General features: G+C 44.7%; 3 protein-coding genes across 3 annotated transcripts; 2 read left to right on the forward strand and 1 right to left on the reverse strand.

The window, feature by feature from the left end:
* Positions 1 to 1,551: 1,551 nt before the first annotated feature.
* Positions 1,552 to 8,920, forward strand: LOC119446531 (cell cycle checkpoint protein RAD1-like). The gene is made up of 7 exons (XM_037710980.2): positions 1,552 to 1,757; positions 1,877 to 2,032; positions 3,259 to 3,344; positions 3,966 to 4,200; positions 5,135 to 5,199; positions 6,784 to 6,928; positions 8,793 to 8,920. Exons 1-7 carry the CDS (start codon positions 1,650 to 1,652, stop codon positions 8,826 to 8,828), a joined length of 831 nt encoding a protein of 276 aa, XP_037566908.1. The 5' UTR covers positions 1,552 to 1,649; the 3' UTR covers positions 8,829 to 8,920.
* Positions 8,921 to 10,241: 1,321 nt separating this feature from the next.
* On the forward strand, positions 10,242 to 37,986 carry LOC119446533 (ester hydrolase C11orf54 homolog). The gene is made up of 9 exons (XM_037710981.2): positions 10,242 to 10,747; positions 11,391 to 11,489; positions 15,468 to 15,541; positions 17,679 to 17,780; positions 18,821 to 18,886; positions 19,929 to 20,021; positions 22,814 to 22,963; positions 29,104 to 29,217; positions 32,699 to 37,986. Exons 1-9 carry the CDS (start codon positions 10,684 to 10,686, stop codon positions 32,870 to 32,872), a joined length of 936 nt encoding a protein of 311 aa, XP_037566909.1. The 5' UTR covers positions 10,242 to 10,683; the 3' UTR covers positions 32,873 to 37,986.
* A 1,369-nt stretch (positions 37,987 to 39,355) lies between these two features.
* Positions 39,356 to 48,396, reverse strand: LOC119446534 (uncharacterized). Its single transcript, XM_037710982.2, has 3 exons — positions 48,180 to 48,396; positions 43,128 to 43,311; positions 39,356 to 39,590 (listed from the first exon to the last, which is right to left on the reverse strand). The coding sequence occupies exons 1-3, from the start codon at positions 48,380 to 48,382 to the stop codon at positions 39,462 to 39,464; spliced, it is 516 nt and encodes a 171-aa protein (XP_037566910.2). The 5' UTR covers positions 48,383 to 48,396; the 3' UTR covers positions 39,356 to 39,461.
* Positions 48,397 to 71,498: the final 23,102 nt, after the last annotated feature.

Consider the following 71,498-nt stretch of genomic DNA (forward strand, 5'->3'; position numbering starts at 1 on the left):
TGTTTTTGCTAGGAGTGTAAAAAAAAAATTATTCTCGAGTCTGATTTCCGAGAAAAAACATGTTACGCTTATCCTATATTTCATGCATAAATGTAATGCCATTCCCAAATGTCTGTCCGCTCAACTAAGCAGCTTGTATATTATAAACGGCTGCTTTCAGTTATTCGACGCACTATCATAACGACAATAATGAAGCAATTAGAGAAACGGCATACCTCACATACACGTACAGATATGTGTAGATCTGCTGCGTTCGTTCAAGAAGATAAGTGTGGTACCACATGGGACACCCAGTTTTAATGGGTTGCAAAGATGGTGAGACTGACAAAAAAAAGTTTTCCTTGCCTTAATCAAGTTAGCAGATTTACAGGCTGCCCCAAAACGGGGCATTCATATTGAATGACAGCTTATTACACTTATTATCAGGACTTATTAGCAGCTTATTAACCGGACTTATTAACACCCCTGCGTTAATTTTCTCAGGAACTGCGCCTCTGCGCAACAGCCACAACTCTCCGGCAGCACAATCATTCGGAATAACAGTCCGAACTTGCATCGGTCACTCACCTTTGAGACTTCATCGGTGCTGTTATGCGTTACATTCGTACGGAAACGACTGTTCGGCGTCGTACAGCATATCAATAACTCTCTCACACACACAGATATATATATATATATATATATATATATATATATATATATATATATATATATATATATATATAGTTTTAATTGCCTGCTATGAATATTATTTCTGCGAATGAGAGTTTTATGTGCAGTATTCACTAATACGTGTGTTTCGTATGCAAACGTGCACGGTCGGGAGTTCTCACTGTACCATTTGTACCATTCTCAATGTACCCTTTGATTTAATTACGTAGAAATACATCGGTCATTCTTCGCGCCACGCAGCTAATAAACCTGGTTTATTTCACTTTAATATTGTTTTCTTCGATCATTGTTCCTAATCAATATCCACCGACAAGAAGCGTGCGTAAAATGACACGCTATCAATAATAAAATTTTCGTACGTAGCTTCATGTTGCAGAGATGCCAGTTGCTTTTAGAAGACAGTGTTAAAAACAATGGTTCACTTGACTGAAACTACCTTTGGTACCCGCCGTCAAGAATCATGAGCGCACCAAAGGAACTAAAACATAAAAACAAATGTACTACACAGACGTTCTGCGAGAAAAACTGGGCGCCGCCAGCGTCCGCGTAGCGAACGCGCGCTCGCTAGCAGACGACGCGCTTGACAACGACAACAAAACTGAAGACGACGCGTTGTATAATCCATGCCTCAAATATATATGTTTGGCAAGATGGTGTAAACATATATTTGCAGTTGAAATAAAGCACTATTTTAAGAGCGTACTATGCGCAATCGGCCTCGGCGCCCGCAGCGAAAGTGCGTTGAATATGCCGCGGAGCGCCTCTCCGCCCCAATCCAGTTCGCTCGCAGCGCCCTCGCAAAATTTTTCCACACGCGGCGCCTCAGCGGGAGAGCGCCGTTCGGCCCACTCGACCATTATCTAGTACACTCTAGTTGCAATGTTGCGACTCGCAGTACACGAAAACTTCATTTGAACTTTGACTGCGATCCACACAGCTGGCCGTTTTTATGAGCGAGTCTCCGGCGTAATTACAACATGAGCCAAGATCAGACCAGTCTGGCCGAGGTTGAGTACTCGTTTATCGCCAAGCTCGACAACGCCAAGGACCTCTCGCAACTTCTGAGAGCAATCAGCATTAAAGAAGTGCGTAACAGCTCGTGCATTTAATGAACTTACATTGTTGTTTTTAATTTTGTACCCTTGTCGTCATTGTGTTCCTTATTAAAGTCTGTCAGTCGTTCTGTCGTTGTTTCTTCTACCAGGTAGCCACGGTGGAGATCAACGACATGGGTATCCGAGTGATCGCTCAAGAGGGCAAGTGCGTTCAAGCCATCGCATTCGTCCAACGAGAACTGTTTGACAGCTATGCTCTAAAGGAACCGACAGTCTCGTTCGATATCAGTCTGTCCATATGGCTGGTAAGGCATTGATATTCCATTCGATTGTTTAATGAAACAAATACAGTTCCATAAAATATTTATCCAGAAAAGAGAGGGGGGGGGGGCAAAAAAAAAAAAAAAAAAAAAAAAACCATTGTGGCTGCTTGGAGGCTCCACTTTGCCGAAATATCACAGCTGTGTTCTAGCTACAATAGATGCAGTACAGATTACAAACACATTAAAAAATTTTGATTAATAGTCCACTTCAGATGCACAGTTCACATGTATAATAATAGATAGTGTGATGTACTCTCGGGTGCATTTATTTCAGGAACAACATGGGAGTGTGTGCAAGTTTCTTGGTTGACAGTTGAAGGTGGCATGCACCAAGGACTTGCACTTTTGTGAAAAGTAGTGCGTCCTGTTGGCATAATGTGCTCCATAGAGACAGATGTTTGACATTGAACTGAGGGAAGTGGCAAAGGAGTTGCTTGATGGTTTCTTCTCATTTGTAATGATCGTTCAAGGGGGAGCCAGCCATTTCAATCGGGAAAGGAAATTAAGTTGAGGAGGCTACAACCTCTCTGTAGTCAACAAACAGGTGTATTGCCAAATCAGGATTGGTGTGTTTGTAATCGTAACCATACTGACAGATAAAGATTGTGCTATTATGGTGTACATTATTTATGAGTGCATGACATTTCAGGCATGAATCATGATGAAAAGATCATATGTTGTAGGCAAAACTTGAATAACAATAAAACTAGAATTAGGACTTTATTTAAAGTAGTAAACTGAAGTAAACTTTGGTAAGTGCTCAGTTTAAGTTAAACTATTGCAAGCCTTGATCACAGTGATGCCACTCAGCCACTGGTCTTATTCTAGCAAGGGAGTTATTCCATTTAAAAAATTTAACACCATTTCGTTTATTAAGACTTCTATCTTCTGTCTATCTCTCTCTTTTTTTCTTGCTTTTTATATAAATATCTTAATGTTAAGTGAACTGTAAGCAATGGTAACTGGGTTGCCAAAGGTAAATTTATTTAATCAAAAATAGTTGGCAATAAGAAAGAAATGGCAACTATGTCAGTGCCAGAAAGATGGAACATACTGCTGCAACGTCTTGTGCCTGTTAATTGCAAACTAAGATCACGTGCAACTCCTCAGTGCACTTCGTCCTCATCAGTGACCAATTTTCATCTGCTGCATTTCCCCCTCATTGGTCACTTAGTTTAGATTTCCACTCTCTTTTATGGAATATTTAGGAATGCCTCACAATGTTCGGTGCCATGGGTGGACCTGTCTCAACGCGACTGTGCTATGGAGGTCAAGGGAACCCTCTGGTCATGTTGTGAGTTTCCACTGTTGTTGTCCTAGCTATCAGTGCACAAATTTAAATAATTGTTAGGTCAAGTAAATAGTGGCGTGCCAGGTAAACTTTTATGGCCCCAACACATAATACGTGGCAAGCGCCTATCCCGTCCTAGTAGTTCTATGTCATCTTCCCCCTCATGACTGCTCTCTCTTTTTGGCACAAGTGATGCTGGGAACATCTTTTGAAACCAGATTGTCCTTTCTGTTGTTGCCCCCCCCCCTTATTTAATGAAGGAGTTTTCAGGTTTGGGCATAGCAAACAACCAAGATGCATAGTTTGGTGGCAATGGTCGTGTCTGCAGACTATACACCAATGTATGCGGCCGAAAATAGTTCAGGATCAAATAACAGCCTACATACTTTTGTTCTTGAAGGAGCCGCTCTGGTTGTGAGCTAGGTGATATCATGTGCATGGTACTTCCCCATCACATGCATTCTTGTATTCTTGACTTGTCGCTGACTATCGCAGTGGTAATATCAAGGGATGTACTGTGGCCTGGTCTTGCTGGGATATTATGGTGTGTCATGGTTTTGTGAGCATTCTGCTTTCATTGCTTGAAGTGGTAAAACAAAATTTATCGACCATTCATGCCTGCAGCCTCGAGGAATCTGGCGTTGTGACTGACTGCAAGATACGGACGCTGGAGTCAGAAGGTGTTGTCAATTTTGACCTGTCAAAGGACAACGTGATTAATGTCGTCATACTGAAGTCTGAAAGCATCAAGGAAGTCTGGTCAGAGCTTGACATTTCCAGTGAAGACATGGAAGTTTTCATATCTCCGAATGACCCTTACTTCAGGTTGAGCACATTTGGAGCTGCAGGCACTGTTGAGGCAAGTTATGGAGAACATTGTTTTTGTTCGTGCTGTCTGTTATGTTTGTCTTGCATTCGTTTATAGCATGGAATAATCGTTGTGTGACTGTACTAATTCTTCCTTTTCTTACTCAAGCAGCTTGTTATTCCTTTTAGATATATTACTTAGGCTGTACTTATTATGGTGCGTTGACACTCAGTCGTGAGCTCCGACGAGAAAACTGATCATAAAGATTGAACTTCTAACAGAATATGTTCATGTATACCTGCATGAGACCTCAAAATTTAAATGAACGAAGTGAACTTTTTCTTCACTTATAAACTGCAGTGAGAATCTGGTTTACTGCACAAAAGTTGCTCTCACATCTGAATTTTTTTCTCCTTCCTTATTACACATCTTATTCTGGGAACGGACATGTTCCTTTTCACACATTTAGCCGTCTACCTAGACAGGAAGCGAATATTTACGAAGCTCAAATACAGCCGAACGCCTCTACAATGAAGTGACCTGTGTAATGAAGGCATATTTCTGTCCCGGTTCTATTGGGGGCGGTGAAGTGTGCGACCTTCCAACAAAGTGACCTGTATAATGAATGATTTTGGAGGCCCCAAGCACTTCGTTGTAAAGGCATTGGACTGTATTTTCAAGCTAGAAGTTCCTGGGAGTTGTGTCAAGCGAAGACGATTATTCACAAATTAATAGCATCTTCTGCATCAGCAATGGGCAAGCAAGAGAAGCCTTAACCCGCAGTAATGTTTCAACCTAGGGACTTGTCTTCACTTGCGAAGACAAGCCACTTTGTCAAAACACGAACTGAAGGCCGAGGCCACTGTTGGTCAATATAAATCTCAATCCTACTGTGGCCTCTTCATCTCCTGTGGATGTTCTTAGCATGTATGTTGTGAATACAAACTTCACTGGTGCCTAATTGATTTTTTTGCACATAATGCAGGTGTCTTACTCTAAAGATTCAGACTTCATGGAGTCCTTTCAATGCAAGAAGGAGCAAAAGAACTCGTGAGTGCCTTAAAGCATTTTTCACTCCTGTGCCTCCGTTTCTTCCATTTTCACTTCCATCTAACTGCTCTGAGCCAACTAGTGCAGAGTGTTATGAGGAACATGCATAATCAGGTCTGTGAGCATGCATTGCATTCCACATCATTAAACTTTGTCAGTGTAGCACAGGAAATCATTGCACTAAGCCTGCCTTAGTTACTGCCAACAGATTGATAACATACTATTTTGGTGATTTGCTGGCCCTCATGTTCGGCAAATTTGCTTCTTTTACTGTTAGATGCAGTCACCACTTTCAAAGGCTTTTAGAGTGACCGCATTTAAAAACTCAAAACTAGGTCTGCTGTATTTATACATCCATATTTTTGCTATACCATTAACAGCTGCTCTCATCTTTGTCATGTCGTCGTCAGGCCACCTCCACATCCTTGATCATCCTCGCCACAGGGCTAAGAAAAAGAATGCCCACCACCACCACTGCGATTCATACTCTATGCCCCCGTGGACAACGTACCAACCAATTCTTGAATTTTCCATAAAGCTTACGAATTTAAGCTCATTCTACAACTTTTACAAACGTTGCGTAGATTTTTACGAAAGATAAGTTCTGTTCACAAGAAAGTTTCGTCAGTCAGCCTCCGACCATACCCTTGAAAATCTGATTGAGAAAGGACACCAGATTGGTACAGTGGAATCTCGTTGATACAATCTTCATGGGAACCCGAAAATAAAGCATATAATCCGAAAATCGTATCATCTAACGTATTGTCCAACCAAATCGTATAATCGGAAAAAAGAAAAAGAAACGTATTATCCCGAAAAACGTATTATCCAGTCGTATCAACGAGATTCCACTGTACTCGCTTCAAGCAAGTTTATTCTGACAGGTTCCTGAAGCCAGCAAAATTGGCCACAGCAACGTCATGGAAAAAGTCAGTGATCTAAAAACAGTGTGTTGCTTGTCAGTCTCTACTGTTCCAAGTTTTCTGCTGCTTGTGTGCTGCGTTTAATAGTAAATCATTGTTAACAAAGTACATATGTACAGTATCCCTCAGAAGGCATGTGCTTAGAGCAAGCTTTTAAACATGCTTTTAAAAAAATGTGCACTACTCCCTTTGCACCCACCCCTTTGGTGTCGTGTCCGCAGGGTTTTGCAAGTTTGAAAGTTCTTAGGTTGAATGTGCAGTTGGGGGTCCAAGTGTGCCAACCACTTCACTACCACATAGCTTTGATGTATGACAATTTGTGCGGGGTTTTGTGCACCATGCAAATTCTGACAGTGGTGGTGTAGTGAATGTATTTTGTAGGCTGTAGGCAGGAGGCACTACTGTAGCAGGCCAATGACTGGTGTTACGTGCGTAGCAAAGAAGTTGTTCTTGAGTAGATGGAGCTGTTCACTGTGACAGTGCGCTGCTGTTGCATTCAATGCATTCAGCGCCAGAGGAATCGCTGAGGTCTTCTGAGATTGTAGTAGTATCAATTTAGCACATATTTATGACATGTCTTTATAACCACTGTTATTTTTTCTCTCTTTGTTTCACTGCACTGACCATTTAAAAACTTGCAGTGGTCTTTCCCTATATTCAGGTACAAAATAAATCTCATGAAGCAGTGCATCAAAGCCCTCAATCTGTCCAGCAAGGTGGCCATCCGCACAGACCAGCTTGGGCTCATATGCTTCCAGTTTCTCATACGCACGGAAGAAGGCACTGCCACCTTTGTCGAGTATTATGTGAGTGCTTACCCACAACTACTATCGTGTTCAAGGAAGAAAAACAATATATATCGTCCATCCTGTATGCTGGAATTTGTGAGCTGCTTGTTAGATCACGAACATCCACATTTCTTTTTCACTCGCTTTTCTTAGTTATGCTTACCTGTGCATGGCAAAATGTTGGCATGTGATTCTGGTTTTGAAAAACAGTCTCTCATTTTTTTTTTCTCTTGTCATCGCAATAATTGTTTGTACTTCAGCAGATGCACCACACGGGCTTGACAAGCAGCAATAGAAACTCTCTTTAAAGAACAAACTCTGGCGATGTTTTTAGGTATACAAATGTCAACAAAGTTTGTAAATTGCTTTCTCCTGGCCCCCTTGGTCATGTGCGCCAAATGGAACAGCTGATAGTAGTGTAGTTTTTCCACAAATAGGTGGAATCATAAAAATTGGCATGCTCACTCCCTCAAGCATAACTTCTACTGACTGTAAGCTTGCTGGTCATGATGTCGAACATGGGAGAAGCAGTGTAGGAACCCAACATCTAGCAAAGCTGACTGTAAACGAAGTATGCAGGCCTTCTATTGTCATGAGCAACTTTGTTCATCTTATCTGCTGGCTTAAGGGTTTCATCATCAACTTAACCTGTATAAGGGAATTGTTTGGATCTACTTTTTTAAAATTATTTTTTCACTAAGGAGCTGTCTGACACAAGAATATTGCTGCGGTTGAGCACATTGTTCTAAGGTGTTGCTACTGGCACTCATATTTCCAATGTGTGCCTGTTCTAATGTCTGCACTAAAATCACAAAAGGCAGCTTTCTGATGACGCTGGTACAGTTTCAGTCTCAACTGTTTCGTTTGCTTTTTTTTGTTTGTTATTTCTGCATGTTTTACAAGTAGAAATATGTTACACATGACAAAGGCACATAAATTTATAACAGCCATTTCTGCAACATGATAAAAAAAAAATTTAAAATGTGCAGAGTTGTCCTCTTGTGCTGGTAAGGCATTTAGCCTAGCTGGTACAGGGATAGACTTGGAGCAGTGAGGGTGAAGGTTTGACTCTGTAGCTGACATTATAACAGATGTTTTTTTCTTTTTCTTTTTCATTGTTTTTTAACGATTCGTGATGCACAATTTGCGGGAGAATTCCGCAGAGATGCTTGTTGACAATTTGTGTGAAGCTTAGTTAGAGCTAAGCATGAAATTCTTATGGGCAGCATTAAAAGCTAACTGCGACAAAATGTTGTATCACATTAAAAAACCTAGCTTGAAATAGTTTAGTTGTAAAGCAGCCTTCGTACAGAACTTCACAGTTGAAATGCAAGTGGATGCGTCACAAAAAACTTGCAAAAGTAGACATTTTTGATACCTAAACAAATGGCACCATTACTGCTAGACTGAAGTGACGGGCTCGTTCACCCAGCACATGCGGCTCCACGGCATGACCTCCGAGATTGGCCACTGCCCGCAGCTGCCCATGACACGCTGAAAAATCTCTGAGGCCATCGTTCTGGGAATAATGTCATATATGTCATCCATCAGGAACTTTCGCCGTCTGCTTAGGTGTTGTTGAAAGGCTGCTAATAAGGAAATTAGACCATTCCTAGCCATGCAGATTTGCCAGAGTTGCTTCAGTAGTATATACTACTTATTTATAACTAGAAATTTAGTCAAAGTGAAATTCGTTTCAGTTGGCCTTTAAGATTATGGATGTAGTTCTCCATACAATTTGCAATTTAATGCAAATACATGCAATGCAATTCTTGTGCGTTATACTCGTCACATAGTCGTTCACATCCTCCAAGTTCATGTGTACTTGAATTCATCTGTACATATGCCTTTGTGCCTTTTGTTTCATATCTTGTCCTTACAGTGCACTCCAAACCGAGAGGACCCACAAGAATACTGATGAAGCAGTTGTATGGAGTGCTGCTTGTTATTTTTGTACAGGTGATTGCAAATTCTTATGTGTACTTGTAAATAAAAAAGATTTTATAAGTATTATAAGCACTTGTCTGTGTTGGCAGGCTGTGGTCACCAGCTTTCGAACGTTTGATAAAAGCTGCTTTAAGCTTCTTTGCCATTTTTGTCCATATAGCTGTTCTTGCTTTTTTCTTTCATTCAAAAGCAAATGACTGCCACTGCTGTTTAAGCGTGAATATTGCATAGAGGACAAGCTGTTATGACTATTGCACGTCCTTTGACTGCCATTATATATACACATAGTATATGCAAGTAATGTAAGCTCTACTCTTTTACTGTAATGGAGCACTGAAGTGAATTTAATGTCCAAAGTTGTCATTTGAATATTTCAATAGAATACAGTGCAAGTAAACCACACATCTGAAGAGATTTTGCACTTCTTGGGGTCTATGCTCTTTGAAATCACGCTGTCAGCATTATAGCAGGCACATCCTCTATTTATTACCATGTGTCTGATGTTTTCTTGTCAGGATGCTTAGGAAAGCTATGAAATGCTTAGTTGTTGCATAGCAGTCCTGCCATTAAAGCATTGACACCAAAGAAATGCAAAAACGCCAGTGTATACCATTCATTGGGTGCACGTTAAATACCCAGGTGGTTAAAATTAAACCGGAGTCCCCCACTACGGCGTGCCTCATAGTCATATCGTGGTTTTGGCACGTAAAATCCCAGAATTTAATTTAATGTTTAACACCAAGAAAACATTTACTAGAATAATCACAGAACTCACAGTTAGAACAATTGCAAAAGTATGCTTGGAAGGTGTGAAGTTCCTAAATACGAACACATCGCGTGCAGCTGTTGTCTGTTTAAACACAAACTACGTTGACCTGGGGTCATTTAGGTTAGTTTCACATGACAATGTGGAGAAAGCTTTGCACTTGCATGAAAGCAGGAGTCCTCGCCCGAGCAGAAACCTAGCAGCTACTCCGAGTGAAGTTAGAAGAATAGTAGCATCCCTGCTACCAAAAGGAAGGTTGACGCAAGCCTCTGTTGCTCACAAATCGCAAGTAGGGAATTTCTGCTGGTTCCAAATGACCACAGTTGAAGGAGCGAGTTGTGGTGCAAACGTAACAAGCACACCAAATGTGGCACAGACGAGGGATCCTTGTATAAATCTATACTCCATTTTAACCTTGGCTAAACTGCTAAATTATTCTTGTTCACATTTCAAAATGCGGGGTCAGTATTGTTTAATACCATGCATGGATGCGATACACTTAGAACAAACGAGAAGCACGCATTTGCAGTAACATGTTGCCGCTGTCGTTGTTCCGAAACCGAAACTAAACGGGCGCCATTGTCATCATCATCGCCGTACACAAAGCTTCGAGGCCGACCAGTTTCGCATTGAGGTGGGTTTGGCTCTGTCGCTGTTCGGCGTTTGATTGAACGATTTCGAGCCACTCGCCGCACGTCAGCGCGAAAACCGGCGCCGTGCAACAAGTTGTTGCGCTCGTTTCCTTAGTTTGTGTTGTGTCCAGCCGCCCACTTTCCTCAGAAGCGCAAGGCGTCGCCGCTTCATTTGATGATAACTGACCATGACATGACCGGAGGGCGATAAAAGGCGTTTTATCGACGACCCGCCGCTCGTTGGCCGGCGATTGCTCTGTCGCTGAAGAGGCAGCGAACGTTTGTGTGCAGTTTGCACACGCCAGTCGCACCGCAGCTGCTTCAGCGTTGGCCTTGTAGCGACTCGAGAGAGCCACAGTGCTAAGGGCGTTAGGAAACGCGACCTCTTCGGAAAAAGGTGCCGTGCACTCGACGGTCGTCACTACAAGATGCCGGCGTCAAAGGTCCAGAAGCACCCGCTCCACTTCCCGAGCCTGGACGACGTCGCCAAAGGTGAGCGACGGGCATACGTGGCTCTTTGACGGCCGAAGCATATCGATCGTCGTGCTAAAATTGGGCCCGTTCATCGTGTTCACGCAGAAAGGAGAGATACATTGTGTAACGGTGTCCTTGCTGTGGGCATAGCCGCTACCGCTATGCTCTGGGAGGCGATATAGTTCAGAGTATGCAGCAGAGTGCTAAATATCAAGCACGGCCGGTTTTACTCAGAAGTGCATATCTTAAGAAAAAAAATGTTCACGTGTTATATGTTATATTGGCAGATTACTTTAGCTAGACGCAATTTGTCTGCCGATTAAGTCTATTATCCAAATATTAATTTGGCTAAATGGACTGCCTAGCTGTCTGAGAAGAAACTGATGAGCGATACATACGCTGTTGTAATGAATGTGCGGAGCTAGAGAAATATGCATGTCTGCAGCTGGATATTCGTGTTTGAGGTCACGCGCCTGCATCTACTTACAAAGCGCCTGAGCGCGTGCGAAGTATGCGCTACAGTTATGCCGTATAATAAAGCTAGACGAGCTGCTGGGGGTCGATGCAGTGGAAGTTTTTGAGATCGGCAGTGTATATATAGTTAAAGAGCTGACGTTGCCGTAATAAATATGTAACGTTCTGGTTCTCTGATGCTGTGCAGTTTTGAACGATGGACTTAAGGGCACATTCGAGCATGTTGAAGTGTCTGTGGTCGACTGCCCGGACCTGAAAGAAAAGCCCTTCATGCTTGCATCTGAAGGTGAGATTTTCTGTAAATGAAATGTGTTTTTTTCTCTCTCTCTCTCTCTCTATGAAGGTGAGATATACTTTTGCACTCCTTAATAAGTGGTTCCTCACTTCCTCCACGCTCTTTGCATATTCTCGCATGCCATTAACTCCTAGTTAAGGAAGACTAATTAGAATAATTGCAGCAGGCTCTAACAGACATGCGTTAAACTCTAAAGCTGTCATGCATAAATAGCTGCTGTGAATTCCTAACAAGGTTTCTTTATTTATACAATTGTTCCTACAGCCAGGCTCTTCGTCAGCTTTCCATTACCATTGACTCACACTAATGAGGATGAAGCTGGCATCATGCCAAGGCTGTCAGAGGAGGTAAAATGGACGTGCAGACGGAGAATAAAAGTAACACGACGTTGACAGCAGCCTGTCTGCATGCCTTCTTGCACTGTTGTCAACAGCTATACGAAAGGATAAGAGCCATCAGAAAGGTTATCCCGTATCATGACCATTATGTAATCTCAACGCATGTTCCTCCTTGGAAGAAGCTCCATAAAGAACCAGGTAGAGAAGCTGATTGGCAATAAAGGCACAAGGTGTGCTGTTTTTGTTGATGGAACACATCCCTATTGTGCAAACACATCATACCTTGGAATCATATTGGCATGCCATCTAAGTTCAACAAGTACGCAGCAACTACTTTGTTAATATCACCACAAAATAACAATAAATATAGCAGGGTAAATTGGAACAGCTATCCTTTAGAATCAAGGCTTTGAAACTGATAAGAATAAAAGAAAATGCAACATTTAAGAAACTATGCTGATTTGTGTGGGAAACTTAACTCGAAAGAAATTTGCACAATGATGGGTAGTCTGCACCGCTACAGCCACACGACTTTCGGGAACATCTTGCATTGAGGATAGAACTGAATTTAGTCATAAACCCGTCTTTTAGTCAGCCAAGTTCATTTGTTGAAGTGAAACAATTTTTTATTAGTTGGAGGTGCAGAATCATCTAGTGCACAATTAAAGAGCTTCAAGTGTAAACTGTGCAGTCACCAAAAAATCTTTCTGTGAATCCTTCAGGTCATGACAGAAGACACACTATGTTCATAATATCTAAGATGTGTTTGATTATAGGGATAGACGTATGAAAATTGCACTCGTTTCCTTAACTAGATTGCTGCATCAATCAATGCTTCAACAATTCAACACAGAGTTGGTTGCCATTAAAGAATTGATCTTAGCAGAGTCTTTACCTAGTGGTTTCAATTTGCCATTTCTAGATGAATACTAGTCGACAAGCATAATACTATACAACAAACAGGGTAGACACATTTTAATGTGCAGGAAGGTGATGTCAGGCTTGGCTAAAATAAATGCGCATGCTTTGGGAGGAGAGGACAGCATGAATCAATGTTTGAGCTTAATGTGCAGCAAAATTTCCTCAACAATTGCAATGTGGGCTTGTTGGTAACGTCGTATGGTATTATAAATGCATCCCCAAAAAACTTCTAGCAGTGCAAATAGGAAAACGGATACAATAAGACGCAAATGCATAGTGCTGTGTGTCTGTAGTATGTGTTTATTTTTGTGTATCTGTTTCTACTCGTACAGAATTTCTATTTCTACCTTACAATATTGCCATTGTTGGTCTAAGTGCACTGTCGAGCCATGTGGGATGACTAGCTCTGAGAAATTAAAACTGTCGAGTAGAGGAAGCTTGTTATGTCAAAGGGACACTAAAGACTGAAATTATTTTAGCCATATTTGTAAATTCCACTTCTACAATATCAATAAAGCCACACTTACCGGGAGTGGGGGCTAAGTAATCTGCAAAAGAAGCAAAAACGAAACGCCGGTGGTGACACACTGCCTTGGAAGTTCCCACATTAGCTCGCCATGACGTCATGCATTTCGACAGTGTCTGCTCAGGCCTAGTTAACCTCTTGCAAGTAAAGACGGACTACATTGCATTCCAAAAGAGTCAAAGAGGGAATGTTAAAGCGTTCGAGAACTTTTAGTGGTGCCACAATAGCCAAAATACGAAAGAATACTTTGAAATCCTGTGACATCACACTGACATGCAGGCGCCGGGGTTTCGGCACGTAATTTTAGAAATTAAACTTTGAGCTTCATTTTCTCATCTAATGATGAACCTATTACTGTGAAATTAATGAAAATAGGTTCTTAATGAACACCTTATCAGTATAAACTGATTTAGTGTTCGTATTTAGTGTCCCTGGCCTTCAAAGAAATTCAGTGCAAGTTCAAGAATTTTGTGCTCGACTGTCCCCAACGATATTTCTATGAATCTAGGCACGAGAACAAATGAGTGTTTGGCCTGAATGTCCGCTATGCTATAGGAGACACCTGCTTTTGCTCATGAATCACCACTGCGTGATATGTGAGTGAGCTACATTGTGCTTTGCATGCGGCATTCTTAGTGGCCAGTTCTGCTTGCATTGAAGCTTTTTCTTTAGCATTCGTGAAATGTTCCGTTATCTTTGCTGGTGCGAACGTCTATTTCATGCTGTGTTAGTGTTCAATTACTATTTTCATTCATATTTCGTGTTAAAATGCTGATTAATAATTTGTAAGGACAATAAATTATTTTGCATGTGTAACACGAATACTGATGGCAGTCTGTTCAGCACTCTTACACTTCTCAAAGAGTTCTTCTCTGTGCTCTGGAACTTTTCAGTATCTTAACACAGTGTAAATGTATTAAACTGTCATTTGAATAAGTAGTGATACAGAAGTGCTCGTATTTAAAAATAGAATTTTGAGATGACTAGTCAATAGATTGTTATTTAAGTTAACCATCATCTATTGACTAGTCACCTTAAAATTATATCTTACTTGTTTGAAATACTGTAAATATGTATGTTTCATTCTTTTTTGATACCTTTAGTCATTGGCATTAGTATACATGATGTATAATGTCATTAATTGTTGACTGCACAATTTACTTACTCCAAGTTTATTTACCAAGTAGAAAATAATGTTACACTTTTCAGTTGTGCTAAATTTATTTAGTTAGGTTTACTTTATGTAATCTGTGTTGTGTGTCATCTAGTTAAGAATAGCGTCATTATAATTTCATGCCTGATCAGAATTGTTATTTGTGAAACCAGTTCATCATATAATTATTTGCATTCATTTTTAATTTGTGTGATATTTCGGCCACAACTGCTGCTGTGCTTATTGTTTAATCTGCCTGCGAGTTCCCTTCTTCAAAATTTTATTTAGATATGTATTATACCCTTAGGTCTTAATCTGAAGCACCACCGAGGGGAGGGGGTTTGAAAATACAAATACATGAAGTATGCAAGATATGCATAAAATATGTTGAATTATAAATTGGAACTTCCTACTGTATACTAGTATATAGGAGGAAGTTCTGATGTTACACGCAGAAGAAAAGTACATATTTAAGTAATTTTCTTGTGTGTGTGAAATTTTAATTTATATGTATGAAATAAACCAGAACTCGAACACCCTTAGTGAAAATTCTGTTCACTTGAGGTCATTGCAGGCAGCAAAGGTCAAATATTGATGGAAGTGTAGGCATGAATTATGATAACAAAACAAGTTATATGTAGCAGTGCAGTGACAGAATCTGTCTAGTATAGCAGATTTTTAATGTCTTACTGTCATGGGCACCCTTAAAGTTGCTATCTGAATTATGGAATATGCTATGTGCTTAGCAGGTGCCTCAGTTCAAGGTGCATAGTGTTGGCCATACTTTGATGGTGCAAAATGCAAAACTCTTGTGTGCTTAGATTTAGGTGCCCCTTAAAGAATCCCAGGTGTTCAATTTTAATCCGTAGCCCTTCATAATTGTGTATCTCGTACTCTCAGTGTTGTTTTGGGAAGTTAAAACCCATAGTGTCAATCAATTTAGATTGCATAGAATTGCATGTGTAGGTGCTCTAGCCACAGCATAAACGTATTTGCAGCACTGGTACATTGTTGCATTCTTTTTCCTGCAGGTATATGCGGCAAGCCCTGCCTAGCTGACGTCGGTGGGGTCCCTTACTTAGTTCCTATTGTGCAAAAAGACAAGGTAAGGGTAACTATTTTATTTTTACTGCCACTCACAAAAAAATAAAATTATTTTACATGTTTCTGAAAGGGCCATAGGACATGAACTAAAGTGGCAGCTGGTAAACATCGCATTCCTTGTGTGATTGTGATAGTTCAGGCTATCTGCCCTAGCTCCCTTGAAGAAAGTTGAGCTTGGGCTAATATCGATGAAAAAAGATAAATGCCTCATGGTTAGTTTGGAGACCACCTACAATGACTGACAGGCATTAAATCTAGAGCATGAACTGCCACAGGGGCTTAGTGGCTTTATTTATTTATATATTTCAATATACCGTACAGGCCCAGTTTAGGTAAGGGGGTAATAAAGAAATTTTGATTGTTAGAACTCACAAATTCTGTAACTATTTATACAACAATTTTACAAAAACTACAGGAAAGATGAGAAATAATATCAGTAGTAAACCAGTGTCAATAACAAACAATCACAACCATTACACTCAAGTGATAGAGGTGAATAAGTGTGTAACATTTTTTTAGAAAAAAATGAATTGCTACCAGTTGCAAGAATAGCAAAAATATACTATAGAAGACAATCAATCCAAGTACAATACAATCTTATTGTGGACATATTTATGTAATAGGGTTAAAACAGCAATGTCGCGGCACGTACATAATGGTTGTAGTGGCAGGTCATGCTTGACTTGTGTTATGCTTGAGTTATAATTGTATGAATGAGAGATAAATTGTGCGGCCCTGTTCTGAATTGTTTCCAACTTATCAACTAAGTACTTTTGGTGGGGAGATCAAACAGATGAAGCAAACTCGATTTGAGGTCGGACAAAGCTCTTGTAAGCCAACTTACGTTTTTCAGTAGTAGAGTTATGGATATTATGACGTAAATGTCCTAATGAACTAGATGCGATAGCGCAGATGTATTTAATATGTGAAGACCAAGAAAGACCTGGGTTGAGGTTGAAGCGAAGATACGTGTACTCTGAAACGTGGAAAATGATGTTCTCATTGCACTGCTGAGCATGAGGATTTGATTCTTGGCTGCAGTGACCACATGGTGGCAGAATGCGAAAACGCTTGTGTGCCGTGCTTTAGGTGTACGTTAAAGACTCCAGGTGGTCAAAATTAATTTGGAGCCCTCCGCAACAGAATCCCAGTAGCCCACTGTGCAGCTTCTGGGCATTAAACCCTACAGTTTAATTTAAAACTAGAGCATGAGGTCTTAGGTTCAATTCCCTGGCTATCATAGCCCCATTTAGACAGGACTGGAGTGTAAAACAGCTTATCGTTATATGAGCGAACATTAAAGGAGACCAAGTGGGTGCAATTAATTCAGGACACACTGCCACGGCACCCCTCGCAACACTGTGCAGCTTTGGGACTTGAGACCACATCAACTAATTATTTAAATGAGAGCAAGCATTAGAAGGATTTGTAATGTTTTAATAAAAGAGAAACAGAAACCATTCCTTTGTTAAGAGTACAAATAACTAGCAACAAACGTTGAAGAAAATATAAGCCTCCCTTGGGAACCATCCCCATGATGTCTGCGTATTATGAGTAAGGTTTTACTGACAGAGCAACAATCCTCCTCTTGTGTACATCATATCCTTGCAAGTGTTAAACATTTCTGGTCAGCTAACATCAGCTGTGCTCTCTCAAGTTCTTCTTTTCATGACCTTGCCATGGTTGCTTAGTGGTTATGGTGTTGGGCTGCTAAGCATGAGGTCGCGGGATCAAATCCCGGCCACGGCGGCCGCATTTCAATAGGGGCGAAATGTAGAAAACACCCGTGTACTTAGATTTAGGTGCATGTTAAAGAACCCCAGGTGGTCCAAATTAATCCAAAGTCCCCCACTACGGCGTTCCTCACAATGAGATGGCGGTTTTGGCACATAAAACCCCATAATTTTCTTTCTTTCTTTTCATGAATTTATGATAGACAAATAGGTGTGTTAGGGTTGCAACTCATGAGTCAGTGCTCATTTTATGTTCAAGTGCAGGGACTAATGTTGGATGTCCCCACTTATCAGTTGTACTGCAGTGTGTGACTGTCACCGTTTGCCTGCTAACAACTCGCTGTAATGCATCACTGTGCTGTTACTTTTGTGAAGCATTCATAATAGTTGATATTCGTATTCCAGATCTACAGTTTAGAACAAGTCGTGAAGCAGACAAACATTTCCGACGCGCTCGTCATTGGCGCTGGCGCCGGTCCATTCAATGTGGTCGGTGTCAACAGTGAGGTATGTTTCAATCGCTTTATTATTTTGCTCTGTAAGTGCTTGTTCTTTTGTCATGGAATATGAAAAGTTGGTTCTGATACAGGCGAACTTAGATATAACGAACACGAATGTAACATTTCTGACTGATAGCGTGTAACTATGCCTAAAACAAATATTGGATGTAATGAAGTTATTTTCATGTTCTCTCGTTCAGTACTTCAATTTTGAAAACAAGCATTTCCACATATTACTTATAAATGATTTCATCTAGGATAACTTGGTGTCTTACAGTGCGTTAGCACTGAAATTCGTGTAACTGTTGTGTGGTTGCTCAAGCCTTAAGCAAATAAACTGATTGAAATGTATGGAGGAGAAGGGTGGGTGCAATTGATGCCACAGCAAAACTGCTATCTGTTATCGCACATTTGACTGATTGCTTTTGAGCTCTATAGAGCACTCTTGTGCTGTGGTTTACATTCGGCTGTTTGATATTGATTGAAGCGAAACGTTTGTTCAGAGCGCTGTGTTCCACCTCGGAGTGCTTGGAGATGCTCTCACCTTCGAGCTGGGAGCGTCACTGAAATCGGACAGAATACTAATCACGTGGCTTCTCCAATTGCCCTAAGAGCAGCTGAACATCTTGGGCAGACTTTCTCTGGCTTGAATCTTGACAGGGCTCCGCATTGCTACGTACTGAGTTGGTGCACCGCAGGAACTGGTCGAATGTAACATTAAACAGAGCTGTCTCTGCTACACTTGGTGTCAATCCTGTCCATTTATGTCCATGCCTTGAAACCCTTTGTGCTTTGTTATGCTGCCATGGGGAGATGCATCTTGCAATGGCTACAAATTCTTTATTGAAGGCTCTGCACCAGGTTGTGACAACATATTAACGGCAAAATATAACATTAAAAATAAGGAGTGTGAAGTATTTTTTATTAGTAGCTTGATGCATTCGTAGCAGAAGGATCATCATTGTAGTGTGCAAGTCATGCAGTGGAGTATAATGCGCATGTTCTGCTGCATTACCTCATATATCCTTTTTTTTTTTGATCATGCAGATGATGCATAACATGAAGTATGGTGATAAGCCTTTCAACAACAGTCACTTTGCAAAGATTAATGAGGTGAGTGGTGATAATGCTTTTTTCAAAATGTTATCGAGTTCTAGTAGTTATTGAATATCTGTCGCTTAGTCATTGGAAAGCAATAGGCAGATAATCACAGATTACTATCTTGCAATATTTGCTGGAAATTGTGGGGATGGAATTTGCAAGAGGCTCACCCAGCAAGTGATGCTCAGTAAAGAGCTCAATGCTTTTCCACTCCACTGTGCACAGACGACGTTATGGCTGGGTTTGTCGACTCTCGGACATGGTGCAGAGAAGTCTTCAGGGTCAGATTACCAACAAATGCAGGTTTATTAATCTAGGATGCATCGCAGTGCAGTACTCATGGCTTGTGGGTAAAGGCTAATTGCTAGACCGATTGAGTTTGAGCTCACCGGGTAGCGTGTCCACCGAGCGCAAGAAGTTGCAGGAGGAAAGGTCTCGCGTCCAGCTGAGCAGGCGTGTAAAGCATCTGCCGCGGTGAGAAAATGCTCCGCGGTCCAGAGCTCGGTGGAGAGGGTACTTTGGGGCAGCCAATCAAGGCACATCCTGGTGACACGTGCTTGCGCACGTGACTCAACTCTGGGATGGGAAAAGCTTGGTTTATGTGGGAAAATAGCTCCATTATACTAGGCATGTCCACCATGTTGCCACCAGAGCAGTCGAGCTTATTAAATGGCCATCACAACACACGAGCTGGGGTTGAGGCACGGGAGGGCACCTCGATCCCCACATCACATGCTTGACATAGTACAGTACTGCTGTTTGTTTATTTAGACCTACTACTAACCACCTACCAACAGGACCAGCACTACAACAAGAATACCTGTTGATCTGTGGAGGTGTATGGAGCTTTCTTGATGATCAAATGTGTTTCGTGGTAGAATCAGCTGGACTTTTTTTGCATGCTTTAAGTAAAAATGTGAGGACAGAGGGTTATTTTAGACACCTGCAGTTCCTTGAGCAAGTGCACCCATGAAGAAGTACTTCCAGCTTTGACAGAAAAGCTTATTTTTAATGTGAATGGCTAATACCCTGATGCTATTGGTTTCTTTCACAGGATGGTTCCTATGAACTGGGCCGATTCACAACTCCCTGCTGTGAATTTGGCCTAATGGCTAATCTGCTAATATCTGAAGGCAAGCCAGGAAAGGTGTGCCCTGTTTGTTTCTCTTGTTGTTTGTTTGTTTGCTTGCTTTCATAAAATACCTGAAAGGTCATGCTTTCAGCCTGGCCAACAGCCTTGATCAGGCTAACCATTCTACTTTGTTTTAGAGTACTGTACACTGTACAGCCATTGTGCAGTTGTAGTCCAGTACTTTGTATCTGTCCTTATTTTGCGCCTGTATCTTTTTCAGGTGTGATGCTTTAACCGTGTAATGAATAATCAATTAGGCCACCAACACATGCTAAGTGCCTGTCTGCACTGTAACTGAAAGGGCACTATGGACTTGGAAGCAGCTGCATTAGGATAGAATGTAGTATCGGGAATGCACTCTGTTGAATTCCTTTCTTAGTGCAGTGTGGACAAATCATGATACAATCACCCATGTATTAACACCACCTTTGTTAATATATATCTGTTCCACTAATGGGACCATGTTCCAGGGCTCCAACAAATAGGACGCACCTTAATTTGAAACAAAAGTTTCACTTTGGTTTGTTCATATTGGAGCAGACTGCGGGTCATTAGACTGGATGTTTTCCCAGTCGCATCAAAAGCAGTGACCATGTATGAGTGTGGAAGCATCCGATCATCAATAAGTTTAGTGTAGTTTTGCACCACCTTTGTTCCATTAGCTGCCCACATCTTGCTTCAGGTTCATCCTATGAGCACACTATAGATACTTTCTGCAGGAAATAGTGTGTTTATAAATTTGATATTTAAAGTTACTGTATGAGATTACAAGGTGTGTTCAAAAAGTATCAAACATTTGGTCAGCAGAGATACATTTATTGATTAGTAGGTACAAAACCCTAATCCCCTGCAAAGTAGTCTCCTTGGTAATGCACACACTTCTCCCAGCGCTCCCGCCATTGTTGGAAACACTTCTGGAATGCGTCTTTTGTAATGGTGATCAGCCGAACCATCGCATTCCACATGATGTCTTCTTTTGACTCAAATCGGGTTCCTTTCAGAGGCATTTTCAGCTTGTGAAATAGATAAAAGTCACATGGAGCCGTGTCGGAGAATGGGGAGCTTGACAAACCACCGGAATGTTGTGTTTGGCAAAGAAAATCTGAATTAGATTGGCAGAATGGGCAGGTGTGTCATCGTGATGGAGCTGCCAAGTTTTTGCTGCCCACAGATCCGGTCGTTTGCGCTGCACAGCATCACGAAGGCGACGGAGGACCTCGTGGTAGTAATCCTTTGTGATGGTTTGGCCTTGTGGAGCGTACTCATGATGCACCAACCCATGGGAGTCGAAGGAGACTGTCAACATGATCTTGACATTGCTGTGGACCTGCCATGCATTTTTTTGCCTCGGGGATGTTGGATGTTTCGAATGTGTTGACTGCATCTTGGTTTCTGAGGTGTAACCATAAACACACGACTGATCGCCTGTGATCACTGTGTTCAGGAAGTTGTGGTTACTGTTTGCATTGTCCAGCAGGTCTGTTCCAGATGGAGTTGCTTGAACTTGCTTCTGCTCCATTGTTAGCAGTTCCAGTGCGAATTTTGCAAACACTCTCCTCATGCCCAAATCTTTGGTCAGAATTGAATGTGCTTATCTAATGTTTACCCCTATCTCATTCAAGCTCTCGGAGTGTGATGCGATGGTCCTCCATGACCAAAGTCAGCACTTGCTGAATGACATTCTCACTTTGGCTTGTTGAGGGTCTGCCTGAACGTGGTTCGCTGTCCACCGATGTGCGGTCATCTTTGAAGCAGTTGTACCACTTCTTTATCCATGAGCTGCTCATGGCATCATGCCACGAAAGCCTGTTGAATCTTGTGAATGGTTTACACTTGGGTATCGCCAAACTTTTGGCAAAATTTGATGCAATATCGCTGCTCCTGTTGTTCTCCCATTTTTACAACTTATTGGAATTCGACAAGTGTTCACTACACGTCCTCACTCGTAGGCCAACTGCCAGCAGCTGATGCTTTCTGCGAGCAGAGAAAAATTCACACATGTGCATGAAGGTTCCCTCCCTAAGGAAGCCTCCCGCACTTCATTGGTTTACGTGGGAAAGAAGGTTCGATACTTTTTGAACACACCGCGTAAACCCAGATGTCAACATATGAAATGCTGACTCTCAACGGAAATGTCCTGCAAGGGGCTACCCACCTCAAGTAGCGAAAAAGCTTCGCAGAAGCTTCTTCCGTTTTGCGGATTGTGACAGAGCTCATTAAGTGATTTATTGTTCACGCACTATCTCAAGTTGTTGACTCATCTGCCTTCAATGTATCATCTCTTAGCCATAGTCTGTTGGTTAGGTCAGTTACTAGAGCTCCTGCCCTGGAAGGGGAATGCAGTGCTGAGTTTGATTTCCTGACTGAGACAAATTTTTCTTCAACTGGCTAGCTTTCTTCGTGCAAAAATCTCCTAGCCCTAACCACCTAACTGGTTAGCTTGAATTGCAAGAACGACTGCCTAGAAATGACCATGGGTTTGAGTGCACACCCCGATATAAGGAATTTTTCTTTTTACTGTGACACACTTTCTAAGGTACCTGTAAGCGTTTGTTTCGTGAATTTATGCTACTTTCAGGTGAATGCCAAATTTTTTACTTGAATGAAACTTCCTCCAGATTTCCTTGGGACTCGTTTGGTCAATGGAAGTGTTGTAACTTGACAGCAGGCAATTGTGTTGCTTTAATGTCTCCCATGTGTCCACATTTTATGTGCCCCTTCTTAAGTAGATGATTCTTTACAGAAATGACTCTGCCTTTTGTTGTTTTTTACTGTTTAATGTATGTTCGCCTATATTCCACCTTCAGGTAATCCGTGTCAGTGCCAAAAAGCGCAAGGGTGGAGACAACTTTGTGACTGCCATGAGGAAAGCACTTGCTGCTCACTACGGCACCAAGCCAGTGGGACTCGGAGGTGCTTTCCTGCTTGCAAAAGGAAAAGCAAAGCTCCACATCATGGTAAGCCTGTTTTGTTACTTTAGCATTTCGTGTCTTTTTTTTTTTCAAGCCAGCACGTTATTGGGCTGCTGCTCCTTTTGCCCCATGTTTGCATTGCTCTTTTGTGACTTGCCTTCCTCACTTTGAATGTCCTTCTTCAGAAAACATTCTTTTCAGAACTGCAATTCCATCCAGCAGAATCAAGCCACTTGATGTTCCGAACTACTGACAAATATTTTCTGCTATTTACTTTTTGCACTAAATGAAAATCTGTTCAGAGGTCCTAGAACACTAAACCCCCAAAAATAGTGACAAGCCTCAGAGTGCCTTAAATAATTTAATATAATAGCTTTTTTCAAGCCGGTTTCGTTTCCCAGGAGGATACTGTGTCGTGATGTCGCGACACAGTATGTGGTCACGTGGAAGAAGGGCATTGGGATGTTTTGACACTGACTCCGGCTCGCTTAGTCATCTCGTATTCTGCTACTTGTTGTGATGGCTGATGTAGCAGAATAGCGGACTACTGAGTGAGCCAGAGTGAGTGTCAAAACATCGCAATGTCCTGCTCCCACATACTGTGTCGTGATGTCACGGCACAGTATCCTCCTGGGAAATGAAACTGGCGGTAATAAAGTTATTGCATTAAATTGTTAATGGCGTCTGAGGCTTCTCACTAGTTTTTCTAGGGGTTGAGAGGTCTATGACCTTCATTTAATGCAAAAAATGAATAGCCATTCAAAAAATGTCAGTACCCCTTTAAAGGGGCCCTGAACCACATTTGTTTGAAGCCTAAAATATGCCTTTGAACGAGTATGATACTTTCCCAGAATATATTATCGAAATAATTTTTCTAAAAGGCCTACTATGAGTGTAGATACTTTGAGTGCGGTATTTACCTTTCCCATTCACCCTCACGTCCTCCGTTTGGAAGCAGCAGAAAAGCGGCAGTGGCGATAGAGTGGTGACACCCTGCCTATGGCATTATAGCGAGCGCGCTCATCGTGGCACCCTGTGGCGGCACCCCGCTGCAGCCGTGTGGTATTTATGCTACACAGCAGATGCAGCTGCGCGTGGCTACACTAAACTGTGAGTGCTCAGCAGGGCTGGAGGGCTCCAGCCTGGCGGTGCTACATGGTGCAGACTGGCTTTGTCCTGCACAGATAATAGGCAAATAGATTGTGCACTTGTAGCACTCAATACGAAGCTCAGTATGAAGCACGTCTAGTTAGGAGTGGCCGGGAGTGAGCATGCACTGGCACGCTCCTTGTAGGTGCTAACAGCTATTCGAGACCCACAGTAGGCATGGCATGCTTGTGGTCTCGGCTTAACTTTTGTTTAGTTCGACGCTAGTTTAGTGTTCCAGACTAATTGAAATTAGCGAGAGCCACATGGCTAGGACATTCCGATAAGTAGTGTGGCCCAAAGTTTCATTCCTACATGGGCAGCCGCTGCCGAGCGTGGGCCGACGATCATCTGCGCGTGCTTCTTGATTGATGCCAGCTATTAGCCAATAGCAGCTGTGTATGGAAAGCTGCTATATGACGAAATATGACAGCTTCAAAGGGTGAGCAGAAGGCTTCTGTTCAAAAGAGAGGGTTTGAGAAAAATGTCACTTTGCGCTCTGCTTGTGAGCCCCAATTACGAAACACGAGTGCAAGATTTCACTGATACAGTTAAACCTGGATATAACGAAATTAACAAATTCCCGAAAAACTTCTTTATAAAGAGGATTTCGTTATATGCAGGTTCGGCACGAAATTTTGAAAAAGAAACGCTTACCGTATTTACTTGATTCTAACGCGCCCTGGATTGTAACGCGCACCCGTTTTCCGTTTTTGTCGAAGCACTCATCCTTGGAATGTCACACCAGGTGCCGGATGCGTGGACGCGTGTCGTTTCGCACAAGCGCGAGGCATCGGAAACGAAGAGCTAGCGTCACGATGGCGTCGTAGCGCCGTATAGTGTTATAGTAGAGCCCCGCTGTTACGTTTCCGGGGGCTGCGTTTTCCCGGCTGTTACGTCGTTTTCGGCTGGTCCCGGCACAGCTCCCATAGAACCAAATGCATTGGTAACCCCGCTGTTGCGTCGCAACTGTGGGACCGTTCCCGCATCATACGTTGTGACCTGTCACCCCGTGCTTGCCCGAGCGGCCATTTTGACTTTTCATGTCGCTTGGCTTGGTGGCTTGACGATGGCATTGGCCGCCCAAAGTGCTGGGGGCAACACCTATGACATATTTTCGGTTTCCGCCAGCAAAAGTATGGCGTTTGAGATCCGTATTTGCTATATAAAGATGGTGTCTATGACGCGTTGTGGCCCTAAAATTGGTTTTGGCTCATAGATATTCCGTATAAAGTCCAAGGGCGATAACGCAGTCGCCGCGCGCCGTATGCTGTATGTGCAAGTGAAAACATGCAAGGGGAGCCGACAACCGCGTCGAAATCTTGTGCGCGCAAGAAAAGCAGGGAGGAAGCGCGCCTTCTTCCGTTGCGCGAGGCACCGGCAAGGGAGCGATGGGGGAGGGATGGCGGGGCGGCGTTTTACTGTACTGTGGCATCAACTGCATACTGCGCGGCGGCGCGCGGTCGCACGGGCCGTATCTTGAAAGTGATCTGCGTTGGGGCAGTCTAGCAGTGTAGGTGCGTCAGCGGCTTGTAGCTTTGTGTGTGCTGTGTGTTCTCGGCACTCAGTTTGCGTTGAAGCGATAGACAACAGCGCGAAGGTCACTTCGCTTGCTTCTCCAGTGGCGTTTCCACACGCCACCAGCGTTTGACAGCGCGTTTACGCGCTTATCGAGTGTGATGTGTCACAGCGTGTACCGGCGCGTCGGCAACATCAACTGCAAAAGGAGAGTGCCGGCTTGGCGGGCTAGGCCAGCTGCAGCAAGCGGCAGGATCCGGTTTGAATGAAGGGAGGGGGAAAGGTCACGCCAGCGGCGGCAAGGTCGCCGGGTCGAGGGATGCAGGCCCACCTCGCACACGCACACATGCACATGTGCACTCGCTTCGCATTCCGTCGCGGCGGAGAAGGTGCTTCCCGTTGCTGCTCGCGCAAAAATGACAAAATTTGGGGCGAAATCTCTAGGTTGTCGGAGGGGAAAATTCATTATATCGAGGGGGTACCCGCTGCCACTTCGTTACATGGAGGTCTCAAATACATGTGCTTCTATGGTGTAACGGCGGGGAATAGAAAAACTTCGTTATATCCAGGAATTCGTTATATGGAGGTTCGTTATAAGCAGGTTTAACTATGTTCACAGCAGCAAGTGCTATCTGCGGAATGTGTTTTTTTCACCCATCTCATGTTGTGTTTCAGGACCCCAGATGAGGGTTGAAAAACTGATTTTTTCAGAAAAGGTATATTTTGTGTTTTGTTGTGTTTTGTATTCCTCCAAGCCTCCTCTTCTATGCATTAAAATATCCAAGCTGAGAATAATCTAGAAGTTAGTAAAAAATGCAAAAGCACTCGTGGTGGCTCGTGAAAGTGCGAATTTACCTCAATTTTGCGCATACGGCATTCCGCTTCGCGGGGTTGCCTGCTCTTAGAAATTTCACGGGTATGTTGGCCTAACCCTCTTCTCCCAGAGCCCACTTCGGCAATGCCGCATGCTTGCTGAAGATACAAAAAAAAAAAAGAAAAATTGTTTGCCTGCCGAAGTTTAGTGTTGCGACTTTTTTTTTTCTAACTTTCCAATGTGTTTTTATCAGTTCTTCATTTTGTAGCATTCTTAGAGTATGTGCACTCAAATTTCTGCACTTTGTGTAGTCTGATCATAATGAAATTTGGCATGCTTATGCTTTAACATGTCCTGAATTCAAAGAAGAACTTTCGGAGCTTTACACAAACATATCCAGGAAGATAATTTTTTAAAGTTTCTTCATTGAGAATGGTAAAACTGAAACTCAGCGTTGAAATTTTTGCCTAGACTAAAACATAAATGTTACACTATATTTTTTGCTTTATTGAATTCTACTATTCATTGGGAGCAATATGAGCTATTCTTCAGTGTTTTCTTGTGCTTCACTGTTATTGCCTAAGCTTGCACAAAAATGCATTGTTCTTACAAAAAATTAACCAAATGAGCTATCAAAAAAACTAAAAGCAGATTTGAAAAGAGAAGCTCAAACTCTGTAAATGGTGAAAGTTTCATTGAGCTGTCACAAATATTTCAAGAAAAAGTTGTCCGAGTAGCATTTCTCCTAAGGTACCTTGGCTGGCTCTAAAAGTCTAGGCAGTGCACTTTGTAAGAGATTAAATTCTGCTGCAGTTGCTTAGTGGCTGTGGCATTGCACTGCTGTGCAGGAGGTCGTGAGTTCAATCCCTGTAGGGGCGAAATGCAGAAGCGCTTGTGTACTTAGATTTAGGTGTACTTAGCTTTACAAACACAAAACACCAGCTTGCGACCTGCATGCATACAGAAATAAAAAGGCAGTCAAAGTTTTGAGCTATCGTTCATAGTACTGAATTGGAATTTGGATCTCAGAACAATAAGATAGAGTGCCAAAACTGCAAGCAAATTGCAGTGAATAAAGTCTAAATTAGAATATCAAATACTTAAGCTTTGGAACGAGAATCAGGATCTTATCACAATAATTGAACGGCACTCGTCAGTTGCTGCTTTTAAGGGTGCTTTGACCGAAGCAATTTTTCTGTAAGCTTATTGAGTATTGTGTTTTAAACATACTCTTTCTTTTCCTTATTTTATTGCTTTTTTTTGCGACAGATCTATTTTTTTACTTCATTTTTCTTTGTACCTCATGTGCAATTGTGCCTGTGTGTTGCGAGATGAGATGTGGATGCCGTCATTTTTATTAATTCTGTTTGCTGCTTTCTATGCGCATTTTTTTTTTCTATGTGAGTAGATATTGAAATATGTACTTGATTTGTATAACACTGTTTCCTCCGTGTACAGTTTGTATAGGGCCCCAGACCCAGTCAGGTGCAAGGAAGCACCCTTTGTCCGGAACCCTTTGGTTTCTTGTGTAAGGAAACTAGAACAAAAATAAAGTGCACGGTAAAGAAACTCAGGTGGTCAAAATTTATCTGAAGTCCCCAACTACGGCATGCCCCTTAACCAGATACCAGATTGTTCTTTTAACATTGTGCTGTGTCATTTAATCTTGCTGGATCGCCAGATCTTCACTTACATAAGTTCCTGCAGTGTGTGGTGTGGTATCGAGTCTCCAAGATGCGGTGTCGGGGCCTCGCACGGCGAAGCGGTCGGACGCACATGAGCTTCGCGGTGAGGCCTAACGGCCGGGGCGCTAAGTGCCGCAGAGAAAACGAGACGACTTCTTCTGTTGGGGACCAAACGACAACCGTCTTTATTCGGAGAGGGGGAAGGGATCAGCGTACGCTCTGATTACAACATTAGGCGCTGGCGGGGCGCCAGTGGTCAGGATCAAACCGAAACCAAAGCAAGCAGAATACAACATGTGGGACCTGCATCAATTTTGCCACTACTGGAAACTTTAGTCCCCAACTAAAGCATTTGCCTTTTGAATGTTCGGGTGGCCCTTGACTTCTTTGTCTTCTGTCATGTGCCAAATTCTAGTGCAAGGTGGAGAAATGCAGCCAACACACGGTGGTGCACATAGCCTATCTCGTAGAGCATTGGGGTTTGAGGTGCAGTGGTCCTAGGTTCAGTTCCTGGGTCGACCAGAGGTGCAGAGTTTTCCCGACATTGTTTTTCTGCCATTTGCAACATTGTCACTGGTGAAGACCTGCGTTTGGTGAGAAGCCACAAGACTTGTTAAAACTTGAAAGGTAACGTCACACCAGGCTCTTTGAGAATAATGAGACTGCACGACTTAACAAAATCGGGCTTAAACCTCGCTGATGCTGTCTAAGCTTCCCGGGAGTGCAGCTAGTTGGGCTAGTCGTGTTCCATTCATAAGTTAAAGGAGCATGAACAAATATGAGCATAGGATAGACAGGACGAATGCTCCATGAGCATCTCAGGCTTAAAGATGACTTTAGCTGTGCAGTGGTGTGACTTATGCTGCAACTCGGGCATTGGAGAAACAGAAAAATGGAAAGTTCTGCCTTCACTTGGCATTTTATTTGCTAATAACTTTTCTTCCTCTGTATATGGAGAAGTGGAAAGAGTTTGGTGTGTTTGTATTCAGCATCCCATTAATTGCCTCCTCTTCATTTTTCAGCCAAAGTTTTCCACAGCACCACTGCTAACGAATGAGGCCATGAACTGCTGGCTCAAATTCTTTGAGATGGAGGCCCCCCTGGTGTGTCTCAGTGTGTTTGTCTCCCATGACCCGGTAAGTCTCCTCCTTATGCAAGATCTGCAGTTTGTAATCGCTGCATGAACTGCATGGATGGACCAGGAAATGTCTCTCTGATCAGTAATAACTTCTCCATTTCACACATTTGAACATCGATGTAGTGAAGTCACATTCGGAGCAAAATTCTGTTAGTTTATCTGATATTCTTGTAAAAGAACAAAAATTGGCATCAGCAAATTTGTATTCAAGGTCATGCAACAGAATTATGGAAACAATTTCAGGCAAAGCCAATCTTTTTCTTGAAATGAGCTTTGTCTGCTTTGCATTGGTGGCGCCAGTTATCAAAGCACATATATTTTTAGAAAAAAAAAAAGCCTTCTGGGCCGGTATTTTGTAGCGATGCCTTATGACTTATTCTATACTAGTCTTATCATCCACCGCCCACGGCCGGCTGATCCCGTTGATAACACGAGCGGACCGTCGCTCTGACCACTGACAAAGCGCGATAAGCGCGAAAAGGCATTAGTACCGGAAAGGCATCGCTACAAAATACCGGCCCTGGTCTCTGACCTAGTCGAAAGATAATTGACATTCTGCAACCTGTATGGGTTTGTTGTTGCAGATTGTCAACAAGGAGCCCATATGGGTTTCGAAACACAAAATAACTTTAATGTGCTGCCTGACCAGATGAGTTTTTTACAACTTAACATATCTTTGCATCTAATTGCATAAACGCACAGGAAAGAGCATTTAAAGTAACTCTTGCGGGAGTTTCAAAATTTTGTTCTGGCTTGCATAGCATTTTGAGCCACAATTCAACAAAAATTTGCTTTGCCATGACTGATTACATTCATTATATTTGTGCTCATTATACCAATGTTGGACCGTTACGCAGAATGTCGTCTTAAAAAACTGAAAGAATGGCTTTATTTCCAAGGGTCATCACAACTAGCTGCCATAGCTACTGTAAGAAAGCTGTGCTTCCCAGTTTTAAAGCTATGGACTTTTTTTTAAAAGCGCTAGCTGGTCGTCACCTTACTACATGCACATCATTTTAGATAGCGAAATTTTTTGTGGTGACCTGTAGACAGCTATTGTGGAAGATTTGTTCCACTATGAAAGATGTGTTATTGTTAGTACGCTTGGTGGAGCAGGTGCATCTTGTTTCCAACTTACGCTCTGTCTGTAATAATATTACTTGGATACTTTCTTGCTTTGGATTTGGATGGTGTCAAGCTTTAAAAGCTGTCATGCCATTGCATTAAACTGGATGCATCAATGACAACCTTGTCAGCAGTGTTAAACACAGAGATGGCGTATGCAATGTATATCATCCACTTTCCTTGTTACTTTTGACATTGCAGGATTATCTGTTCAATCCTATCTGGAAAACGCGGTCGAACTGCGATATCTGCACGGGCATAATATGACTCTTCTTTAAATTTGCCTGCGCTGAAAAGCACTAGTGTTATGTTCAACCCACACTTTGTTCATTATGTTCAGAGCTGCAGCAATAGTATAATGAAACATCATTCTTTTTTTTTTATTTATTGCTTAAAAATGTAGCAGGCTGAACCAGTTGGCAATTGAGCTTTGATGGAAAGCCAATCTCTAAATGGGAGGAGGTGTCGGTATGCAAATACAGTAGAGCATTATTATAGTGAATCACGTATAGTGAACAAACGTTTTATGGCGCGAGTAGACACCAGAGTTGCGGAGTGGCAACTCCGGAGTTAGAATCATTCCAGAATCACTCCACATTTTCAATCACCCGGAAGTGGAATGGGAACGGAATGATGTCAATAGTCTGGTAGATGGAATGGCAATGGAATGGGAGCCCTGAGATTTCAGAATGGAGTTGGAATAGAATGAGTACATAGTCCCAGAGCACTAAGTGTTGATTTTAAGGAAGTCTACAAAACCGGTAAATTTGCCAATTAGACTGAGCTAGACTTGGCAAATTTATTACATTTATAAATTTTTACTCAATAAACCTATTTCAGTATCTACATATAGGTGACTACCTCTGCCACTAAAACCTTTCTTCATTACGACGTTGAAGTGCATGTAAGACAGGAACTTTTAGTTGGAGTTAACTCTTAAAGATTTAGTTAAGGAGTTAAATTGGGAAGAATTATTCAATTTAGCAAGACCATGCTTGACCTATTACAAAAGGATGCAGGCCAGAAACGACCACGCCGCAAATGGTTGTTTCCTGCGTGATTCCACGGTAATTTGGAAAGTGTGCCATGTTTTTTCGCACCCTGTCAGGTATCCAGAAGGTGGGATAACAAGCGCGCAGAGGGTTGTGCTGGAAGGTTGTGCTCATTAGTAGACCAGTAATAGTGAAAAAAACTAATTCACTGCGGCAGCAGCAATCTTTAATTTTGCTTGCCTGCTTTTTCCTCAAATAATTGCGCTCACCCACTATGAGGGGTTACGATGCAAGATTATTTTGTACTTTGCTTTGCTCGAATAACTAATAATTAGATAGGTTGCACTTTGCAGGCAACAACGCCCTGAAAGTGATGAGAGGCCACAAACTTTGTTTGTTTGTCGTGCAAAAATTTATTACGTAACATTTGTTATGTTGTTAAGACTTGAAAAATGTGTATTTTTTGTTGCTAGGCCTGCAAGTGCAAGTAGTAAAGAATTATAGAAAAAGCGTTTTATTTACTGAAATTGGAGGAATGGAATGGACCAGCTGACACTCCAGAAGTGGGAATGGTCCAACTCTCACCATTCTGAGGGGTTAAAAGGAGTGCAATTATGGAGATCTCCACTCTCTGGAATGGAGTGGGAGTGTTATGGACGGCTTCGCTCTAGAGCACTGGTAAACGCTGGTCCCTGTTAGGCTTTTATGTGTTCTTGCACGGATGTGGAGACAGATAGAGTGAAGAAATGGATGTATAAAAGCAAAAAATTTATTCTTTGCTGTATCTCAAATGACGTGAGTGCATGTGGGAGTGATACGAATGAGGTGGGGGGGGGACTGTTAAGTTAATGAAAACTAGATGTGAATGTTAACATCGCACCACCGGGTGAGCATACAGCAAGCTAGAGAAGGACACTTGCTTCATGCTTGCCAAGTGTAAGGCCTAAAGTCATGTAACTTGACAGTTGTGCTCTTCTGCAGTGAAGTTTTGGGTTTCCAGGTAAAATTGGCCTTAATTCATTACACCGCAAAAATTAGCAGCATCAGATTTTTGCTTGTCTGCATTAGGGTCAGTTGTCAGATTCTTTCAGTTCAAAAGTCGATTAGTCCACTTTTCGAAATTGCTAGTCTAATTACTACATCAAGTCATATTAAGGTGTGTGCCTCTTTGGTGAAAGTACTCCCATAGAGGTTGCTGAATTTTCGCATCTTCTCTATTTTTAAAGGAACTTTGGATGCATTTTCTGGGAAACTCTGAATATTTGCAAACTGCTACCATTTGCGCTTTGCTGTGCAGCATACTTCTGTTTATGTTGCGCTTTGCTAATCTGTTTTCTGTTGTTTTTGCTGCGTCATGCACAGGGCTGGGATCTTCGCATAGAGCACACTCACTGCTTTAGCGACCACAAGCAAGGTGGACACTACCATTACGACACAACACCTGAAGATGTTGAATACTTGGGCTACTTTAACGTTGCAGAGTGTATGTTTCGAATTGATGCGCCTGCGTCGACACACCAGATAGGCAGGGACTAACCTGTTTCTCGTTGGGGCTTTCTTTTCATAAGAGCTTTATTGAAATGTGTTATGTGAGGAAATTTGAAAAGGAAATCCATAGCTGCTTTCTCTAATCTATTATGTCTTTGTCACATGGACAATTTCGATCCTTATTGCAATAAATTGGCACTGCTCTCCTTGACTTTAACTGAAGGGTAATGTGCACACTGGTGTAACAGACGAGAAGTCAAGCACACTTGAAAATGATGCATAGCAAAGTTCCAGCAGTGTAGAGTTCAGATTCAGATTTTATTGGTGTGATCAAGTGATATATATTTGGATGGGTGCCATATGCAGGAGGAGGACCCATATTGAGAGACTGTACGGGGACCTCCCGTACAGTTTGAAGTTTGATCCATATATTGACTCGAGCTTGATCAAGACTGTCCATGTGACAAGAACCTATAGTCATTGCACTAATTTGCTTTGAAATAATGTTCCAGAGTGTTTATTGAGACATGACACACAATCAGAAAATTTACTGTAGCCACTGACAAGTCAAGAATGCAGGTGAGGCCTATACCACAAGGTGTGTCTCTGTGCCTCTCCATGCTTCCGGAAAATGCAGTTCTCTTGCAGGGGATCGTGCAGGCGTGAAGAATAGGTTGCTTGGCACCAGTTGACATTTCACAATTGTGCGCCAAGTCGACAAATATCTAGTATTGGCAGGTGTAGGGACAAAGAACACAGCACACTGCATAAACCGTATGCAGATAAAATGGGGGACATTGAAGAGTGTTTAAGAGATTCTGAGAGGGATTATCCTGTCCTCCCATACAAAAAAAGGAAAAAAAAAACCTTCTTGCAAATCTCCTCAGGAGTGTGAACATCTGCACGCTTTGGCTAACAGAAATGCGTCAAGGAAGGTGCAGTGGCTCAAGTTTAATCTGTTTACAGACGCGAGTACATGCACTTAAAGTAAACAAACCTCGTCCTCTCACACCAGGGTTGATACTGAAGGACAGTCGAATGGTGATGAAATCTGAAAATGCTTGAGTATCAAGCTGTAGATGCAACATTAAAGGAGCCCTGGAACACCTTTTCTTTAAAAAATGTTGCAGTTTCATCCGAAAGGCGAAGCATCAATTGCGATAGCAACTTAGCAGAGAGCTATATGGAGTAAGGATAGTAGTTTTATCAGCTGTATAAACTTGGACATGCAGCAGCACCAGCAACACGCAGAACTGTTGTCGACGCCATCGCCGTTTTGCCCGCGTTCGCACCAAAAGCGCGCGGCATTGGTGACTGTTGCCAGGGCCTCTGGGGGCGGCTCAGAGGTTTTCGACGAGATCAGAATGGGACACTCGTCGAGCAGCGTCGGAAGTCTTTACCACCTTCTCGCCTCACAATGTTTTTATATAAATATGCATTTGGTGCCGCAGCTAAACGTCGCCTCCCCTCCCTCCCGTCCCCCCACGGCCTTTCACGTGACGGAAGAAGTCACGTTTGCTCTATATACATGGTGATTGTATAGGAAGGAAGAGACGCTTAATTCTGCAGCCCTTCAGGGAGCACGGCACAGAATGCGTGTTTGTTCTCCGCTGTGCGTTCGCTCCCTGTGAAAGTGCGCGTCCCTCACGCCCTTTCACTCGCACATACAGCGTCCGGCGCGCGGCGACGATTTCATCGCCGTTGACTGTCATACGGAACCTCACGGCGACGGTGACGCCGACGGCAGAAATCCTCTTTGAGTGTCCATATAATTGCTATCGCAATAAAACTGAGCAACAGGCTGGAGTGTGAACAGTGCCTTTCAAAGAGCATATTACCGAATTTCTCTTTTTGAGATAACAATTATATGGACACTCCAGGTGCATTTCTGCCGTCGGCGTCAGCATCGCTGTGTTGTTCCATATAAAGTCCAAGGCGGAAAACATTGTTGCCGCGCACCATGTGCTCTATGTAAGAGTGAAAGCCTGCGAGGGTGAGCCGACGATGGTGGCTCAATCTCACGCGTGCAAGCAAGGAAAGCGCGGAGGAAGCGTGCCATCTGGAGTCTCCCACTACGGCATGCCTCTTAATCAGATCGTGGTTTCTGGTACCTAAAACCCCAGAATTTAATTAATTTAATTTAAAAATTTTTCTCACCGTGTTCAAAAAGTGTTTCATAGGCCCTTAAGATGCCTAGAGGTGAAAATCACTAGCCTTCTGCCGCGGCACCTCTTGCATCTCTATGATGCTTTTGGATGTACAGCCCTTCAATAACAATAATAGTCCCCCACCAGAGTGAAGAGGTTTATGTTATGTGATTGCCTTGGTGAGGCAAACATAGGGCCATCGATGGCAATGAAGAAGCACTGTAGTACAGAGTTCGGCGAGGTATTGTGCTGGTGCATTTGTGGATGTTCTTTGTAAAGGGCACTTGCCACTGCATTCTTGACTTGTCAGTTGCTGTCGCCAAGTGCTGTTTGTTGACAGGTGCAATTTCAAAGTTCAAATGACATTATGCAAGTACAGCTCACTGTTGAATGATGCAGCACTTCTAGGTGAGTGCTGGATCCTGTGAGGTGCCTTTCCTGTTGTATCACTTTTGCCATCTCAAGGGCTCTTTATAATGTTGGGCCTCAATTTACCTTGTGTTGCTTACAGCAGGGACATCTTGAAAACTGAATGGTACCTACTTTTCGCCAGAGACTTGAAACCTTATCTTAACAGCAGAGCTGTTTAAGCCGGCCGTAATGTGTGCCGCCTGCCACTGCATTGCCTAGCAACCACCTCGCAGAGTGTTGCATGCTATGCTCGGGAGAGAGAAAGCGAAAATGAGAGCGAGAGAGTGAGAAATTGTAGCAGCACCAACGAGGCAACGCGCAGAGGTGCTGCCGACGCTATCCGCGCTTCTCCGTTTTCCCGCATTAGCGCCGAACGCTCGCGGTGTCCGTGACTGCAGCAGGCGCTTCTGGCGGTGGCTCGGCCGAGCTCCCACCAGCTGCGCGCTACTGCGCATGTGCTGCGACGTCATCCCAGCGTGTCGTCTGCTGCGCGCCGCCCGTACACTGTGCATAGCTTTCGCCCCACTTCCCCTACGTTTGCTCGGACTGCAAGTGCTTCGCGAGGCGTTCCCGATGCCACGGACCATGAGGAAATGCTTATACACTTCGTATAACTTAGCATCACTTGGCATTACTTCGTATGACTTAGCATCACTTCGTATAGCAAGGACCAGCTAGGAACCGATCAGCTCTGCTGTGTCTTTAGCCCTGTGCCACTAGTGCAAGCCAGCCCATTTTTTTTTCTGTGAACCAACTTACTTATAAATGAGCTTATAGAATTGTATAGTGCAACAGTAATCTACAGAAATGTGGACATTTAAGATATGATCAACCACTGCGCCATTTAAATGACTAATAGTGTGAATTGCTGTGGATATTTAATGTCACAGTGGTGACAAAAACACTTGAACAGAAATACATCAGAGTATGTCATGTCATATCTGTCCTCTTTCCCAGGTTGCTAAAATAATAAAGCTCTTCTTATATTTCGTGACACTCTATGCTAAATTATGTGGTAATGACAGTATTGCTGATCTGACAAAGGTACCATTACGTCGCTTTTATTGGGGGGTGAAAGAGCAGGAAAAGTTCAAATTCGGCAGTAAGCTTTACTTGTTAAATTATTTCGTTGTGATTGATATACAAATATGCAAAGTGCTGTTAACTGTATAGAAGTTATTGGTGCCTCACCAATTTAGTACTAGCAGATTTCATTCAATGCTTTCACAACAGATGCGAGCAAACCCAACTACGAAACCAGTCCAATCCTGCTAGGAGCTTCATGTCTCTGACGTTTTTATATTTTATGAATGGAAGGTCCACGAACCCCTTACAGAAGGTGGAAATAGGGTCCAAAATTTAATGTAGGTTTGCACTAAGTTTTGAACACATAGTGTTGTAGCTAGTATTAGGAAGTTCACTCGTGCCTATGTTGCAAAGCATAGAGTGGCCCTGAAGCATTCTTCTTTCCACTTTCATTGCATCATCAAAGGTGTCATTCGTCAAGGCTCATTCACTAGCTAATTTCTAAAACTGAAGATGCACAATAAGAAAATACACTGTGGTTACTTATTATTGGCCGATATACGGTAACAGGCAATACATGTGCTGCATCTATTTTATCTAATACACTTGCAGTGACTGGAACAGGTGAAGAGCATCTACAGTACCATAAATAATTATTTAAGGTTCAATTACAGGGTAGAGAAAGAAATAACAGCTCTGGCTTGCAATGAAGTTTATTAATATGATCAGAAGAGACTTTATGACAGTGTTTTGACCTTGCTAGTACTACAGTTTTGTAGTTCTCAGATTCCCCCCCCCCCCCCTCGGCCATTCAGTGTTCCTTTACATAGCTTTGACTGTTCCTTGATATACCTGGTCTTCACTGCCTATGTGCATGTGCATAGTGATTCCAGATGCTCTATAATCTGGGTTTCTTTCACTGTGCTTCCCTTGCAGTAATTATAGCCAAGTATGAATTCTAAGTAATTTGCCCAACTATTCATAATTTGGCCATCAATAACTGCTTCAGGGCACCTTTAAAACATTCGAGCTTGTGATGAAATGCCTTGTAGAATTCATCTAGTGCAATAAACACTCACCAGTCTTGCGGGGTCATCTACAGCACAAGAGGTAATTTCCTGCACAAACATTTTTCTATGAGTAATACATGCATTTTGTTGTTGGCAGTTGCATTTGTATCACATTACTGATACAACTTCTTGTTCCTTGCCCTCTAAGATTTGCTGCTTAGTCGATGTTACATTTTTTTGTGTGCAAATATAAGGTTTATAAGAGAATAGCACTGAATGATGCTTTGCTTTTATTTTTAAATAAGCTTGAACTAAATGAGTGATGTAAATGTGGCAGCCTATTGACCAGCTGTATTTGGTGTTTGCTGAAACAAATTATGGCTTGTACTGATTGTTAGCTCTGCCATTGTTTCCATGTGAAAGCTATGTGCCACCTCATAATACTTTTACTTTCTTTACACAGTGCTATACACCTTTATTTTAAGACATAGTGTGACCTCTGCATGATACTCATCCGTTAAGCAGGCCATGACAGCCCAAAGCAAAGGAATAAATTTATCCATCAAGAGTGGTTTTGTTGTCTGCTTAAGGGAAGAATTACACAAAAGTGGTGATTGCTTGGAGCTTCGCCTATATCGCCATTACAACTAGACCAGCATGTGGGCCTCTTTTGCTAAGACTACACCAGATTTGAGGCTCAGCACAGGGTATGAATGGCAAAACTTCTTATTACACAGTTGTTATATATCGGGACGACGTTGGATGATGGCAGAGCAAAGAACATTGACAATTATGTCAGGCAGCAGCCATTTTGACAACAAGTGTGCTCATGAGCCATTGTCACTCAGTGGCTTGTTACATTAGAAAGTAAAATACAGAGGGCTTTAGTGATCAACATCTAACAATGATACGAAAAATTGCCATCCATCTAATGCTGGACAGTGCTACACAGAAGAACACCTATGGGTATTTAACGAGCAAACTTCATAGCAGGGGGGGGGAGTTGCTTTATTGAGGAAGCCAGTTTGGCTTTTCCAGTGCACTCTGCTGCTCTAATGTGAATGGCAAACTTGCGTTTCAGGAATAGCCCTCCACTTCCCGCATTGACTCATTCCCTTGCTTACTGTTACATTTTCTTCAGCTCCTATGAGCCTGTAATATTATGTCTTGTCTGTAATTTTGAGTCTGAGTGCGTGCCCCAGTTCTTTTAAATTCATGAATCAAGCTTATAGTTATGTTTACTTGCCTGCATTTGCTTTGTGAATTGCACCACTGCACTTTTGACTCTCTGCTCGCCAATGTCATTTTTGCGGTCGCGATCTCCGCTGTGGTACAGAGTCTTTTGTAAGAAATCCTGTGGAAGCTGGCTCATGGAATTCTCATAATTACAGTCGGGTACAACTTTAGAAAGCAGGCTATTTCTTTAGTCGTGGAGGCAATCGGCTGCTGCGCTTCGGTCATCTGGGCGGTGCCTCCCCTGCCTTCTTATGTTGTACCCTACTAAAGGTACTTTGACTTTATGCTTTTTGAATAGGATAGAAGGAAGCACATGCTTTGATATTCATACAGAGCCTTGCATTATTTTTGTTAGGATCAATTAGAACATGGAACAGTGCTGCACATTTCACAGCTACCTCAAAGCTGACGTATCAGCGATCACAAAATGGCTACTAAGGCCTGCGTTATAAAGGCTTCATTTCTACCCATGCCACGAGGCCTCAGCAAAAAGGCACAGACCCATTCCCTTAGAGTGGTGACAGTCTTTGATTACTGACCAAATGTCAAGATCTGTTAGGTAAAAACTGCATCTGGGCACTTGCTAGAGGTGGACTGTTGATACCACGATGGCCCACTTATGGAGCTGACCAGGCTCATGCAGAGGTACCCAGGTCTCGTGCCAACTGAGAAAGACCAGAAGGAGCAGGTAAATTGAGGAATTGTTGTGCCAAAAACTGAATTTTATAACCGAACTTTAGCAACTTCAGCACAGGTGCCTGTGCAGACATGGGACAGATTTGAGCGTCGTACAATCAGGCCTCTTGGTCAGTGGCGTGTCGGAGGCAGTCGTTCGTCTGTGCCTTCCCGGTGCTCGCTGAACTGTACTGCAGGCCGCCTCTTGGTGACTGCACCGGATACTGGATGGTGCGGGAGCTCGAACGATGGCAGGCGTATCTGCGAAAGCGACGCGACTGTTAGGGGACAGCGTAGATGCTGAGCATACTGTTTCATATATCACAGTAAATAATTTCTGCAGAAATCCGCAAGGTGGAGGTTTAATGAAAATGAAAGAATTGTCATCCACTCGAGAGTAGCACGAACCTTTGTACCTTCCAGCTATATACTTAGTGCGAAGACTATATTTGTCGCTTTGCACTACTATTTTTCCATTTCCCCCCACAGTACAGTAGACAGACTTTCGAACGACCGTGAATTAACCTTGAAGATGTGTTCGTGTTAAGAAAAGTATCTGAATAATTAGGAACTAAAGAATTATCTCCAAATTGTTAAGCTGGTCATCCAAGAATTCGTCTTGGCGAAGTTCGTAGTCGAAGCAAAAGAAGCATAGCGCGGCGGACGGGAACAAAGAAAGATGCACACGGCGTTGTGTGTCTCATAATTCCGCACTGTGCTCGTTTTGCCATGAATTAACTCTACCAAACTTCTACCCTTGTTGGCAGTCAATACTTCAATGAACATTTGTCTGGTTAGGTAGCCGTTGGAGAATATTTGAATGGCTACACAAATAAAATTATAAGTGTGTAATTTTATACGTTTTCACTAGTGGAACGTACAAATACAACAAGTACAGTCGTATCAAGTACGACGCTGTTTTGAAAAGGTCGCATGACGACGATTTTGTTTGCTTCTGTGATTGGCTGGTGGAGTAACGCAACGTAGCGCAGTCCGTGTGCCTTTGTTGCCAACTGCTGTTCTTTACAGTTGTATCCTGCTATAGCAATTAAATTATTAGACAGCTATACAAAGTAAGAATAGTAGTTCATCGGCCTTATAAACTTGTAAACATTGCCTACTGACTAACAAACATGGTGTTATGCGCGCAGGCAAACATGAACGCATCTCGCTCGATGACCATGCACGGACATTCGCTGTCAAAACACTGGCGTGAGGAAGCGCGGTGGCAGCAGCGAGCGAATTGCCCTTCATGCTGCCTCTGCTTCAACGTGAACTAAGCGGCGAGAACACAGCGCATACGAAGCCATCGGCCCTCGGCGCACCCAGACTCTGTACCACGGTGCTCTGTACTAATCGCAGATTGCTTTCAAGGAGGGCCCGCGCGGCCGCGCTCAGTCGCGCCATACGCAGCCAGAAGTACGCCCCCTGAGGCCTTGCCCGCGATGGAAGACGGCGCGCTTCCTCCCCGCCTTCCTTCCTTGCGCGTGCGAGATCGAGCCACCATCGATCGTTCTCGGCTGACCCTCGCATGCTCTCACTCGCACCCACAGCACACGCGCGCGGCCACGATTTAATCGCACTTGTACTTTATACGGAACATCACGCCGACAGACGACGTCGGAAATTCGCCTGTAGTGTCCATATAATTGATATCCCAATAAAAACTGTCAGCCCTTCCACTGGGGTTTAGATGGAAGACCAGCGAAGCGGTACTATGGTGGGAATTTTGTATTTCCAATTATGACTATTAAGATGTGACGGTGTAATATGATCCGGTGGTTTTCATTTATTTAGTGACCGCAGGGACCATGGCCTTATGGTCGCTATGGTACACCGCCATAGGGTGTACGGCGAAGGTTGGCACGTTCTTCATAAACGCCTCACCAACGCCGCGCGCGTTCGGTGCGGACACGGGCAAAACGCCACCTGCCGTCGACAACAGTTGTGCGCGTTGTTTGTGTGACCGCACACAACAGCTGTCAGAACGCTGGCGTGAGCAAGCGCGTCAGGCAGCGAGCGAAAGTTCATGCGGTCTATCGCTTCAACGGAAACTGAGCGGCGAGTGTTGCAGATCGCTTTCAAGGTACGGTGCGCGCGACCGCCCGACGCCGTGCTAAGTACAAGTTGCTCGAGCAGATGCCGCAACCCCTCCCTCCCGCGCTGCCTTCCCGCTGTCCTCCTTTCGCGTGGGAGATTGAGTCTCCAGTTGCCCTTGCGCCCGGTCGCAAGATACGCATTTGATGCCGCAGCTAAACGTCGCCTCCCCGCCCTCTCTCCCGTCCCCCAACGGCCTCTCGCGCGACGGAAGTGGCGTTTGCTCTCCGCCGTGCGTTCGCTCCCCGTGAAAGTGCGCGTCCCTCGCGCGCTTTCACTCGCACATACAGCATACGGCCAATGAGAGTTTTTATTGCGATAGCAATTATATGGACACTTGAACCGGATTTCTGCCGTCGCCGTGAGGTTCCGTATAGATTCCAAAGGCGATAAAATCGTCGCCGCGCGCCGTATGCGCGAGCGAAAGAGCGCGGGAGGGGGGGGGGACGCGCGCGCTATCACGGAGAGCGAACGCACGGCCGAAAGCAAATGCGACCGTAGCGCGAAAGGCCGTGGGGGTATGGGAGGGAGGCGGGGCGACGCTGTGCTCCGGCACCAAAGGCGTATCTTGCAATCGGGCGTAAGGGGCACTTGCCACTCTATCTCCCACGCGAAAGCAACAAAGCGGTATGGCAGCGCGGGAGGGAGGGGGGGGGGGCGCAGCTTCTACTCTGCCAACAACTCCGTTCGTACTTTGCCCGGCTGTGGCCATTGCCCGCACGGTCTCTTATCTCCACACGGCTCTGACCTTTGTATGCGCTGTGCATCCGCCGCTCAGTTTCCTTTGAAGCGATAAACCGCACGAACCTTGCTCGCTGCGGCGGCTGCGATTGCTGCCAGCGTTTTGACAGTCCTTGTCTGCGGTCATTCAGTGTGATCTATTCATGTTTGCTTGTGCGTGCTGACACCACGCTTGTTAATTCAGTTAGTAAGCGGATGTGTCCAAGTTTATGCAGCCGATAGAACTACTATCCCTACTCCGAATAGCTCTCTACTAATTTGCTATCGCCATTGATGCTTCGCCTTTCGGGCGAAACTGCGACTTTTTTTTCACATCCTGACGCGACCATCGAAGACTGAGCCCTTAACAGCTTCGCTGTAAAAGACTTAAGAGGGAGCGGCAATCTTGAAGCGTAGTCATAAAAAGATTGTCAATGTAAGTAGCCCGTACGAGCGAGCGAACGAACGAACAAATGTTTTCCTTTGGGAGCACTCGACAAATCTCACGCGTGACGGACGGCAAGATTCGCCAAAGTGGCGTTTCATCGGGGAAAATTATGGCGACAGTAGGGCGATGTGGGCAACGATCGCTGCAGGCTAAAGCTTGCCCGTATTAGGGACTGATCCAATTAAGGTCCGATGCGCGCCAAGTGATCGCGCTACCGCAGAACTAATACTTCGGGCTAAATTCACATTTTTAGCTCACCACAAACAAACAAACCACAGAAATAGGACAGCTGACTCAAGTGCGGCGTATATTAATCGGTGTACCTGTTGGACTAAATGCGGTCCAAATTAATGGCCTAAATTGCTCTGTTTCGCCTATCTGATTCAATAACTTCTATAAGCTGCTAACCTTTCTTGTGGAGTTTAGTTCATGTTTTTTTTTTTTTTTTGCTTTCTACCGCCCGTTGCCGTTGAATCCGGTCATGTAAGTAGGGCCAGGACATGCAGGAAAATGCCCACGTATATATACCCTACCTGCTGTGTGTCCAGTGGGCGCTCTCGTTCGAACGCGTCACCTAGCAGCGGCGGGGGGTCCAGCGTGGCTACCGGTCGGCGGTGCAGTCTGGTGCGCACCGTCTCGCTGATCCAGGACAGACAGTCAGAGGCGCCACACGGGGTGGTCGTGGCCGGCCTAAGCTGAACCCAGCGGTAGTACGTGCTGCAAGACATCGAACAGCGAGTGTGCTTTGGAACTCGATCGGTTGTCGCTAAATTTCAACGATAAGATTAACGTTCGATGTTATGATTTTTACCGCAGAAGCGATTTTAATGCGTAGGCATTCTAGGGCTAAACTTCCCTCGGAAATCTGTCCGTCCAGTGGTCTTTAACGCCTGACACGATGCGCTCCATAGATATGCATGGGGTCCTACGGGGGTATATATATGAGAATGCTTATGACTACGTAGGACTACTGAGACTTATGATTATATATATATATATATATATATATATATATATGTATATATACTTCGCGTTTTGGTGTTGACCTAGAGCCGGGGGTACACCTTCGCGGTTATCTTCTGTTTATTTGCCCAACAGTTTCGGTCGGTGGACCAACCCTATTCAAGGTCGGTCCGTCGCGCTTGAAAAGTTCGGTCCACGGACGGAAACTGCTGGGCAAATAAACAGAAGATAACCGCGAAGTTGTACTTCTACTATTTCAAAATACGCTTGACTCATTGAAAAATCCAGTCACTAAAATGTATGTACCACTGCTACAGATGCGCCTGTTACCGGCTCCGTTATATATGGAATTACACAGGCGAAACAAAGCCACCTAAATATCCTCAGTGAACAAAAATATATCAATGCATCATTGCATTCATAAACCCAATTATTTGACTCTTTCTCCCGTTGTAAAGCAAATAATTCGCTTTGGCTTTTTCGCCCGTTTTCGTACTCGGACTTTCTTCACTGAGGGTAGAGTATACGCGTTCGTCGCCGATCGCCAGTTATAGCTTCTTTCAGGTGCACGTGATTTCGCGCGAGAGCTTTGTGGCGTTTGAAGGTTTAGATGCTGTGGTAGCGTTGTGCCGCGCTTCTCCACCACTTGGGTTTGCAGTTCCAGGTAACGTGCGTCTCTGAAGTCCGCGGTGTGTCTCTTTTCGAGATGCGCCAGGGAGGATTCTTCTTTCATGGGCAATACACATTGCAGTGCGATATAATGGCGAACCTATTTGCGACTACTTTCATTGTTCCTATGGCACTCGGTGTCCGCATCCCGTACAGTAACCTACCTTGCTACATTGGACATCAGTCAAATTCCGCCATATTGCCAAATTCTGTGATGGGGGCATTTTGAGCTAACCAGAGGGGCCGTAACAGCCTTGTAGGCCAATCAGAGTTGACAAGATGGCGAAGTCGACAATATGGCGGAATTTGGCAATGTTCAAAATAGCAACACTAATTTGGTTGATAAATCCAGTGGTCCTTTTTTTCTTTTCTTTTACCGACAGTACGGCATCGTTGCCAACCTAAAATTTCGGTTTGTCTGAGTGGATAGCAGACATGCGCTAGTGTCCGAATCATTGTGTTGAAAGAGGGGACGAAGAGGGTCGAGGCGATCGGTGAGGAGCGGCAGAATAAACGACGACGACGAGTGGGCGTAACACTTACAGCGGCATGGCGAAATGCAAAGTGATGATTGCTGGTGCTTAATTTTCTAAAACTGCGCCTTGAATTGAGAGTGACACCGTTTGTGGAGTGCTCCAGATAGTAATTGTGACGGTAGCGGAAAACTAAAACGCCTTGTGCACACAGACTTGCGTGCTTGCAAAGAAAACCTTCCGGTTTTCCGGAACTCTTGAGAGTTATCTCATAGCCCGCAAGGCCCCAACTTTGACATGTTATATCTTTAACCCATACATCAAGTGCCACCGCTTTGGATTCCTTAAAGTTCGTCTGAATGTTACGCGGGCGTTTTTGCACTCAGCCACCGTTGGAAGGCCAGGGCTGTCGTTAGATCCCGAGACCTCGCGTTCAGCAGCAAAGCGCTGTAGTTGCTGAGTCAAGACTTAGAGATTGACTCCAACCAAATAAGGAAATTTACTAGCCCGACGTTTCGGAACCAATTCAGCTCCTTCTTCAGGGGGTATTCTTCGGAGGTGGCGGTGTGCCGCTTTTCAAAGGTCCATCGTAAAAAGGAGAGGAAGGGGGAGACACTTGACAGGGCACCTGTTCTAGACAGACAAAAGAGGTGGGGGGGGGGGGGGGGGCTTCGGCGTCGCTGGTCGGCTGGGTTGACCGATGCTGGGCGCCCTTTAGTCGCGGGAATGCGTTGACGAGGGACAGGGGGGGGGGGGGGGGGGGGGAAGGGGGACGAGTTGTTTTGGTGTTGACCTAGAGCGGGGGTCTTCTTCCATTCGTCGCGTCTGCAAGGCCATGAACATACAAAGAAGGGAGGATGCCCTTCACGCGGTTTATATTACCCGCCGTGTTCTGAATGTGCCATGACTCCAGTAGTAGCCTTTTTCGCCAGTTTGTCTCTGTTTGAAGGATTTGGGTTTCTTGGAAAGAAATCTTGTGGTAGGCGTCTTCGGAATGTTCGGCGACGGCGCTGCGTATTCGGTTGAATGTTCTGACGTCATTTTCATGTTGTCTGATTCTTTCTTTTAGATTTTTGGTTTCCCCGATGTACGACGCCGGACAGTCGGCACAGCTGATTTTATAGACGACGCCTTGAGCTTTTTCTTTTGGTGGACGGTCTCTTGGTTTAGGAATGAGGATATTCAAAGTGTTCATCGGTTTATGCGCGGCTTTGAGGCCTTCTTTTTTCAATATTTGGCTGAGAGCTTCGCTGGTACTTTTGACGTATGGGATGGACACTCGTTTCTGTGGTCGAGGGGGAGTCAACGGTTGGATGTCTCGTAGTTTGTTTTTTCTTTTTTGTTGTCGGGTTGTTTTTCGAATGAATTCCGTTGTATAGCCGTTCCTTTTGAGTTCGTTGAGAACCGTTCTCCTTTCTTTCTTTTGATCTGATTCCAATGTGCAATGAGTTTCGACTCTTTTCAATAAAAAATTTACGACCGATATTTGTGGTTTGCCGGATGGTTGGATGCGAAGTGTAGGTAGCGGCTTGTGTGGGTTGGTTTTCGGTAGACTGAGAATTTTAGATTGCCGTTGGTTCGTGTAACTTGTACATCTAGGAATGGTAACGATCCGTTTTGTTCGCGCTCCGACGTGAACTGTATATCCGGGTCTACGGGATTTGAATGGCTCTGCAGGTTTTCGACTTGCGACTCCTTCACGATACAGAAGCAATCATCCATGTACCTGAGGAAAACTTTTGGCTTCGGGGAAAAAGTACTCAGAGCTCTGTCTTCGATATTTTCCATAGTTAGGTTAGCCATGGTGACGGAAATTGAGGCCCCCATGGGAGTTCCTTTCACCTGCTTGTAGTAGCTGCCTCGGAAGGTGAAGTAGGTATTTGACAGGCATAGCTCGAGAAGGCGGCAGATCTCGTCTACACTCAAGGGGGTTCTCTCGTCGAGTGTGTCGTCGCGTTCCAGGGCATCCCTTGTTGCGGATATAGCTAACTGAATGGGTACTCTGGTGATCACACCAAAAGAGACCAGGCATTCATCATCTTCGAGGCGTACATTTGATATGAGCTTGATGAAGTTTTCGGGGTTGCGCACGTGGGATACTGTCCTTCCGGTGAGGGGTGATATAATCTGGTGAAGTATGTGGATAGTGATCGAAGTGGGGATCACGAAAAGTCTACGATTGGTCGTAAGGGGATTCCGGGTTTATGGAGTTTTGGCAAGCCGTAAAAGGCTGGTGCGGACCCGTTCCTGCACATTAATTTAGGTAAAGATTTCGAGAATTTGGGTGGTTTCGGAAAATATCGACCAGCGTCTTATTCAGTACTGATTGGGTCCTTGTGGTGGGATCCTCTTTTAATTTTTCGTAGTCTTGGCTGTTAAGGAGGGTGGACGCCTTTTCCTCGTAGTCCTGCATGTTCAACACGACGGTTGAGTTGCCCTTGTCCGCTGGTAGAATTACAATGTCCTTATCTTCTTTCAGTAATCGCAGCGCTCTTATTTCGTCAGACGACAAGTTTCTTTTTCTTCGGCGGTTGTTATTGCACCTTATTATGCCTATTGCTTTTAATCTGAGCGGTTCCCGCACTTTAGGGTCCAGCTGCTGGATGCCGCTCTCGAGGGCGGCGACAACCTTGGGCAGGGGGAGGTTATCTGCGGTGACGTTGAATTTATGACCTTTTGCCAGGACTGAAGTCTCTTCTGTTGTGAGCTTTCTCGATGAGAAATTCGTTACTGTGTGCCTGTCCAACACTCCTGATTTTTTGGTTTGCTTGATTAAAGAAGATATTTTTTTCTTCTGCGTTTCGCGGTGTTTCTTTTCCTCTGAGGACGCAGTGACCTTCGCAAACGAATCAATTGATGAAAAAAGATGGGGTACCTTGTGCTCGAGCTGTCTTCTGGCGAAGAACGCGTCGACTTCTTTCTTCCTAATCACTGTGTGGCACTCGTGTATCCGCGCTGTCACCAGTCTTTGCTGAGCCTTGTTGATGATGTCCCGGCCTTCCGCTGTGTTGATAGGAGTAACTGGAGACTTCGTGGAACGATGTTTTGGTCTTTGCATTTCCGGGTGAAGTTTAAGTGGGTCTTGAAGGTGGAGATGCCTTTCAGGGCTTTGATATAGTTCGTTGCAAGTTGCGCTGCCTCTTGCCCGAAGTCTGCACGTATAGACTTGAAGCTAAACATTTCGACAGAATTACCTGTCTGGTCCCAACCAGACAGGTAATTCTGTCGAAATGTTTAGCTTCAAGTTGCTGAGTCACCGCGGCAGCTGGTGCCGTAAGCAAAAAGTGCTACACGCTTAACGAGCGTGGTATGCCAAGACAAAATGTGTCCAAAGGAAATAGTCATTCTTTTTTTTTTTGCTATTTTTTTCACCAATTATGTACTTGACAGGTATACTGCTGTCAAGGTACTGCTGTATGTCGTTTAAAACGATAGTTAAAATTCGAAAACATTGTGGCTTACGCTAAGCCACACACTAACACGAGTATGCCGATGTGGTAGACGATGCCAACGAGGACGACAAGGATGGAGTTCGAGTTGGAAACCCCGCTTCCTCGCTCCGTCTCGAGGCCGAGCGTCTCAGGTGGATTCTGCAGCAGGGAGACCCCGAGCACGGCGTCCACGGTTAAACTTCCCACGTGGAACAGCATGTCCAGCAGGTAGACGAGCTTCGCGGGCAGCATGCTGGAATGCTGGCTGCGTCTGCGCCGAATAATGCACCAAAATAACACGTGTCCGACATGCGACCGTGCTATAGACTTGTCTCACAAACTCCGCGAAGGGCAGCGAAGGCCAAGGCTCGTGCCATCAAATCAGTGAAGAGAGCCGGTTGCGTGCTCCAGAGAAAGTATTAGGGCTCGCCCGTTGTGCGGTTACTAATCCTTTCGTGATGTTTCCATTTATTCGGCGTCATGCGAATGGTGATCAAATACGGACGACAGAGGAGCCCTATACATCTGATTCTCCTTTATGTCTGGCTGAGACGACTCATAGCTTTCGCGGCAATGCACGGAGTTCGTTAGGCGAGCATTGTGTCAGCGACCATTTGCGGCAAGTTTTCAACAGATTAGAGAAGGTTCCAAGAGGCTCGAATGATTTGGATCGGATGGTTTTGATAGATTTATATGGCCGAAACCGATGTGCCTTAAAGTCATTCGATCCGACGGGCAGCTTATCCTGCCAGCAACAACATCCAAAGTGATTTCGGCTGATTACAATGGAGCGACGAAACGCGCTGCTTTGCGTTTTTTTCACGGGGCACTGGATCTGGCATCGCATGCGTTGTAATGCTAGCGCGACAGTGAAAAGACAAGGACTACAGCCAGGCTTTGTAACCATAGTAACGTTATGCGCAACAGCGAGAAGGCAGGTGTCAACGCGCTGTAAATGACATGATGGCGTTATGTAGACGCCATCATCAAGGGCCTGTGTAGACGCATTTATCAAAGAAAACGAGGGTTGATCTCAGTTATCGCATTTACAACTCGTTCGCTCTCAAAAGCGATAGGTCTGATTGCTTTTTATCAAAAGCCGCATTACATCCACATCAGCAGCTCTGAATGAATGAATGAATTCTGGGGTTTTACTTGCCAAAACACGATTTGATTATGAGGCGTGCTGTAGTGGGGGACTCCATATTAATGTTGACCACCAGGGAGGGGATCTTTAACGTGCCACCATTCACGAGGCACGGTCGTCTTGCATTTCGCTCCCTTCGAAATGCGGCCGCCGCGGTCGGGATTTGATCCCGCGACCTCGTGCTTAGCAGGGCAACACCATAGCCGCTTAAGCCACCGCGGCGGGTGATCAGCAGGCATGCCCGTCAGCGGTAGTGGAAGATGAGGACGGTGCGCGAGCTCTCACTGTGGGAGAGGGAGGCGCGTTGCAAGTCGTGGGTTAAGGAGGAAAGCGCCAATCGCGTTGTGTAGTTTCTCTGGAGAAACTGGAGCCGAATTCAGAAAGGTTTCTGTTTGTAAGAACTTTTTATTGCGTTAGCAATTATATGGACACTCCAGGCGCATTTCTGCGGTCGTCGTCGCCGTGAGGTTCCGTATGAAGTCCACGGGCGATAAAATCGTCGCCGCTGTATGTGGCAGCGAAAGCGTGCGACGGTGAGCCGGCAATCGCGGCTCGCGCACGCAAGGGCGGGAAGGAAGCGCGCAGTATTCCAGTCGCGCACAACGCTCCGGAGAGAGGGTAGGGAGGTGGAGGGGCCTCGCTTTACTGCTGCCGCGCGCTCCCGCCGGACCGGAATGCTCCAGGGGGAGGGGGAAGGTGGGCAGGTGGAGGGGCCGTGCTTTACTGTGGCCGCGCGGTCCCGCCGCTCTGGAAGGCTCTGGGAGGAGGGTAAGGAGGGGGGAGGCTGCGTACTACCCCGCGCGCTCCCGCCCGGGCGGCTGTATCTTGAAAGGCATCTGAGGCGGGCGTGGAGTCCGCCCTCCCTGTGTTTTCGCGGCCAAGATCGCGTTGATGCTAGCACCGGCACGACGCTGATTTCGCTTGCTGCTGCTGCTGCTGCGCTGACTCACTCTAGCGTTTGGCAGCCAGTTTCCGCGATCATCAATTGAGAAGCGTTCATGTCTGCTTGTGCGCACGTGAAACCATGCTTGTTATTTAGTTGGTGTGCCTATGTTTACAAGTTTATACGGCCGATAAAACTACTATCCTTACTTTGTATAGCTGTCTACACTAATTTACTATCGCAATCGATGCTTCGCCTTTCGGACAAAACTGCGACTTTTTCTGATTGGTAGGCGGTCTTCGCTATAATGGTATGTTTGCTGTCCTTATTGGACTGTTTTTGTTCTTACGAACTTTACTAGCGTAAGAACTTTTGTGAATACGGGCCCTGATGCACAGATTTCCATGACCCTTGTGGTTTCGCTCAGTGCAACAGGATTTTGCCACTAATGTTTCCCCACGATTCGGAAAGCGGCGTCGTGGAAACGCCGGCAAACCGATCGCGATCGAACCGCACACAAGATCACGACACGTTTTACGAACAGTGCGGTTTGGCTGCTCCTTTACAGAGCGCATGCAGAACGTGGCGCTGATTTGTGCAGGTATCAGCACTTCAGGTGTAATGTTTGTTTGTTCGTTTGTGGTGTCACTTTGGGCACACAACAAACAAACATTACATCTGAAGAGCAGATCCCCCGAGAAATATTCTGGTCGGAAATCGTTCGACGACACATTTTCCGGACCTAAAACGGGAAGCACGTGATAGGCTGCTAAACGCCTACGACAGGCTATCTGGACGTAATCAAGGCCGTCAGGAGGCTGCATAACTGTTGTCGATGTGGGTCAGAGAAGCCTTCCGTCGAAGGCGATAGGACTCACCCCAGGAACACTGAGTGAAAAACGAAGTGCGCCATGGAGAGTGCGATGCTGCTGATGTCGCGTTTGGGCTTGACGCCGTAGTAGGTGTCCAACACCAGTTCGTAGGCGCACAGCGCCATCATTGCGAAGTGGTAGACCTCCTCAGTCGTCGCGGCCGCGGTGTCCCATAGCCGAGAAGGGGACGTGCTCTGTGAAACAAAGTCGAGTGTTAGCACGATACTTATGACTGTGGCCAAAGTCTTCGATTCTTGCAAGTTCCTGGATCAACCTACCAAGAACCACTCGGCGTAAACAGGCTCCCCTTGAAATAATCTTCCCGTTGGTTTTAAGATTGTTGTGCTTCGTGTAACGCTCCTGCACGCATGCAATACACTGACGGGAAAAAAGTCGCCGTATGTTTTGATCGTTGCACTCACAGTAGTGTGCGTGACTCGGGAAATGCTCTGATGCAGCAGTGGTTATATGCATCTATTAGAAGCACTGGGTATACAAACATAAATAGGGTGTTTCAGCTGAACGTTCCTACAAGCCGCCCTGCCTGATATATGTACGCATAGCCACAGCTGAGCACAATGTAAATTTTATATTTTGGTGAAATAAGTTAAGCTTAACTTGATCAGAAGTCCCGCTTTCACGATCGTGTTCCTTGTGACGTTGTTTTCTTTGTCCCTTCGTCGTGCTCTCTTAGGGTAAAGGGAGTGCTGGTGAACACAATTTTTTATTTTTAGTGAGTGATGGCTCATCTCAGGTTTCACATTATTTTTGACAGTTCTTGTCCTGTGGGAAAGAGTAGTACATTCATATCGGTGCCGTAAGCCTCGATCTTGAAGACGATTACCGTTGTTGGACATTATAAGCCATAAACGGCGTATAATTTTAGAGCGCGCATGTTTAACTTCATCTTAGAGAGTTCCCCTACTGCCTCCTAGATGTAGTTCGCTCATTTTTCTGATAGAGTGTATGTTCACATGTGCGTGAGCCTAAGCAGCAGCGACGTTCTTCATCGATGACATTCGAGGATGCGATCACTTTCGCGAGCTTTCGCCTGACTAGGCAGTGTAGACGTCGTCGCCTAAGGGCGACCGCGTTCCTTGCACTTGGCTGAGCATGCTGTCTTGACAAAGCGTCATGAACGCTGTGAACTTAGTGAGCGCACTTAATCAGGGAATTCTCGAAGATGAAATTAAACCTGCACACTAAAAATTGTTCACCCTTTAGGGCTTATCTTGTCCCAAAATGACACTTAATCGTCATGAAGCTTGTCTCCATCCAACAATCTGCGCTCGCTACTTTCCTATCAAGAACACTAAAGCGCGCTTAGGCATGCATGTCGTCCTGACCGGAAAGTTTCAGGCTCACTCCTAGAGGAAATACATGCAAGATCAATGATGATTATTTTGTGGTTATGTTGGACAAGCAGTTCCACGAAAAGGAGTCACCAGTACTATCTTGGTCCTCTCAGTATATATATATATATATATATATATATATATATATATATATATATATATATATATATATATACTTTAAGAGGGTGTAAATTCTTCTCTATAGTGGGACAAGCAGTGAATCCCGCGACAGGCGACACCCGTACTTTATTTCCTGTGTCATGACAAGAGAAATCCTAAAGTGTGCATATTTCTTGCAGTTGTGACAAGCAGTTACTCTGGCAAAACTGGGTTCTGGCATGAAAAGTCTGGTATGAAACTCGAATGTAGGTTGATGCCAACGAGACGGTCCTTAACTTCAACGGCATCTACACACCGTTGCGCTTCAACGCGTGGTCGCGTTGCAGTGGACACCTGGGGACGTATTCTGGGACGATCACTTTCGGCGATACTATCGCCTTCGCGTGACGTAGTGTTCAACCAGCCAATAAGCGCGCACTGAAAGTGATATCGCCGTAAGCGATCGTCCGAGAATACGTCCCCTGGAAAAGCTCACAATGGTAACGCGGTCGGCCAACTGCACTTGCAAGGGCTAGCAGCTCGAAACGATGCATGCAGGGTGATTCCACGAGAGATCAACGCGGGTACAAAAATTCATATTTTAGATTCCATTCAATATTTTATATTTTGTGCGCATATCACTCGGCAGTACGAAAGTGAACTTGCCTTCTTTGACAAATGGATACTTTAGGAGAAAAAAATATCGAAATTCTTCAGGTTGCAGCGCCATTTTCATGCACCGGGCATTCTTGCAAATTCACAACAATGTGAAATACAAAATATTACGGCTACAAAGAATGCATTTTCTTGTCTAAAACGTATACGTAAAGAAGAGTCAGCAAGCGTTGTTTGAGGCTTCTGTGAAAAACGGAAGTGTTTTAGAAAAAATTCTAAATTTGCTACACTTTTTGAAATTTTCTATATTTACAAATTTTTATCTACTAAACTAATGCATGTAGCCTTTTGAAATTTGGTGGTCTATGAGACCTTAACCTGCTTAACGATTGTGCTCAATATTGTTGCTGTAGCACAAATTTCCATTTTTACCGTTTGCCTCAAATGTTAAGTTTTGACGAAAATGAACACTATTTAAAAATCAAAATAAAACCCCCCCATCGTTAATTTTTCTCAAAATTTCGTAAACAGCTGTCCACAGACACTGGAAAAAGAACACTAAAAACATCTTGCATTATTTTGTTTTCAATGACAATATATGTGGTAGAAATGAGAGCTTCGCCGAGATGCAGCAAGGTGATAAGAAATAGGGACATCCGGGTAAAAAGAACGTCCATTAGCCTCTGACTTGCCTAAACTTGGTCATGATTGCGACAAAAGGGTAATTTTACCCTTATGGTTAATACTTATGCATAAAATAGTGTTTAGTACAATACACATTCTCTTGGATGTGAGTAAAGATACGTCAACAGAGCAACCTTTACATGGCTCATTTTATTTAACAACTGTGCCTAGCTTGCAGCGCAGATAATTGCAGATTTAACGGTGAACTCCCTGTGCATGTATGTACACAAGTAACAAAATTTACGGCAGGTAAAAGTATCTAAAAATGTTGTACTCGCCATGACTCCATCGGAAGCGACATTATACAGCATAGCCTAAGATACGGCGGGGGGGGGGGGGGGGGGGGGGCGATGGTGTTGGTTAGGCCTGATTTAGCTGGCAGATAGCGCCAGCGTTTGCTCTCTTCTGCCGCCTCTTTAAAAAGGGGGTTGGACAGGTGGAACGAGGCACGACACACGGATGAACTGTTCCGCGTTAACAGGGGGGGAGGGGAGGGGGGGGGGGGAGCGTGTTTGCGGAACTAGTTCTTACTCTATGAAACAGCGTATAGCTTCTGCGTGGCGGATTTCTTAAACCACTCCTGGATGGTGAGGTGATATTCAAAGTGCTAAAACCACTCCTGGATGGTGAGGTGATATTCAAAGTGCTGAGAAGTCTTTATATAAGGGGTGATTCATTGGCACTCTTAATTTAATCTGCTGCATCATTGCCTGCAAGTCCAACATGTGGCGGTACCAACTGAAACTTCAGAATGAAATGCCTATTGCTGAGCTCCTTAGCCAACGTCAATGACTGTCGGCCGAACTTGCTTCCATACAATGCACGGGATAATTGTTGGAGCACCGCTGACAAATGCGAAAGGATGATAGCGTGCTGTGAACGCGTCCTCAGTTTACGAAGCGCTGCAGTAATGGCGGCTCTTTCCGCATTTTTAATAAGACCAACTGATCCAGAGGGCCAGATCACGCAGATCTAATGAAGCGAATCTAATAAAGCTTGCTCTTAAGAGGAAGCTTTAGCTCGGGCCCAACTCCGATGCCGCCTATTCAAATACATGTAAAACGCAGAAACGATTTTCTGAGATAACCACTGGGCCGATTTTACTTAAATTTGTTGCACATGATAGAGAAAGGTAAATTCTAGTGACTGTCGGACGCGAAATGTCGATTTATGGCCTGCATTATTTAACTGGAATTTTCAAGAATTGGTAAGTTTGAAAAAAAATAGAAGCACGAAGTTTACAAGTTCGTAGCTCTGCACCTATATAAAAGATATTGCAGGCCTGTGCACAGCATCTATTAGAGCATTCAAAGCAGACAAATTTGATATGCCAATTTATTTCTTCACACAAAATACACACAAAATAGTAGTTCTACACACAGTTCTACACACAAAGTTCTACACACAAAATAGTAGTCTATTTTAAAGCCATGTAAAATATAGCAATTTTGTCCAGTTTAGACTTAATATTCGGCGCAGTTTACAAGATTGTGATATCGTGTTTCATTGCTGAGTTAGAGTTGTGAATTTGATAGTTTCGTTTTCTGAAGCTCTGCTATTTTGTCAATTTTATTAAACAGCTGACGACTTAAATAAAAAAATCGCAACCAACAGTCACTAGAGTTTCACTTTTCTTTTAACTGCAACAAATGTCATCAAATGTGGTGCAGTGGTTGCCGAGAAAAACGAATTCTCGTTTCACATATATTTAGATAAGAGCACCCAAGCTAAAGCTTCCTCTTAAGGTGGCGGCCACACCGCCAGCAACTTTAACCGTATTTCGCTTTACCACCTCTTTGCCACCGCCTCCCACGGACCCACTCCCCATTCTACTACACTCTACTAACTCGTTCAAAAGAGACGATTTTTAGAAGAGCATCATCTGAAAGCGCTAACAAAATATGGGCGCGAATGATATGCTCAGTAGCACAATTTACGTCAGAAAGTTAGGCACTTGAGAACTGCGTGCTTGCAATCATAATACTAGTTTACCAAAACTGCCCTTTTGTCGCAACCATGACCAAGTTTAGGCAAGTCAGAGGCTAATGGACGTTCTTTTTACCCGGATGTCCCTATTTCTTAGCACCTTGCTGCATCCCGGCGAAGCTCTCATTTCTACCACATATATTGTAATTGAAAACAAAATAATGCAAGATGTTTTTAATGTTCCTTTTCCAGTGTCTGTGGACAGCTGTTTACGAAATTATGAGAAAAATTAACGATGAGTTTTTTTTTATTTTGATTTTTAAACAGTGTTCATTTTCGTCAAAACTTCACATTTGAGGCAAACTGTAAAGATGGAAATTTGTGCTACAGCAACAATATTCAGCACAATCGTTAAACAGGTTAAGGTCTCATAGCCCACCAAATTTCAAAAGGATACATGCATTAGTTTAGTAGATAAAAATTCGTAAATATAGCAAATTTCGAAAAGTGTAGCAAATTTAGAATTTTTTATAAAACACTTCCGTTTTGCACAGAAGCCTCAAACAACGCTTGCTGACTCTTCTTTACGTATACGTTTTACGCAAGCAAATTCATTCTTTGTAGCCGTAATATTTTGAATTTCACATTGTTGTGAATTTGCAAGAATGCCCTGTGCATGAAAATGGCGCCTGCGACCTGAAGAATTTCGATATTTTTTTTCTCCTAAAGTATCCGTTTGTCAAAGAAGGCAAGTTCACTTTCGTACTACCGAGTGATATGCGCGCAAAATGTAAAATATTGAATGGAATCTAAAATATGAATTTTTGGACCCGCGCGCTGATCTCTCGTGGAATCACCCTGGAGCTGATGCACACCGCTTTTGTCTTCTGCTACCGGCCTGTTGATGGCACGCGTGCTGTGGAATTGTCATTAAGGGGTCCTGAAACACTTTCAGAACTAATCATCTAATGGACTCATTATTAAAGTACGTCGTCCCACGAATCTCATGCCGCAAATTTTTTTTCGAATCCTTCAAGTATAAGTGGCGTTATCGCACCGATAGCTGGCTTTCTCTCTCTTTTCGTCTCCGCTATAGAACTGGAAGCTACACAGCTGAGAATAAAAGAGGGTGAAACTCGGCCAAAAGTTGAGTGTCACGGCGGCGGAAACACCCCGTGGTAGCCGCTGTAAACTACTCCACGCAGCACGCTGCCGCCATCTCGGAGGCAACTTTCAGCAGATGCAGCTGCGCCCAGTGCAAAGATGTAATAATTTGTCTGTCTTTTTGAGGTCGCAGACACATATGGTTTTTATTGATTTAACTGAAAATTAGCAATTATTATTACTGATTATGTTCTCGCGATCACGAAATCAGTCAATAGCGTTGGTCGGCTAACTGCTTTCGATCAGCTTTTTCTCTTCTATGACGACATTGCGGATGCCAGAGCTAGCGTCAGTTCACCGATTTTGACACGAAACTGTAAACTCCCTGCTGCATGCAGTGCAATAATATTTGGCTCACATGTTCACAGGAGTCTTGTTAGCAGATAGGCAACGTTTCTTTTACTATGTTCGAAGAGTGTTTCAGGGCCATTTTGAATATTAAGTCTGGTAGTGGTAAAAGTTTAGTTCTCACAGTATATAAGAAGTATGACCCCAGCTTGTTATACAGCGTCAACACTTACCATTGTTTTCTATTGAGGTGCCTTCGCAGGCAGACGTGCTTGCACTAGTGTCCTTGTTCTTGATCTCGTTCTCTAATCAGTGACGCCTACCCACTACGGTGGTATTGGCCAAGAAAAAGGCACGAAGAGTGAGGGAGAAAAAAAAACATATTTGAAGATACATGAGAAATAAAAGCAACTTTGAAAAGGAATAGCACCCTAAATTGTGAAACTCATGCATACTATAATAAATTAAGAGCTCGCTTAGTTGGCACTGATGCCCTGTGGGCTAATCTTCTTTGCCCTCTCAGCTGGCGTGTGCCCCGGACTCTGGTTTGATCATGTCTTCAACTTACGATACCACGCGGGCGGTAGTATTACGAACGTTCTTAGGTGCATTCCTTCCGCTTCTTGATTTTTGAAAAAAAAGCTGGTCTTTTGGTATATAGGTGTTACTGGTGGCCCATCTAGCTTGCCCACCTTATGAATAAACTGCGTAGCCCGGCAGAGGGCAGGAGATCGCGTCTCACAAGTGACAGCGAACTTATTAGCGAAGGCAGCGACAAATGAGAGAGAACTCTTACGGACCACAAGCTTTGTGAATTTGGCTCAGAACAGTTTTCTTTTTCTTTTCTTCCCTCAGAAAGTACCGAAGTTACAGCTGAGTAAGCGACCGTTCACAAAGGGTGCAGTCATGAAATTAAGTGCCTATACTGTTTGCGTAAAGATGGTGCTTTATGAAGACGAACGATTTGGTCAATCATATGTCCTTTCCCACATTTATTAATAATACTTACGGTAATAATTCATTCTCTCTCTATTTTTTATAGCCTAAAGTGCACAAGAAGAATGGAAATGAGAACAAACGAGTAAACATTAGGTGCCAGCATCTAATGAGCACTCCATTATACATTGTTCTATTTAATGAGCATGTCGCAGAGCCATAGCAACTACTTCTTTCTGGCGTTTTACGTGCCAACACCAGTTCTGATTATGAGGCACGCTAGCCATAGCAACTAAACCCGAAGAAAATGCTGAGGCAGCCTTGTCTGTTAAGAACAGAAAGGACAAACAGAAAGCGAGGGAAACAAAAGAAGAACTCCTGTGCTAGTTAGAAGACAAACTGCACTGTCAGCGGCTAATAATTGATTTCTCTTCTCTGGGTTATCGGTTATTGTGAGCATGGCTTGCAGCATCAGGATAGAGGCAGGGTGTTCTTTTACTGTCTCTGTCAGCAGCGTCAACTAATGAGGGAAGAAACAGAACTTTTGTCTCTTTGTTTTCTTTCCTTCTTTTCATCCCTGGGCTAGTACAATGGTGGACTCCATGGAAGGAGAACGCGTATTCTACTCGTGTATTAGATAGAAGCGGTGATCACAAAGCGCCGGAAGAGGCCCCAGATTTCCGGACTCAAATCGTCGTTCACCGGATTCGTAATCTCTCCTACGAGGTAATTCAAGAGAAGAAGCTGAAGATAATAAAAGAAAGAAAGAAATAAAACAGGAAAGCGAAGTAACTGTCCATGCTTTCGGTTGCAATGGCAGCTATCTGTACTGAGCTTTTTTCGGGGATACCACATTCGGTCTGCGATCGTTAACTGGCTAAACCCGAGGAACCAGATGTGATGAAAGTATAGTTGATTAGAGTGAAAGCATAGTTAACTGGGTGAACACAATGAACGGCACGCCGATCCAAGTACGTTATCTTCACGTCATGTAAAGTTGAGTGCATTTGCAGTAAGTGCTTCGCTTCTAAGAGGCGCCGCGCTTACGTTAGGTCACGAATGAGAAAAAAAGCATTTGCGAAATGGATGGACTGAAAATATACAACTAAAGGTGTAGGCTAAAGGTATAGGCAAGTGTACTTATTGCTATCAAAATAGATAAAACACTGAGCATGACCGAGATGACGCACGCTAATGCTCTTTCTCACCTACTCCATGCACTGAACGGGCTGCATTTTGTAAAGATACATATAATTTTCTATTTTTTTTTTTCGCTTGCTGTTCTTGACTATGATGGCACCATGCCACAGTTATTGCTGGCATAGGTCACACGGGACGCCCGATGAGAAGGAGGAAATAATTTAAAGTAAAATAGATTGTTACAAAATGCTGCCTATATTGAATGTACTTTCACGCTTTGAAGCGGATTCCCACACTGAATTGTGCATCCAGTGACGCACAGCATTCATTATCTGCCGCTCCAAGCTTTCATTCGCTTATGTCGCGGCAGGCTCCATCGGTGCAGTGTGATGCTTTTGTATACGGTGTGGGGTCTCACACATTCTCTTGGGACAAAGGAACGACAACACAGTAGTGCAAACAGTCAAAAGGGCATTTATTGCACCTTTCATACACTAATACATGCTAGCCGAATTACTACGTGTAAAACATTCACATGGGCGCGCGATAAATCAAGGAAGTCCGACTCACCGCGACCGAATAGCGAGCGAATATGTTCGCCCCATGCTATGACACCATCGCCTAGTCGTTCACGTGTACGGTCACGCGAACGGTGGCATGTTCTCTGCCCCTAGCCACGCGAGACGGTCTCGCGCAGCGTGGATCGGCGCACGCGCGGGACGTCCGCATCGCTCACCGATCCTCAACCCGAAGAGGAACAGCCTTCTCCTTCTTGCGCCCGCGTAACCCCCCCCCCCCCCCCCCCCCCGCCGTCAGGTGGCGTTAGCAACGCAACACTAGCGCCATCTCTCGTAATACGCTGCAACCACTATTCACCTATTCACCACGCCAAAAACTATTCTCCTGTTTCTCATTTACTAACTACGGACTTTACTGGACATTGTGACTTTGTGCAGTAACTGGACGGTAAACTTTCACAAAGCCTGAACGAGAGACAGTTGCAACAACGCCAATATTCACTGTGCCATGCCCCGAGCTCATCGACTATCTTCGTTAATGTACATGCTACATGAAAAGCGTAATGCAAGACGCTTTAGTATGATTTATTGCATGGTGCGGTAATGTCCAATGTTGCGGGGACTCCCCTTTGATAGGAGCGCTCTCCTTAAAGACGCTTTCCTTGTCTGTCAGCAGTAAGAGAGAAGCTCTTACACGGGGGCACATAGAAGCTAAATCAAGTTCGTGTACATTTTCTTCCCCAGTTTCTAGGAAAATCTCAGCGGGGGCAGTTTCCGCGCTACGTTTATTTTTCCGAGAAAGCGAGACGTTGCAGATTCGCTCCATTGAAACGCCTCAGTTCTCCGACGGCAATGGTCGGATGATTTACGACGATTCGGTTTCCTATGACGCGTAGAGAAAATCACGATGTCTCCCGGCTTTTATCTTGGCCATTAGCGTTGATCGACTGCTTTTTTCTACGTAAAGCTCTCTCCATTCTGAGGCATTGGCCATCCGCGCGTGCTGCAACTAACAGCAATCTGTATCTCGGCTGGTACTGGCATTTGTCTTTACGGCTATAATGAAGAGTTATGGAAGGTGTGTTTGCGAAATGAGCGCGAGGATTCGAGAGTTCTGAAAAAAAATATTTCGTTACAAATTTGTTTAAACATGACATTCGACGCCATCAAATAGCCAAGTATACAGTACAGATGAAGTGCGAGACTGCGTGGCAAAGGCTGGGCGGAATGCAGGAAAATGAAATTTATTACCGGATACCTTTCTGTGAGTACTTTACGTGTGCTGATCGTTGTGGAGGTTGTAGAGGGCTTCTATTGCGACAGCAATGTTTTTGGACACTCCAGACAGATTTTCGCCGCTGCCGTGAGGTTCAGTATAAAGTCCAAGTGCGATAAGATAGTGCACCGTGCTCCGTATGCTGTGGGTGTGAGAGAAAGCGTGCGAGGGTGAGCCGAGGTGGACGGTGGCTTGATGCGCACCGTCCTGCCGCGTGCCTAATGTTGGAGGTCACGTGAGCAAGCGCTGGCAAAGGGAGGGGGGGGGGGAGTTGAGCGCGCGCGGTAATGTGAGCAAGCAAGCGCTCGGTGGGGGGCAGGTGGGCGCACGTCTCCTCCTCTAGTCCGGCTGTGGCTACCCGCGCGCTTTATCTTGGAGGTAATCATCGGCGGGTGCAAAGTTTGGGCGAGTCGAGATGGCTGGTTGCTTCATGTGTGCTGTTCTCTCGCGCGCCTAGTGTTGATAGTCATGCAATATCAAGTTTCGGAGACGCGTTGAAGCGAAAGGCAGCGCAATGAATTCGATCCCTAAGGCCAGCGTTTTATTGCGATAGCAATTATTTATTTATTTAAAAAGTCCTTACAGGGCTCGTGAGAGGCATTGGGTAAGGGAGGCATCACAAAAAAAGGAAAACAGCATGCATAATTGGTATATAGTATACATGCATGATTGATTGGCATAATAATGAATAATTGCCTGCATACGCTGGGTGATTACACAAATATAACAAAACGTACAGCTCACATAAGAATAGGCAATTCAATGTCGTATACATAAGAATGCAAAAATAGCAACTACAATAAAAAATAACAATGGACTCATAAATGGAAGGGTTACATCAGTATTGCATAAAAAAATATTGGACTGGTGAGGTTCTAATCAGAGAAAAAAAAGAAACATGGTAATACAAGAAAAAGAGCAAAGCGATCCCACAAACAAAAAAGCTAACAGAAGGCATATCACCAGGAAACATAAGAAGGGGACACGCATTTTTTTTCGAGATTACGCAATGAAATGCGAGATGAGGAGCTGGCGAAATTTGTCAGGATTTTTTTCGGAGACTATGGAATCAGGAAAGGCATTCCATAATCGAATGGCACGGGGAAGGGCCAACCAATTGAATATGTGAGTGTTTCCGTATATCCGAGTGAAGCTGAGGTGATTATGGACACTTCAACCGGATTTCTGCCGTCGCCGTCGCCGTGAGGTTCCGTATAAAGTCCGAGGGCGATAAAATTGTCGCCGCGCGCCGTATTCCCCCGAGTGCTATCATGGAGAGCGAACGCACGGCGGAAAGCAAATGCGACCGTCGCGCGAAAGGCCGTGGTTGTATGGGAGGGAGGGAGGCGGGGCGACGCTGTGCTCCGGCACGAAATGTGTATCCTGCAACCGGGCGCAAGGGGAACTGGCCACTCAATCTCCCACGCGAAAGCAAGAAAGCGGGAAGGCAGTGCGGGAGGGGGGAGGGGGACCAGCTTCTACTCTTCCAACAACTGCGTTAGTACTTTGCCCGGCTATGGTGGTCGCCCGCACCGTCTCTTATTTCCACATGGCTTTGACCTTTGTATGCGCTGTGCATTCGCCGCTCAGTTTCCGTTGAAGCGATAGACCGCACGAACCTTCGCCCGCTGTGGCGGCTGCGCTTGCTGCCAGCGTTTTGACAGTCGTTGTCTGCGGTCATTGAGTGTGATCTATTCATGTTTGCTTGTGTGCACTCACACCACGCTTGTTAATTCAGTTAGTAAGTGAATGTGTCCAAGGTTATGAAGCCGATAAAACTACTATCCCTACTCCGAATAGCTCTCTACTAATTTGCTATCGCAATTGATGCTTCGCCTTTCGGGCGAAACTGCGACATTTTTTCAACACGCCAACGTTCTGACAGCGAGGGTTCGCGGTCATTGAGTGCGACCTGTTCATGTTTGCCCGTGCGCGCCTGACAGCCTGCTTGGTAATTTAATTAGTCAGCGAATTTTTACTGCAATTTACACGGCCGGTAAAACTGTGAACGTTACTTAGTGTAGTCGTCTAATACTTTTCTAACGGTATCAATGCTTCGCTATCGGGCGAAACTGACAGTTCTTTTTAAGTAAACGTCAGTGCGGCTTTCACAGCAGTGCGGTAAGGCTCAAAGGGCTCAATTATTCTGTGGAAATGAGCAACATTTGCTATAGTCTTAAATTTTTTTTACATGGAGCTATGAGCATGACAACAAAAGCCCACATTCACAAAAAAGCTTTTATGCTACATAATGTCAGGTGTTCCTGCAAACACTTTAAGTTATTTTTAAATAAAATAGCACAATTCTAGTCCTTGAGCCGACCTACTCGAAGGAGTGGGCATTACATACGAAACAAATCTAAATACATAATTGACTAATTAACAAATATTCACTAATTATGTTTCAACTTATTACATTACAGCATATATTACAATTTAGATATTGTAACTGGTGAGCCAGCAAGGAATATCCACTCGAAGATAATTATGTGCATGACATCATTTTCGAGATATGCGCCGTCAAACTTGCAGTAAAAATGCACTGTCGGTTCACTTTCTTTTTTAGTGAAACACCGTTTTATGCATTGAAGCGCGAAAGTAACTGGACCACCAATGTATTTCTTTGCAAAGTTCGGGAATTACTATCTCGAAACTGGTGTCATCGTCAGAATTGGTTTCAATTGAATACGCCTTGCGATCTCCCTGGCTACAATTTGTAAATTTGTATATGTGCTGTAAGGTAATTAATTAAAAACTGAATAAGTTAATTTGCGTTAATTAGCCGATTATGCATGAAACTTATCGGGCGAATAATGTCAGTCTGTGCTATCTGCCACACGTGATTTTTAAAAATTATTTCACGTTGTCGCACCACAAAAAGCGAAGACAAGCGAGAGCCCAAGCTATACACAAAAACTACTCGAAGAACCCTGACACCCGCTATACGGATGCGGCAAGATATTTGAAACGCTCAGCCTTCGCGCTGAATGCCGTAGATGCCCAGGGCAAGGAACAAGCTGCTGCCACGGTTACTGCAATGGACCCAGACACAGCGGAAGAAGTGGCGATCACGCTCGCCATTTCCACGTGCACTGACTCAGCCGTGATAATCAGTGACTCGCAAGTGGCGTGTCGCAATTGCCAAAAAGGAAAAATCTCGAAGAAAGCCCTGAGAATCCTTACAGAAACCTGCAACCGAAAAGGAGGATATCTTCCAGAGACCTACGTCGTCTGGACTCCGGGACAAGAGTCCCTGGCGGGGAACTAAGCGGCCAACTCCGCAGCCCGAGGGCATACAAACCGGGCTTTCCTAACAGAGGGGACCAGAAAGGGCGACGAGACAGGAAGACATCCCGACGAAATCCACCAATATTCGACAGAACCACAGACTCGAACGAGGAATGCGTCCCCTACCTCACCTGAAACTCAACAGAGAAGACACAGCTACTCTAACACGACTGCGAACGAACTCCCATGGTAACGGTATCCTATTGCATAGGATATCCCCAACGCAATTCCCGTACATCTGCAAGTATTGCGGAGTCCCGGGCACCCTGCGCTACATGGTAATGGAGTGCTGGGGGCCCGCTGGACCCCCGCATGAACCGAAGATGGCAGATGAAAAAATAGCCGGATTAGACAAGACAGAAGAGGACAAGGAAGGACTTGGGGAGACCATGCTCTCTTGCCCAGAGCTGGATGACCAGCGAAAGTTGGTGGACTGGACAAGGGCCGCAGCCAGAGCCCAAGGAGTCCTGGAACGAGGAAGCCGGCCAACTGAGGGCAAGGAGAGATCTCTTTCTCTCTATCGCTTGTTCAGAAATAAACGTTTATTTCTCGCTCTTCTTCTTCGCAGAAACACCGGTTTATAATTGTTTGTAAGAGCGAATTTCAGCCAATCCTGACTCTAGACATAATATATTAGCGAAGGCGGCAGTCCAATGGCATTGGGCATTTACGAACGAAAAACTTCGTAAATTCGGCACTAGACGATCCGACCACGGAAGTGCGTGTGAGCTGTCTGTGGAAAGGGCGCGGTCGTGGACGCTACATTGATATCGACGATGCGACTCCTGGTGTGCCACAGCGTAAGCGCATATTGCAACTCATGCAAGGAAGAGACGCCGTAAACATGCACAGCGAGCTCCGCGGCGTCGAACGGAAAGGGCGCGAAGGCGGTGATGCTCTTCTCCACCTCCAGGCGCCTTCCTCCTCTGGCGCTCGCTTCCATCGCGGCGACAAACAAAATATCGCCGATTTGACAGACGGGGCATATATGCTTGCACGTAAATAAAGTTCGCCTTAGAAACTGTTCGTAAGAGCGGATGACAGCCAATCGTGATGCTGGACATATTAGCAAAGGCGGCCGATAAAGGGGGAACAGCACTTACGAACAACACGCATTGTGAACTCGACTTCCGAGGCGTGTCAACAAGGCATCTTTCATATAAGAGTATATCCTGATTAGGTGGTGTTCGGGCGCCCACCAGTTATGATGGAGATTGGCGTGAGAACGAAACGTTCGTCGCGGCAGCTAGCCAATCGTGGAAGGCACTTACGAAAGCGAAGTTTCGTGTTTATGTACAAGGACTGAGACATAGTGCGTGCCATATGTTGAAGGCGACAACAACAACAACAACAACAACAGCTGGGATCTAGTTGGATTGTCGGAGTGTTAAAGGTTGTCCTTTGTGCTGGATGTGCAACGTTCGCAACCTTGACAAATAATGGGCGTATTCCAGGGATCCGATAGTAATATGGCTGAGACGACAGCTAATTAAGTGCGAGAAAGATTGACAGTCGTAAACTGAAAGTGCGCGATGAGAACATTAGCGCCATCATGAACATCGTAAGGTATTCCAACCGCAGCATGAAGATGAAGTCCACGTAGTAGTTGCAACTTTTTTATGTTCTTTTTTTTAAGGATTTTAGCTGAACGCACAGCCACCCGATTCTTGGTTCAACCCCCATTGTGGGTACGTGTCATCTTTTAAAAGAGCATCATAAACAGTACGTTTTGGTTTAATGGCTCTAACAGTCTCGTATGCAGGGCACGTACTGCTGCACAAACTCCGCATGTCGTTATTGCTGCGGTAGTAGGAAAAAGATCAGAACAAAATGAATGCTGATGCTGATCGTGAACAGCCGTACATTATAGGGAGGGCGCAAAGGGACGTGCTAGTGCCGCCACTGTCATAGGTTCCCAGCCAGAACGAATGATTACGAAGGTGCTTTTTCTTTGGCTCTCGTTGCCCTTTTCCACTACGATAGCGCGCGCAATCTCGCCAAGAATTGTTTTATTACACGTTCTTTTGCTGTTTCTCTTTGTTTGCTTTCCGGCTCGCATGGACCAATGGCGCGAGAGGTATCGATGCAGCACAAAAGTAAAGCAGACAAGTCAGTTGCGCTGATTGAGGCATTTGATTCTCTCGGGAGAACCCGTTGCCTATAGCGCCCTGCGCTCAGATCTGTCTCTACGCCTCTCTTTGTTTTTATTTTGGGTGCACTATACGTTCAGTGTCGGCACCACCATGTGTGCCTCTATCGCCTCTATTACCTCTATTGCCGCCATTATCGCCCCCTCCAGACCCCCCCCCCCCCCCCCCCGCCCCCCTTTCACCCTATATCTGGTCTTTTGCCGCTGTTCCTATACCGGAAGGTGTCTGCATTAGGGCAAGAGCCTCTGAGCGTGGCAGTTAGATGCGATAACTACACCTCTTTCAGTAGATTTACGTGGCAGCCGGCGGGTTATTGGTCACTCGCTAGATCTCGGAGGCGTCGCAGCCTGCCTATCTCTCCTATTATGGCGCCCTTTTTCTTGTTTGTTCACTGTATGCTGAGTTTATTTGCTGCCTGCGGGCAAAAGAACGCATAAAACAGTTGCACGGGGTGAAGTGACACCCGCAATTTTAACGCCAGTGTACGCAGGAGAAGTGGTCGTTAAGGATTGCCGGATGGTGATATTTAACGGCGGACATCCTAACCGTCTAAACGAAGGCCGTCAGCTAAGCTATTTTGAAGAAGCACGGCACCCATTAGCAGCCCACGTTACCAGGCAATTTCCATTCCATGGAATGACAAAGCACAACGTTGTTTAGCTTTGATGGTCTAATGAGAGCTCAAGCGCCACGAGAAAATGCCTAAAAAATGTGTCTACCTGTGGAATTTGAGTCGCTTACGTGGCAGCCTGTATTAATAGGAGACATTAGTTGGAGGCCGGTCTAATTTCTTCATTTAAATACATCTAAAACGCTATTAGATAATAGCTTAACGAACTTCAATGAAATTTGTCGCATTTAGGATAAAAAATGAATTCTGTCGATTGTAGGCAGCGGACATGATTTAGGAACCCATAGCTTTTACAGAAATAGCCGGAAAGTGGTAAGTTTCAGAGAAGCTGGAAAGCAAAGTTTACAAATCCGTAACTGTGCACCGAAAGCAGATATCCCAGTTTTGTAAACTGTGTCTGTTAGACCATCTAAAGTGGACCAATGTTTGCAGCTTGCGTCAAATTTTTAGAATGCTTACGTGGGTTTCGCAAACGTCCTACTCCTAAATTATTGGCATGTTTCAGAGCGTTGTATAATGAATACATTGAGTTTGCCCATTTCAGATTATTAGTAGGCGCAGTTCACGAAATTGTGATATCGTAGCTGATAATTAAGCTTTAGGAAATTCATCGATATTCACAAATTTCTGTGAAACATTGTTGGCCTGTATAAAAAATTTTGTTTCTACAGTCCGTAGATTTCAAATGTTTTAACACGAGAGTGTTTTATGCCGGGTTTCACGACTGATTTCCGGCAACGGTTGTGATAGTCGCCATCTAGAAGCGGTGAAGCGAAGCACTGCATTGTGGCACCAACGAGCGACGACAGGGAGTGCTTCGGTAGGCACAGCACAGCGGAGGGTCCAACGCGGTGTAGCCATAGAATAAACAACCCAGTATGGCCTCGTGGATAGTTTTATACAATAATTATACAATAAATAATCACACAATAGAAAACATTATTAATATTGTCCGACGGCAGGATTTGACACGTGACATAAAAATTGGAGGACGCGTAGCTTCGCCTTTAAGAGCGGAACGCGATAGCGTTATCGGGCTCCGTTCGCATCACATTTTTCTTTATGAGTAGGCTTCACTGCGCCACACAACGTGGTAAAGCCAGCTTCCAAAGACCAAGCTTACACTGATACCCTTAAAGTCGGCTTCACTTTTAAACACAAAAGCATTGCTGGGAAGACATTTTTACACAAGCAATTTAAGCCGTCTTATATAAAAATGTGAAGGCCATAGGCCCCTTTTGTATTATTCTATTAATTGTTTGCTGTTGCCCCGAGGTGCGTGCGTGTATAAAATTTAGAAAGGCTCGGTTTTCAACATTGCCCTCAATGTTGCCTAGAACCAAAGTACAGCGAATCACCATCACAATTGGAGGATGCTTAAGCTTCGCCTTTAAGAGTGGAACGCGATAGCATTCAAAGATCCCTGGCTGTTTATCAGGCTTTTTTCTAGTATTTTCTAATTACAATCCGACGCTATCACGCCTGTAGGTTGTGGTTAAGTCGTACTTTACGATTTTTCTGACGGATTTCACTTTGAGAAATTCAATTTTTGTTCATTACGCCTTGCGCCATGCGGAGGGCCTGTGTGGTCGGGGTGGTTCGGGATGATGTGGATCGCTATGATTATTTCCGCGGGACGCCGCCGCCGGATTTTCTGCGACACGGGGCCCTTTACGCTATCACGTTAAAACGCCGTTATGAATTTCTCGCGGGTAAGCCAGGGCATTGAGACGCTTGGTGCTTTTCGATTTGGCCGCCTCGACAAGCTCAACCGTTGTATTTAGTATATAGCAATTATGAGTGTTTGCAGCGCCTTCTGCACTTAGAAAAGTATAGATTGTTCAGAAATTTACGGTAATGAAGGCATATAAAGCGCAATAAACAAAGCCACAAGAACGTCTAAATCCACAATCACTAAGATCAGACAAATCCGTGTACTTCTGCAGACTCGTGTAGGCAGTTAGCGTCGGATTGGTATGTGGCGCCTCGTCGCGTACGGATTGCGGCTTCAACGTGCATCAGCAGTGCATCGCCTACTGTTTCGCTTGCGATAGCACCACCTAAAACAACTGCTGCGCTAAAAGGCGCAGAAAGGTAATGACGTCGACGGGCGAATCTCGCTTTGCTTAGGTGAGAGGCACGCCAGCGTGAAGCAGAATGACTCCGCGCGTTCGCGGCACACGGTGCGAACTCTGCCACTGGCATTCTTGCAGCTGTGCGCGTCGCAGCTCGACAGGCTGTGTAGCCACAACCACGGCCTCTATATAAAAAAAGTTGTCGCAGTTTCACCTGAAAGGTGAAGCATCAATTGCGATAGCAAATTTGTAGAGAGCTATACGGACTACGGAGTAATGATATTAGCTTTATCAGCTGTATAAACTTGGACATGCAGCAGCACCGGCAACACGCAGAACTGCTGTCGACGCCGTCGGCGTTTTGCCCGCGTTCGCTCAAAATGCGTGGCATTTCGTGCGGCGTTGGTGACTGTTGCCGCCCGCGTTCGCTCAAAATGCGTGCGGCGTTGGTGACTGTTGCCGGAGCCTCTGATATAAATAGGCACTTGGTGCCGCAGCTAAACGTCGCCTCCCTTTCCTCCCCCTCCCCCCCCCTCCCCCACGGCCTCTCGCGCGTCGGAAGAAGACGCGTTTGCTCTACATATATGGTGATTGTAAAGGAGGAAAGAGACGCCTATTTCTGCAGCCCTTAAGTGAGCACGGCGCAGAACGCGCGTTTGTTCTCCGCCGTGCGTTCACTCCCCGTGAAAGCGCGCGCCCCTCGCGCCCTTTCACTCGCACATACAGCGTTCGGCACGCGGCGACGATTTCATCTCCATTGACGTCATACGGAACCTCACGGCGACGGCGACGACGACGGCGACGCCGACGGCAGAAATCTGCTTTTGAGTGTCCATATAATTGCTATCGCAATAAAAAGGTGCCTTTTTTATGTAGCGGCCGTGCCACAATGGAGCCAGACTAGAATGCTCGCACCTTCGCCGAATCAACTCGCCAGCAGGGTGGCGCTCGCCAACAGGACGCCGTAGGGAGCCTACATGCAAGCGCTGTTTGCATGTAGGCTCCCTAGGACGCCGCTAGGCGTTGCATGTAGGCTCCCTAGGACGCTGAGCGCCAACAAACCTGCAACATGGTCGCCGGCACACGAATTATGCGCCTTTCGCTGCAGCGGACCGCGAATTCATGGAGGAAACATGCAACAGCTTCTGTGAAGACACGCTTCACTTTCGTGTTCTACCAATTCATATAAAAGAGGGATCAACCCTATTTTTTTTTCGAGTTCAAAAAACTTAACCGCGGCTGCGTGGTTATTGAGCCGGCGACGTCGTTAACAGCGGCAGAACGCCTAAGCCCTTCAGCCACTGCGGTTGCTTCATCCGTTCCTCAATTTTGAACATGTTGACCTACAAATGGTATCATGCGATAGGGAAAAGGATGGTGAACTAATCAGCAATAGGTCTAGACAATGTGACGTTCCACGTGGGAAAGTAAACCAAGCCAGGACAGACAAGAGTTACACTAGATGAACAGTGATCAACTAAGAAGTGGTCAAACTGTGTGTTCTCCACAACGCCCACGATAAGCGAAGCTTATGGCGATGGCGTTATCGATACGTGTGCCGTGACAGGCCTAGCGTAATTGAACGTCAGCGACGGCGGTGAGGCGCTTCCTTGTGACGAGAAAATAAGGGCATGCGGCTTCAAAGATGACCCAGAGCTGGGAAGTGAAGCATCGCTCGCTGATTAGATGCGCGTCAGAAGTGCAGCGTAAACACGACGACCGACGTGCTATGAAGGTAAGCAAACGACACGAGAGCTTTGTGCTCCGCGAGAGCTGGTTCAGACTTCAGCTGTATTATATGCCTTTATGCGCAGTCTATTCACTTAGGTGGACAAATCTGGCTATAGTTGGCTTGGTTGTTCTTCAGTGAAATGGCGCAACCAACTCTGGCGGTCGACCGTGAACTGGCCGGTATATATGGTTTGAAAGAATAAAATGTTGGGGAGAACAAATTGAAACCAAGTTAGCACCTGACAATTGTGAAATCAAAAGCTGACTGGTACACATGCCAGGTCAGTAGTCGCTAATTGTTACAGTGAAAAACGATTCCTCGAAAGATGTAAACATAAAGCATTCCTCCTCTCCCCACCTGCCGCGGTAGCTTAGTGGCAATGGCGCTGAGCAGCTGAGTATGACGTCCAGGGTTCGTATCCCGGCCACAGGGGCCGCATTTCGACGCAGGCGAGTTAACGATAAGAACCTCGAGTACTTAGAATTAAGTGCACGCTACTTCAGATGGTAAAGTTTATCCCGGAGTCCCCTTCTACGGCGTGCGTCGTAATCAGGTCTGCGTTTTCAACGTAAATCCCCAGAATTTAACA

The sequence above is a fragment of the Dermacentor silvarum genome, chromosome 3 (genome assembly GCF_013339745.2).
Source record: "Dermacentor silvarum isolate Dsil-2018 chromosome 3, BIME_Dsil_1.4, whole genome shotgun sequence".
NCBI classification, from domain to species: domain Eukaryota; kingdom Metazoa; phylum Arthropoda; class Arachnida; order Ixodida; family Ixodidae; genus Dermacentor; species Dermacentor silvarum.

Bases quoted from the DNA above. Each gene is read 5' to 3' on its own strand.
- LOC119446531 (XM_037710980.2), top strand. From the start codon at position 1,650: ATGAGCCAAGATCAGACCAGTCTGGCCGAGGTTGAGTACTCGTTTATC. The intron at 3,345-3,965 runs GTGAGTTTCCAC...TCATGCCTGCAG, and splicing joins GGGAACCCTCTGGTCATGTT to CCTCGAGGAATCTGGCGTTG. The intron at 4,201-5,134 runs GCAAGTTATGGA...CACATAATGCAG, and splicing joins GAGCTGCAGGCACTGTTGAG to GTGTCTTACTCTAAAGATTC.
- LOC119446533 (XM_037710981.2), top strand. From the start codon at position 10,684: ATGCCGGCGTCAAAGGTCCAGAAGCACCCGCTCCACTTCCCGAGCCTG. The intron at 10,748-11,390 runs GTGAGCGACGGG...GATGCTGTGCAG, and splicing joins CCTGGACGACGTCGCCAAAG to TTTTGAACGATGGACTTAAG. The intron at 22,964-29,103 runs GTAAGCCTGTTT...TTCATTTTTCAG, and splicing joins AAGCAAAGCTCCACATCATG to CCAAAGTTTTCCACAGCACC.
- LOC119446534 (XM_037710982.2), bottom strand. From the start codon at position 48,382: ATGCTGCCCGCGAAGCTCGTCTACCTGCTGGACATGCTGTTCCACGTG. The intron at 43,312-48,179 runs GTTAGTGTGTGG...GATGTCTTGCAG, and splicing joins TACCACATCGGCATACTCGT to CACGTACTACCGCTGGGTTC. The intron at 39,591-43,127 runs GTAGGGTATATA...TCGCTTTCGCAG, and splicing joins GCCCACTGGACACACAGCAG to ATACGCCTGCCATCGTTCGA.